The sequence below is a fragment of the Notamacropus eugenii genome, chromosome 4, assembly GCF_028372415.1.
Source record: "Notamacropus eugenii isolate mMacEug1 chromosome 4, mMacEug1.pri_v2, whole genome shotgun sequence".
In the NCBI taxonomy this organism is placed as follows: domain Eukaryota; kingdom Metazoa; phylum Chordata; class Mammalia; order Diprotodontia; family Macropodidae; genus Notamacropus; species Notamacropus eugenii.
In genome coordinates this window covers 24,320-96,408 of record NC_092875.1, presented here as the reverse complement: position 1 = coordinate 96,408, position 72,089 = coordinate 24,320, and the positions used below count along the sequence as shown (strand labels likewise).

At 42.6% G+C, this 72,089-nt stretch overlaps 1 protein-coding gene and 1 pseudogene across 1 annotated transcript; one reads left to right on the top strand and one right to left on the bottom strand.

Moving 5' to 3' along the window:
- Window positions 1-27,158: 27,158 nt before the first annotated feature.
- Window positions 27,159-48,352, top strand: LOC140502732 (uncharacterized). The gene is made up of 5 exons (XM_072606672.1): window positions 27,159-27,253; window positions 28,627-28,679; window positions 36,327-36,453; window positions 37,911-38,006; window positions 43,629-48,352. Exons 2-5 carry the CDS (start codon window positions 28,647-28,649, stop codon window positions 45,944-45,946), a joined length of 2,574 nt encoding a protein of 857 aa, XP_072462773.1. The 5' UTR covers window positions 27,159-27,253; window positions 28,627-28,646; the 3' UTR covers window positions 45,947-48,352.
- Window positions 48,353-62,678: 14,326 nt separating this feature from the next.
- On the bottom strand, window positions 62,679-65,083 carry LOC140498789 (probable RNA polymerase II nuclear localization protein SLC7A6OS pseudogene; annotated as a pseudogene).
- Window positions 65,084-72,089: the final 7,006 nt, after the last annotated feature.

The following is a 72,089-nucleotide window of genomic DNA, read 5'->3' as shown; positions in this document are numbered from 1 at the left end:
ATAATATTTACTTTGAAAATATTTTGCAACATCCCACCCTTTCTCTGTTTTTAATAGAATCTGTGCTCTAGATGTGTAGAGACTGCTCTCATAATGATTTTACAAAGTAGGCACAACAGGCTGACAGGTGGCTGACAGAGACTTTTCTTTTTATCATTGATTGCCTTTGTTTATTTGGCATGGTGGTGATAAAATACTCAGAACTTTTCAGTTCTTTTGGAATCTTCCTCCATTTGAAGGATCTTTAGAATTGAGGATTCCAGGAAAATGGCACCCTGAGAAGTCACAAGAGAGTCTGTGCATTGCTACAAAATGGTCATTAAAACAGCTATAAAATGATGAAAGAAGCAAAAATGTCAGAAATTCTCAAGACAGAAAATGTGAACCACAAGAAGAGATCTGTCCTAATGGGCAATCATTATTTTGGATTCAAAGGAGCTGGGATTCAAGGCTTGCTGGCCAAGTGTGGAGTAGCAGCTAGTTCAGGTGGGAGGAGGAGGAGGAGGAGGAGGAGGAAGAGGAGGAGGAAGACCTGAGGCTCCTGGAACAATGAGAAAAAATGAACCAGAAAAGCAGTGGCAGCAATCCTAAAAGCTCGATAATTCCCAAGACAATAAAAATTGCTGAAGAAATTTAGGAAAGAAATAGAACTAGGAGAAAAGAAGAGAATCGTTAAAAGGCTATGGGGGTGTCTCAGGTTGTATTAAATTCAGAGGGCATTTAGGTAACTCCCAACTCTGATTCTGTGATGAATTCTTTGACTATGTAGTCATTGAGTCCTAGGAACAGCTGAGAAATCTCTGGAAATGAGGAAACTGAGTCATTTAGAAAGGTAGAAAACTTAGTTTAAAATATAAACACAGTATGATTGACGCTAAGTAGAGTGATTATGAGATCATATCAAGGAGCAAAGAATCTGAGAATTAGTGTGGGTCCTACAAGCTTACTTAAAAGTGAGCTGTTTGGGGCAGGTAGGTGGCACAGGGGATAGAGCACCAACATTGGAAGCAAGAGGACTTGCGTTAAAATCCAGCTGCAGACACTTGACACTTACTAGCTGTATGACTCTAAACAAGTCAAACACTTAACCCCAATTGCCTTCCCCCCCTCAAACTAATCTCTTTGCAAGTCTGCATTGTTTCTATGGAATAATATCCTCCCAATTCTTTCCACTGGGAAAGACTGGAGAGCTTCCCAGGTAAAGTAAAATGCCACCAGGTAGCATTTGGTCCCCACATGCAGAAGAGTGACTGAAAAGTTCACTAGTGGTTCAGGGTGGAGAGTCAGGGGTAGAGGTGTGCAGGCAAAGCAGCCATCCTTCCTATCATGTTGGTTCTTTCTGTCCTTGACTGTAGGGCTTAGGAAGATACTGTGTGTTTCTCTCTCTCAAGATGAAGGTCTTCAGGGTTCTCGAGCTCTGTGTACCTCTTTTTCTCAGAAAACTCTGCCAATATATCCTAATCAGCCAAATAAAGCCTCCCAGAGTCTCTTTTCTTACATTCTGGAATCCTTGTACCTCACTGGTGCACACTATCGTACACCAGACCTTTTAACCATTTTTTTTAAAATTAATAATCATATTATTAGGTTTCTGTGTTCTACAATCACTTCCATATATCTTAGATATTTCTCCTTCCTCTCCCTTCTTACTCCGTCCCTCCCCACTCCTTCCCCAAGGTGGTTTGCAATCTTTTATATATGTATGATCTATAGATATAATCTTCATTCTGCGATCCAGTTTCATAGTTTTTTCTCTGAATGTGGAAGGTGTTTTGCCTCAAAAGTCCATTAGGAATTTTTTAGGTCCTTGCATTGCTATGAAGGACTAAGTTTACCAGAAAAATTCCTCACACTCTGTGGTTGTTGCTGTGTACAAAGTTCTTCTGGCTCTGCTTCTTTCACTCAACATGTGTATATAAATCTTTCTAAGCCTCTCTGAAGTCTTCTTGTTCATCATTTCTTTTAGCGCAATAGTATTCCATTACTTTCACATACCACAACTTGTTCAGCCATTCCCCAATTGGTGGGCATCCTCATGATTTCCAGTTTTTGGCCACCACCAAGAGAGCTGCTATAAATATTTTTGTACATGTGGAACCCTTTCCCATTTTTATGATCTCTTTGTCATACAGTTCTAGAAGCAATATTGCTGGGTCAAAGGGTATGTGCATTTTTGTACCCCTTTGGGTTTAGTTCCAAATTGCTCTCCAGAATGGTTGGATCAGCCCCCAGCTCCACCAACAATGAATTAGTGTTCCAACTCTCCCACATCTTCTCCAACATTTATCATCTTCCTATTTTGTCATGTTAGCCAAACAATTTACATCTCTCTAATCAATAGTGATTTAGAGCATTTTTTTCATATGACTATAGATAGCTTTAATTTCTTCCTTTGAAAACTGACTCTTCATATCCTTTGACCATTTATCAATTGGGGAGTGACTTGTATTCTTTTATATTTGACTCAGTTCTCTATATATTTTAGAAATGAGGCCTCTATCATAGACACTAGTTGCAAAAATTCTTTCCCAGTTTTCTGCTTCGCTCCTAATCTTGATTACACTGGGTTTGTTTGTCCAAAAACTTTTCAATTTAATGCAATCAAAATAATCCATTTTGTACTTCATAATGTTTTCTGTCTCTTGTTTGATCCAAAATTTCTCCATTCTCCATAAATCTGACAAGTGTACTATTCCTATCTTCCCTAATTTGTGTATAGTATGAATCTGCATACACAGATCATGTATCCATTTGGACTTCATTCTTGTGTACAGGGTCAGGCATTGCTCTATGCCCAACGTTATGCAGTTTTCCCATTGAGTTCTTTGTCAAACAGTGAGTTCTTATCCCAGAATCTGGGGTCCTAAGGTTTATCAAACAGTAGATTGCTATATTCATTGATTACTGTGTCTTGAGTACCTAACATTTTCCACTGATCTATCCCTATGTTTCTTGGCCAGTAGATGATTGCTGCTTTATAATACTATTTGGGATCTGGTAGGTCTAGGCCACCTTCCAAAGCATTTCTTTTCATTAGTTCTCTTGATATTCTGGACCTTTTGTCCTTCTAGATGAATTTTATGTTATTTTTTCTAACTCTAGAAGATAATTATCTGGTAGTTTGATTGGTATGGCACTGAATAAGTAAATTAATTTAGGTAGAATTTTCATTTTTATTATGTTGGCTCAACCTACCCACGAGCAACTGATGTTTTTCCACTTATTTAGATCTGACTTGATTTGTGTGCAAAGTGTTTTATAATTGTGTTCATATAGTCCCTGGGTTTGTTTTGGCAGTTAGACTCCCAGATATTTTATAATGTGTACCATAACTTTAAATGGGATTTCTCTTTCTATCTCTTGCTGTTGGGCTTTGTTAGTAATATATAGAAATGCAGATGATTTATGTGGGTTTATTTTGTAACCTGAAACTTTGCCAAAGTTGTTTACTATTTCAAATAGTTTTTTACTTGATTCTCTGGGATTCTCTAAGTATATCATCATATCATCTGCAAAGAGTGATAACTTAGTTTCTTCTTTGCTATCTAATTCCTTCAATTTATTTTTCTTCTCTTGCTACAGCTAACATTTCTTGTACTATATTGAATAACAGTGGTGATAATGGACATCCTTGTTTCATCCCTGATCTTATTGGAAATGCATCTAACTTATCCCCATTGCATATAATATTTGCTGAAGGTTTTAGGTAGATACTGCTTATTATTTTATGGAAAGTTCCATTTATTCCTTTGCTCTCCAGTATTTTCAATAGCAATGGATGTTGTATCTTGTCAAAAGCTTTTTCTGCATCTATTGAGATGATCATGTAGTTTCTGTTTTGTTGCTCATATGACCAATAATGCCAACAGTTTTCCTAATATTGAACCAACCTTGCCTTCCTGGTATCAATCCTACTGGATCATAATGTATTATTCTTGTGATAAGTTACTGTATTCTTTTTGCTAATATCTAATTTAAAAATTTTGCATCTATATTCATTAAAGAAATTGGTCTAATTTTCTTTCTCTGTTTTGGCATTTCCTGGTTTAGGTATCAGAACCATATTTGTGTCATAAAAAGAATTTGGTAGGACTCTTTATTCTCCAGTTTTCCCAAATAGTCTATATAGTATTGGAATTCATTGTTCTTTAAATGTTTGATAGAACTCACTTGTAAATCTATCCGGCCCTGGAGATTTTTCCTATGGAGTTCATTGATGGCTTGTTCAATTTCTTTTTCTGAGATGGGGTTATTTAAGTATTCAACTTCCTCTTCTGTTAATCTGGGCAATTTATATTTTCTTTTTGAAAAATAATCATCCATCTCATATAGATATAGTTGGGCAAAGTAATTTCTATTTATTGTTTTAATTTCCTCCTCATTGGAGGTTGGTTCACTCTTTTCATTTTTGATATTGGTAATTTGGTTTTCTTCTTTCTTTTTAAAAATCAAATTGACCAAAGGTTTATCAATTTTATTGTTTTTTTTTTCATAAAATCAACTCTTAATTTTATTTATTAGCTCAATAGGTTTCTTAGTTTCAATTTTATTAATCTCTCCTTTGGTTTCCAGTATTTCTAATTTGGTATTTTGTGTGACTCCATCCTACTGCAGCTTGATTTCATAAGCCTTATAAGCAGCAAAAGTTGTACATGAGGTATATGTCTCCTGCATCAGCAGGGATGTGACTGCAAAGTCAAGCATGGCTCCTTGGGAACCCGACTGGGAAGGAAATCCCCTAAGTAAATTATATAGAATGCTATAACATGAAGACAGGATGTAAAAGTTAAATATTGTAAGGGTAGTAAAAGTTATACATTGTATATCTGTGTGCTTTCCCAGGAAATGTATGTTTGCATGTCCTTATCTTGGGATGTAACCATGACATCATTTTCTAAATAAAAGTTGACTCCTGAAGGGGCTGGGGCACTTGCTTGTTCCTACCCAGGCTATGTCTTGAACAGTTTGGTGTCTGTGTGCTCTCTTCTGTACCTGCCTGCGCTCCTGTTCCATTAGAGGTGACCCCTGTTCAAACTCTGCTGTGCGGGATGCAGCATCTTGAGCTTGAACCAGGGACCTGAAGGGATGTATTTGGTGGCAGCAGGAGTTGGCAGCCCGATTTCTCCCGGGGTCATGAGGGTGAGTAGACCAGGCACGCATTATTGGTCAAGAACATCCTACAAGGAGAAGTTATGTTAATTTGATGAAATGCTTGGTAAAGCAGTCAGGGTCTAAACTAGAATTGAACAAATGGTAGATGAGATAATAAAGCTTAACCCATGGTTCCCAGAGGAAGGAACCATCAACCAGGAATACTGGGATAGAACAGGTAAAAATATAACATGAGCTCATAGTAGAGGCAAGCCTGTCCCTCTGTCCATAATAACTACTTGGGGCCTAGTTAAACATGACCTGGAATAGTTAAGATGTCCAGAGGATGCTTTAATACTACTACTAGGGGAAGCTAGGTGGTACAGTGGATAGAGCACCAGTGCAGGAGTCAGGAGGACCTGAGTTCAAATCCCACCTCAGACACTTGACACTCACTATCTGTGTGACCTTGGGCAAGTCACTTAACTCCAATTGCCTCATCCTGGGTCATCTCCAGTCATCCTGATGAATATCTGGTCAATGGATTCAGATGGCTCTGGAGAAGTGAGGCTGGTGACCTGCACAGCCCTCCCTCATTCAAAACAAAGTCAAGTGCAAGTCATATCATTATTTCTCTGATGACATGGTCTTTTTGGACAACGAAGGATGAACACACATAATCCTACTACCACTCTCCCTCCACCTTTACCTCATAGGCTTCCAACAGCCCTCCATTTCCTCCCTCTCCTCTTCCCCTTAAAGATTTCCTGAAGATTATAGTTGAGCTGCATATTATTGACAAAACACTAGAAACACAGGCTGAGGACTTTAAAGCCAAAAGGGAGTTTCAAATAGCTTCCCTCCCAAACCCATTCCCCACCCCTAATATGGTAAGGGACTGCAAACTTGATATTTGTCACTATTGGAAGAAACCAAAACATTAGAAATATGAATGTAGGACTCATCTCAAGGTTATGGAAAGTCAGAAAACTTCGAGGGCACCAAGGCCCCCAACTCCTCCAATGACTGTAGAGGTGCACCCTTATTCTGTCAGGTCTTGAATCCTTGCAACTCCTTTTCCTCAGAATTATAATAGCTAATTCATGATGGGGATTTCTAAGAAGCTTCTGATTCCCTCTCTCTCTGTCATTAATTGTCAGTTTGTCTGTCAGTATATGTCTCTGTCTGTATCGTGTGTGGTGTGAATGAGTCTGTTATCTTGTAGATTTTAAAATGCAGGCAACCAGATATTTTTAAGTTACAGAAATAAACAAAACTTTAAGACTTTTCCTTGTTGCTTTGGTTTGACCAACTTGGGATTACAATGAAAAGTTAAATCATCTTAGTTAAAATCATTTTAGCAGATTTTGTAGGTTGTGAAATGAATCATTAAAAAGTTTGGAAACATCATCTGGAACTACTGGGAAAGAATTCTTAAGACTGTGGCTAGCTCCAGGAGTTTACCTTACTAAAACACTCCTTCCCAATCCTGATCATTTATCATTCCCCACTCCCAAAGTTAAGACAGTATCTCAGAATGGGGATTTTTTTAACAGTCAAAAGAGTTCATGTTAACCCTTCTCAAATTATAGAGAAAAGAATGCAGGAGAAGTGTAGGGGCAGCAATTAGCAGACTGGCAGTGATTCAAACAGTCCTGTGTCCTTGGGCACCTTGTAGCCCACCATTCTAGGTAAAACTTGAATATGTCACATAGGTCCTATACATTCTCCCCACCCTGTCTCAACAGCTGAAACCTCTCCAGGCTCAGTAATTCTGCAGCTGTGGGGTGAGGGACAGGTGGATGGATCAGGTCTGTGGTGAGCACTCAAGAATTATCACCGCTGGGACACCAGTCTCTCTGCTCTTGGTAAACTTTGCATTTTTCTGTTCCAATTGCAAAAATGTGTTTTATCTCTGTTTGACCCATTTCATGATTTGTAAAAGGAAAAATAATTATGGTTGTTGTTATGATATAATGATTGGAAAATGCTTAACACAATGATTGGCATATGTTAGATACAATATTATCTCTAATGTAATTGTTAGCTTTGAAGTGGTTTTAATTACTAAAAGTAATAAGATCAATAACTTCTGGAAATGCAAATGATATCATCTGAATTTATTGTTGTATTATTTCTAAAATTGTATTGTATTTCTGAATTTCTCCTAGACTGTGAAATTTGAGAGACCACTGTGAGGTAAAAATGTTGTCAAAGGAATTTTAATTTGGATCTTGTTGCATATGAATTGGGCTTTTATAAGGATGTGATGAAATTAGATAATTTGATATTTACTATCATATCAGATTTTTCTATTTAAAATCTTGGCTATTATGAAAGTATATGGTGGTTTAAAGTTACAGTTTCCATGTATTATGCAAGGTGATTTATAAATGCATTGACCTAAATTTCTTATAAAACTCTGTGCAAAAGTTTCTGTGTTGTAGAATTCCTATCGAGCAAATAAGAATCCCTTAAAAATATAGGGGTATGATTTTCAAACCTGTTTCATCTAAAAAGATATATTTATGTATGTTAATTTGAAGGTTTATTGACTATCTATGTGAAATACTACTTAATTCTTAGTGATATATTTAAGGAAAATTTGTTATTATGATAAGGCTAAATTAATTGGATACGTCATTTTTGACTTAGAAAAACTAGTTCTCCTTTTCACTATAAACACCTTTTTGACTAAGAAACTTTGTGATATCTCAGCATTCTGTAATAACTAAGAATTACTTTTGTTATGGTACTTTCTGAATTTGTGTTACTTTACAACAACATAGTTTAATGAATTCCAATTTTAAAGGTTTATTTTTGGTTAAAGGAGGAAGAAAGAGGTATCTATCATTTTAAAAGTTTCCAACTAATTTTCTTCATAAAAAGTTTAGTGAACATCAGAATAAATTTTAAACTGTTTCTTAAAGAAAAGAAAATAGTGTTGGAAGAAATGTTTTGAAAAATCTTGCATGATATTTTTGAAAGTCTACTAAATTTTCAAAATAACTTATTGTTAAATTAAGCTGTAAAGCAGAAGAGATCTTGCTGTTTTGATCTGAATTTGTAGTCATTCCATAGCCTAAGCAAGAGTTAAAATTTGTGTTTGAAGTTATTATATGTAAAAGATTTAATTCCTGAAGTATCTTATTTTTCTAGAGTGAGTATAATTAAGAAAGAATAACAAACTTGTGAAACAGACATAAGCCCATCAATATATAAGGTTAGCCATTAACCTCCTTCTTTTATTCAAGTTATGTTAGTAGAAGTAATAACTTATGAGCTATCTTGTCTTATGGTTAAAATGTAAAGGAAAGCTGGATAAATTGAAGAATAGGTTTGAGAGATTTGGAAAGATAAATAAAGTTTTGATTTAAAATATAGGAGGCAGATAAGGTTTGGGAACAAATGTGGGTTATATAAACCCCTCTTATCCCTAGATAATTGTTCTGGAAACTTTTCAATCAGTTTTAGATTGCTTAAGTATGTTTAGAGTGTGTGAGGAAGTATTTTAAGAAGACAGGAAAAATTATGTAAATTGATTTGATAAGTCATAGCTCAATCAAATTTGGGATGGCCCTGTCTGAAGGATACCAGGCAATATTTATTTGCTATTTTAAAACTTTGACTGCAGTTTATTATAGTTTTAGCTCTGATTACAGGAATAGTTGTCTAAGTTATCATAAAGCCAACTGACATGTGCTGCAGGCTGAGAACGGTGGATGCCTGGAAAGGTTTTGAAGGCAACCTTGGACACGGTATGGGTAGAATTTTCTTAACTCTATTTCCCAAATGTTCTATTTCCTTTCTGAAAAAGGAAATTCCCCACCTGGTTACTCCTAAGCCCTGCTTGCAGCACCTGGTGACCACATGATTGGCTATCAGATAATGGCTCATTCCTGAATCAAGCAGAGCTAAGAAAGTTCTTTCCTTCTGTTAAGATATGACACTATCTCTTTTTCTTTCATAGTAAATATATAGTCTATAATCAAGAGGTTCTGTAAATACAGTACTAAGTCTATTAAATAGTAAATGGAAATTGGAACATCTCTGAGTTATTATAATGAGGTGCAGGAATGAATAGCTTACAACTTTAACTTATATTCCTGGCCAAATAAATAATAATTTAGGAGAACACAACAATATATCAAAAAAGATTATACATTTTGACCAAATGGGATTTATTCCAAGAATACAGGAATGGTTTAAAATTAGGAAAACTAATAACATAATTGATTATATCAATAACAAAAGGAACAAAAATCATATAACTATATTGGTTTATAGAGAAGAGGCTTTTGACAAAATACAACACTCACTCCTATTAAAAACACTTGAAAGCATAGGTATAAATGGATTTTTCCTTAAAATGTTAGGAAGTGTCTACCTAAAACTATCAGCAAACATTGTTTTTTATGGGGACAATCTAGAAGATCATGAATGAAACAAAGATGCCCATTATTACTAATATTATTCAGTGTTACACTAGAAATGCTAGCAATAAGAGAAGAAAAATAAATAGAAGGAATCAGAATGGACAAAGTGGTAATAAGCCTATGCCTTTTTGCAGACAGTATGATGACACTTGGAAAATCCTCAAGTTTCAGCTAAAGAGTTAGTTGAAAAAAATTATTAATTTAAGCAAAGAGGCAGGATATAAAATAAACCCACATAAATTATCAGTATTTCTACATATCACCAACAAAACCCTACAAGAAGAGATAGTAAGAGATACCCCACTTAAAAGAGCTGAAGACAGTATAAAACACCTGAGAGTACACCTGCTAAGACAAATCTAGGAACTACAGGAACATAATTTTATAAAATACTTTTTATGCATGTAGTCACATTTAAATAATTGGAGAAATATTAATTGTTCATCAGTGGGCAGAGCTAATACAATAAAAACAACAATTCCACCTAAACTAATCTACTTATTCAATTCCATCTCAATTAAATTACCAAAGAATTAGCTTACTGAACTGGAAAAAATAATAAAATTCATTTGGAAAAACAAAAGATCAAGAATATCAAAGAAATTAATAAAAAAATTGTAAAGGAAGGAGGCTTAGTAGCACTGGGTTTTAAATGGTATTATAAGGAAATAATTATGAAAAATATCTAGCACTGGCTAAGAAATAGAAAAGTGGATCAGTAGAATAGAGTAGACATACAACACATAGTAAGACATGATTATAGTAATCTTGTGTTTGACAAATGTAAGCCACTCCATTTTCTTTGATAAGAAAACACCAAAAGGGGTCACAATGAGTCAGACACAACTCAATAGCAACAAAAAGAAAGAGCTTAATTATTAAAATAGAGTGGAGTGCTATTTCAACGTAAGGTTGGTTCTGAACTGCCTAAAATATGAATGTGTGAATTCCTAGTAATCTTTTTCCCCCCAGAAACAAAGAACCTGGACATATCTGACAGGATTTTCCCCCTTTCTTGTCTCATCACTCCAACTTGGAAAACATGAAACTTCACATTTTATGGAGAGCATAAAGTTCACCCTTGAAAGGATCTTAAAGATAATGTTCATTTTGCAGATTAGGAAACTGAAGACCAACGGTACTGAGAGACTTTTTCAGGTCATAAAAAGAGGAAGCAGGATAATTCAGATTTGCACCTTCATTCTCTCATCGCAATTTCAGTCCCAGGCTGGGCCAGAGACAGTCCTGAATGAGCCTCCTCTGGGGAAGGACACGTGGATGCTTCATAGCATGTTGCAGTCAGCACTATGGGGAAAGTCAAGGAAAGAGCTGGATAATTCCATTCCTTATCATTTTCTGCTACCAGACCCTTCAGTTCAAGTCCTCTCCCATATTTATTCTTTTGATCCCAATGGAGCTTAAAAAAATTTCTCCTTAAAAACCCAACCCTTGTCATTTCCATTGTGCTTCCCTTCCCCACAGCACAGCTGCCTGGTATACCAGTTTTCTAGGAAAAATATAGACAGTCCTGAGATTTTCCCAACCTTTCTGTGACATTTCCCTGTGAAAGATTAGAAGGCAGCCTCTTCAACCCTTCTCTCCCTCAGCTGCTAACACTGTCCTCTTTCCAAATCTTTCATGTTCTCCCCTCCCCTCAGACTCCTCTAAACAGTAGTTCTTCAAGACCCTGCCTTGGTCAGGCACCATTTGGAGGATTATGTTCAGTCTGGGGCACCACAGCTTAGAAAAGGCTTGGACAGGGTGTCCAGAGGAATGTGTCCAGAAGACAAGGGCCTGAATGGATAGGGGACCAGAGAACTTGCTGTGGAAGATCAGGGGAAGGAATTGGGGATATTTTCGCAGGTGAAGAGAACATACGGGGGAAGAAGATGGTTGTCTCCAAATATTTGGAGGATTGTTTGGAAACAGTCAGAGGAGTCCAGGTGGGAACAAGTAGGACCAGAGCAAACATTGCAGAGAGGCTGATTTCACTTGAGGATTTGGTCTGTCTAGAAGTACCTGGCACCTCCCTGGACATCATGGCTTCCTCCTCCTTGGAGGTCCTCAAGCAGACACTCAATGACCATGTAGTTAAGAAGGACTTGTCGTTCAGAGAGGAACTGGAGTGGATTCCTTAGGTACCTGGAAGCTCTTGGTCTGTGATTCTGAGTTATTGTCCCCAACTATCAGCATCCATGCCTGCAAGAGAAAAGGGCATTTTCTCTCCCCAGTCATTCAAATAGGAAAGAGAGAGAGAGAAGGAGAAGGTAACCTAGGACCCAAAGCAAACATATTCCTCTTGCTTAATAGAAGTTTTAATATAGTGTTAAGTCTGTGAGTGTGGAATTCAGTGACCTTAGCTGTGTTAACTGCAGGGATGAAGGAAGCCATTGTAGGCCCAGGACCCTAGAGATGGTACTACCTAAAAGAAAGCATGAAGAAACAGAGTCCAGCAAGTGATGAGAGAGAAGGGGATGGGGAGAGACAGAGAGAGAAGCAGAGAGTGAGACAGAGAGAGGTGAGAAGGAGGGAGGGAGATTCTTCATAACTGAAATGAGTTTTATTTTTAAATTTTAATTAAAAAGATAAATCAAATATAATTTAATTTTTAAAAGACTAAGTCTATCACTAATTAAGTATTCGGCCTTGAGGCCGATGGGCAACCCGAGTCTTACCTTTCTTGGTCTTCAGCGACCAAACCAGATAAACGTATCAGAGAAGAGACTTTCCAGAGTCAAACAAGGGTTAGGCTTTATTCAGGGTCTTGGTTACATGTGCAGGGTGAATTCTTCCTCAGGAGAGAGGAATCCTCCTCCCAAGGAGGCAAGGATCACACAGCAAGAGAATGGGAGTGGGAGAGGGGAGGGACCTTCTGCCCTCTAAGGGCCCCTCAGCGCGAAGAGCGCCTTCAGGCTTTCCTGACCCTACTTAAGCTCTCCCGCTGCATAGTTTGCACCTCAATACTGTGCCTGCTCTCAGCCCTTAGCTAGACAACAACAGGTGTGCTCAGACCATGGATTAATCTCAAGGGTGGGATGCTATCCCCAGCAAGTTTCCCATGGGGAAGAGGCGGAAATGCACGAGATAGCCCGGGTCTCACGCCTCAATTCCCAGCTGTTCCCTGGGGGGCCTCATGAGAACTCTGAGGTTTAGAAGTCCTCACTTTTACCTGCCTGAGACTGTCCACGTGAAAACTGAGCTTACACCGCCAACAATTAAGAAAGGATTTGTGCACCACAGCATTTTCAGGTACAAGAATCCCAGAATATAAAGAGATTCTGGGAAGCTCTATGTGGCTGACTAGGATATACTGGCAGAATTTTAAGAGAAAAAGAGATACATAGAGTTCAAGAGCACTGAAGACCTTCTCCATCTTGAGAGAGAAAAACATGACATCTTCCTAAGCCCAGAAGCCAAGGACAGAAAGAACCAGTAAGACAGGAAGGATTGCTGCATCACCTTGGCACTTCTATCCTGGATCTCCACCCTGGGTCACCAGTGAGCATTTCACTCCTGTGCATGTGTTGACCAAATGCTACTTGATGGCATTTTCCTATACCTGGGAAACTCTCCAGACTTTCCCAATGGAAAGAATTGGGAGGACATTATCCCATAGAAACAATGCAGATTTGTAAACAGCTTACTTGAGGAGGGGTGGAGAAGAGAGGCAATTGGGGTAAACTGTTTGACTTGTTTAGGGTTAAACTGCTAGTAAGTGTCAAATGTCTGAGGTTGGATTTGAACTCAGGTCCTCCTGACTCCAGGCCTGGTGCTGTACTTACTGTGCCACCTACCTGCCCCAAACAGTTCACTTTTTAAATTTTATTTTTAATTAATTAATTTGTTTTCACTTTACAACAATCACTTCCCTAAGTTTTAATTTTTCTCCCTCTTTCTCCCCCTCCCTCCCCACAACAGCATGCAATCTTACGTGGGCTCTACAAATACATTCTTATTAAACACATTTTCAAATTAGTCATGTTTCAAAGAGGAATTAAAACTAATAGGAGAAACAATGAGAAAAAGCAAAACATAACACTAAAAATAAAATAGTGTGGTTCATTCTGTGTTCTGATTCCATAGTTCTTTCTCTGGATGCGGATGGCATTTTTGCCTCAAGAGTCCTTTGGGAATGGTTTAGGTCCTTGCATTGCTATGAAGGCCTAGGTCTATCAGAAACAGTTCTCATACGTTGTGGATGTTACAATTCACTTTTAAGTAAGTTTGAAGGACCCACACTAATTGTCAGATACTTTGCTCCTTGATCTGTCCTCAAAATCTGTCACTTTTGTCTGCCTTGTATTTCTTTGGATCCTTAGCCATTTCACCATGATATTGCTCTGTTTTCCTCCTTCCTCCTGCCAGGATGCCCTCCAGCAAAATCACTCTACTTGGCATCAACCACACCTGTGTTTCCATTTTCAACTCATTTTTCTACCTTAGTTTCTAAATGACTCAGTTTCCTCATTTCCAGAGATTTCTGGGCTGTTCCTAGGACTCAATGACTAGTAAATTCAAAGAATCCATCCAAGAACCAGAGTACTTAGTTACCTGAATTTAGTCCAACATGATCCAACTCCATGACCTTTTAATGATTCTCTTCTGTTTTGTTTTACCTAATTCGATTTCTTTTGTAAATTCATTTAGCAATTTTTATTGCATCTTGGGAAATATCTTTTGTTTGTGGTTGCTGCCACTGCTTTGCAGTTCATTTTTTCTCCTTGTTCTGGGAGTCTCAGCTCTTCTTCCTCCCCCTCTTCCTCCTCCTCCTCCTCCTCTTCCTCTTTCTCCTCCTCCCACTTGAACTCCTGCTAGCTTTGGCCTTCCTAGTAGCTGTTAGTACAGACTTGGGCCAGCAAGCCTCATATCCCAGCTCCTTTCAATCTGTAATAATGGGTTCCCATTATGATAGACCTCTTCTTGTGGTTCACATTATCTCTCTTGAGAATTTCTGACATTTTTGTTTCTTTTGTCATTTTATTGCTGTTTTGATGACCATTTTGTGGCATTGGATGGACTCTCTTGTGACTTCTCATGGTGCCATTTTCCTGGAAGTCTCAATTATTAAACTCCTTTAAATAAGATTCCCAACGAATTGAAAAGTTCTTCATGCTTTACCACCATCATACCAAATAAATAAAGGCAATGAAGAAAAGTCACCATCAGCCACCCATCAGCCTCTTGTCCACTCCGCAAAATCATTCTGAAAAGAGTCTCTGTACACCTAGAAGACAAATTTCATTAAAAATAGAGAAAGGGCAGGATGTTGCAAAATAGTATCAAAGAACCTGTCTTGGGTCATGTAACTGTCTGAAAAGTAAAGCATGCGAGGGCCCATGCTGGCTACTGGGAATGATTGTTTTAAAGCATTGGACTCAGTAGAACTAAATGTGCCCCTGGCAGCTCTCATCAAAGAAGTTATCTCCCACCATTTGTTAAAAAGAGAGAAAATTCTTTTATAGAAACCATGGAGAAATTTCCCATGAAGTGCAGAGCACTGCCAAGAAGTGAAATGTAAAACAGAGACATTTGTTCCCCTATAATCATATGAAGCAGACATAAAATAGGTTTTGGACGCTATACCAATCCTTTTATAGGGATGGAAATTGACGCTCAGTAAATAAGGTCATAGTAAATAAGAATGTTGGGGTTGGAACCCAGAACATTGGGTTTCCAATGTCATTTATGCTCCACTGCACCAATCTGCCAGGAACATGGAGCAGGTTATGCCTTGAATCCAAACAAAAAATAATCATCCCTGGATGGCAGGATTCTCCAGTTCCTCCCATTCCCATATGACATCACAAAACTGGATCAACCATACAGAGCCTCTGAAGGGAAATCTTTAGCAATATGAAAGAGATTGTCCTAAACATCCATACAATGAAAAAGCAAAGTGGAGAAAGCCCAATATTTTCTGGGTTCTCAATGCCATGGGCCTCAAGGGGCAGTATGTTCATTCAGGCTGTTTATCAGTCTCTTGAATAGGAACACCAAATAGACAATTAGCTGTATCCAGAATTAAACAGGAGAAGAGTAGACTGCATTTCACTGGAGACATTGTGGGGTGCTTTCAGGAATTACAAACTGCCCATCCCATTAATGTCTATTTCTGCTGATGACACGAATGCCTGCGAGTCATAGAATGCCACAATCTAGTAGGAGGAAAAATGAAAATTACAATTAAAGCAACAGAAAATGGTATAATTAGACATCAGGAGCCTGCAGTGGGTTACTAACAATCAGCCAAGGAGAAGTGGCATGAAATCCATTATTAGGTGTGTAGATAGACCAGGAAAGTCATGGCTAGTATTGACCTGAAAACTTAATTTAAGAAAGGCAACAGGCTAAATGCATACATTTTATGATTTAATTAATTAATTGATCAATTCCCCATAAAGAAAACAGTTACATAATGCATTATGGAGCCAGAAATGTTCTGGCTACCCAGTACAGAAATCTTCTGGCTTATATACATTTTGCCGTGAGAAAGAAACTCTCCTAATTGAACAAATCATAAATTCAGTAAGACAGGACAATTAACAAAGTAATGTTGGTCAGGCCTTGGGATTCCAGGCTGGATAAACATATGTCTCGGTGATAAGGAAATCCCACCAGTAGTGAGTGGCAGGCTTTCTGCCCTAAACAGATAACTGACATAGGAAAGGGTAAACAAAGTTCAATAGAAATTACGACCTAAGATGTCTGTGTTTTCTTTACCATTAACATGCCATAACATAGTATATGTCTACAAATATTAAGATATGGAAAATGTCCCATTAGTCAAGATAGTGTCTTAGGTTAAAGGTCACTTAAGGAATGTTAAGTCAGCCTTGGCAGGCTTTGTTGACATAGGAAGAGGCATTCTCTGAGTTTGCTTCAGAGAGAACAAAGAGATTATTCCAAAATTTTATATTAAACATTATCACCAGACATGTAGTGAGAAGGAGAAACAACAAATTGGTAGACATTAGCAAGATATTAAGAGAACCAGAGGGAGGCCTTTGGCAGAGTTACTGAAAGATAGATGAGCATCTAGGGGAAAACAGTCCCCTTTGAGCCACTAACTCATAGTTAGGAACTTGTTTTACATGGGCCTTGGGCTCTTCACCTGTAAAAGTAAGAAGGTGGGATTAAATCATGTCTCAAGAAATCTGTCCTGTCCCTGGAATGTGGGCATTAGTTTAGGAAGTAAGAAATGCCACAGTCTGCCTGCTTCTATCCAAATCTAGAAGGTACTTGCCCCTTTCCCAACTTCAGTCAAGGCATCTGAGGGGACAACAATCTTCGGTACACAGACATGAAGGCAGATTGCTTCCCCACAAGTGGAATGGCCAGCAAGAAGGGGCCTCATGGAAAGACATTACCAAAATCCATCATTTTTACCTTCATAACAGTTCTGTTACATATCCCCTCCACTCACACTGGTGTCACCTGGTGGGTCTCCCTGCCTCCAGTCTTCCCTCACTCCAGTCTGGCCTCCACTCAGCTTCCAGAGGGATCTTCTTAAAATAATGGTCTGACCTGATCACACACCTAGCCCCTCATCCCCACCCCCATTCAATAAACTCCAGTGTCTCCTCCAGGATAGAATACAAAATTCTGTTTGGTCCTTAAAACTCTTTGTAATGCAGTTGCTTCCACCCTGGCGAGTCTTTGAAAACTTTACTCCCCTCCAACTCCTTTGGAATGAAGGGACACTGGCCTCTTGGCTCTTCTGCCCATAGGGTTCCATCTCTCAGCTTTGTGCTTGTTCACTGGCCATATAACATGTCTGGAACGTGCTGCCTCCTCCCTTATGTTCTCTGTCTTCCTTGCCTTCCTTCCAGAATAGCTCAGATCCCATCTTCTGCAAGAGACCATGCAGGATCCCCACCTGCCCACTGCTTCTGCTTTCTTCTCAAGATGACCTCCCATATAGCTTCTTTGCACATAGTTTCCATTAGACTGGGAGTTCCCATAGGGCATGGACTGTTTTGACCTTTCTTTGTATCCCTGCTAGTTAGACCTGGCACATAGTAGGTGCTTGATAATTGCTTGTTGATTCACTGGATTTACAATTCAAGCACTTAAGTTAGAAATCCAGTTCTAATTGGTATTACCTGTGAGTCATTGAAAAGTGCTTTAGATCTTTATCTGTAAAATGAGAGTGGGACTGGAGGATCTCTGTGGTCCCTCCCACTTCCTAATCTTATAGCCTTATAAGCTGTTGTACACACAGAGGCAGTGAATCCTTCAGGTGGCACCTGGCTGCGGGGAGGGCAGGGTGGTGGAAGGGGCAGCTCGAATTCCTCAGACTGCTGTGTCAAATGTATCCACAAGGTGGCGCACGAGGCTTGAGCTAACGTAACTACAACTTATAGACCACCTATCAGTTCCAGTACTGAGAGAAATGTCCTTGGTTACTGAAGTCCCTTGACATCTACTCTCTATAACTCCCTAGTTGCCTCCAATGTTAAAATTTATAAACTTTATTACTATTTTGTCACTTTGCATCTCTTTGCTTTCCTCTCAACCCCCAGATCTCTTTTCTCTCCTTATTGTGACCCCAATAGATACAATGCAGTTTTACTATAATGCAAAGGACAAGACCACTGGAATCTAATCAGACTTCCAGTAGAAGGCAGCCCCTCTGCTTACAATATACAGGATTTCTCCATTGGCCCTCTCTTCTTCATCTGGTTTGTTACAGATACAAAGGAAGACTTTGGGGGCAGGGGGCAGTCATTTAGCCAAGGTCAAGTCCTTCAAGTAGAGTTTCAAATTCTCCTGGGGAAGGAGCAATCATCTCACTGACATCAGCTTCTGCTCCCTGACAGTCAATCAACAATTGCCTACTATGTGCCAGGAACTATCCTAAACCCTGGGGGTATGAAAAATCACAAAAAGTGTTCCTGCTCTCCAGGACCTTACAGTTTAATGTTTCAAACCACTATGTGAAACTCCTGGTCAGCCCTTTGGTGAGTCCTGCCTTACTGTCTTTACAACATATGCTGTCCCTGGAGACTCCCCCTCCAGCCCTACCCCATGTGGATTAGAACCAATGGGAGGAACCACAAGAAAGAAGAAACAAAAAAGAGAGAGAACATATAATATGCTTTGATATGCACTCACACTCCACAATTTGTTTTCTGGATGTAGACAATATTTTCCATCATGAGTCTGGGAGTTGTCTTAGATCCTTGCATTGTTAACAAGAGATAAGTCTATCCAAGTTTGTCATCACATAATGTTGTTGTTACTGCATATACTGTTCTCCTGTTCCTGCTCACATCATTCAGTATCAGTTCATATAAGATTTTCTAGTTTCCTGAAGTCTTCCTGCTCATCATTTCTTACAGCACAATAACATTCCATTACACTCATATACTACAATTTGTTCAACTATGCCCCCACTGATGGGCATCCTCTCAATTTCCAATACTTTGCCACCCCAAAAAGCTGTTATAAATATTTTTGACAATATGGACCCTTTTCTCACTTGTATGATCTTTTGGGGATACAGACCTAGAAGTGTCATTGCTGGGTCAAAAGGTATACAGTTTTATAGCCCTTTGTGCATATTTCCAAGTTGTTCTCTAGAATGGTTTGATCCAACCATTTTTTTAAAATAAAGAAAAAATGCTGACCAGGATGCTCTCAGAGAAACTTGTAAAGACTTACTTGACCTAATTCAAAGTGAAATGCATTGTGTACAAAAAAAGAGCAATGCTGTGAATGACAACATTGTTCTCAGCAACACAATGACCCAAGACAACTCTGAAGCGCTTACGATGAAAAATGCTATCCTCAAACAATGAACTGATACTCTCTGAATACAGATTTGAGGACACACACACACACACACACACACACACACACATTTACTTTAACAATTCTGGAGATTTGTTTTTGTTTTGGTCTGTTTTCTTTCACAACGTGACTAATATGTGAATGTTCTGCATAACTACACAAGTGTGTTGATTTGCTAGTCTTGGTGGTGAGGACTATTGGGGGTGGGGGGAGTGTTGTGTTTGTCTTTTGTTTTCAAAGAGGACCATGATGTCAGAGAAATGAAGACATGACTTGCACTTGACTTTGTTTTGAGTGAGGGAGGGCTGTGCAGGTCACCAGCCTCACTTCTCCTCCTGAGTCATCTGAATCCAGTGACCAGATATCCATTAGGATGACTGGAGATGGCCCAGGATGCAATGGGAGACCTTGGCCTTTTAGGCTAAGGCCTTTTCAGATACTCACTTAGAGTGAGGTGATGCCCATTCAGTGAATAGGTCTCTTCTAAGAAGTAGTCAGGGCATGGCCACTTCAAATAGAAAAGAAAAAATAAATAAATGAATAAATGGCGCTGGGAGGGGAGGAGCCTCAGAACCCTCAGGGTTATTGCTTCAAAGAGAAATAGTTACTATTGACATTCACTCTAAGCCAGTGGGGTCCAAACAACAGCCACTGAGTTGAGCTTGGGCAGAGACCCATTGTTCATTCTATGGGCTTTCAGAAGAAAGACAAGGAAGGAAAGGAAGGAAGGAAAGGTGGAAGGGAAGTGGAATAACTAACAATTCATAGAAGTAACAGAGAGCAAAACAAGAGATAGTATAGTGGAAATAGCATTGGATTTGAAGCCATAAAATCTGGATTTGAACTCATTCACTTATTAGGTGACCTTTGATAATGTTCAATATAAAATTTTGGAATAATCTCTTTGTTCTCTCTGAAGCAAACTCAGGGAGTGCCTCTTCCTATGTCGGCGGGGGCCAGCCAAGGCTGACTCTGCATTCCTTGGGAGACCTTTGACCTGGGATGCTGTCTTGAGTGATGGGACTTTCCTTTGTGTCTTGTTATCTATAGACACATACTATGTTATGGCATATTAATGGTAAAGAAAATATAGACATCTTAGGTCATAATTTCTATTGAACATTGTTTACCCTTTCCTATGTTAGTTATCTGTTTAGGGCAGGAAGCCTGCCACTTACTAGTGGTGGGATTTCCTTCCTTATCACTGAGACATATGTTTATCCAGCCTGGAATCCCAAGGCTTGACTGACATTGCTTTGTTAATTGTCCTGTCTTGCTAAATTTGTGATTTGCTAAATTTGGAGTTTCCTTCTCATGGCAAAATGTACTTAAGACAGTTGATTTCTGTACTAGGTAGTCAGAGTCACCTCTGACTCCATAGCGCTATGTAACTGTTTTCTTTATGGGGAATTGATTGATTAATTAAATCATAAAATGTATGCATTTAGCCTGTTGCCTTTTCTTTAACCAAGTTTTCAGGTCAACACCTTATAGAAGTCACTTAATAGTCTCAGAAGCTCAGTTTCCTCCTCTGTAAAATGAGATTTGGTTTAATGATGTCTAAGGTCCTTTTTGGGGCACTAATTCTGAATAATTTTGAAATTAGTGATGATATGACATGAAATAGAATCCATACAGCTAGAAAGAAAAGTTGGAAAGTGGACAGAAGATTGTCTTGAAAGTCTCATGTTGATGTGATTAGATCTGAATTGAGACACCTTTTGAAAAGATTTGAAGGATAGATTGAAGAAGGGAGTAATGACTGAGGGAAGCAGGTGTCCAGGTTAGGAGTAAAGTTCTAAATTAGAACGTGGCAATGGAGTTATGAGAAAAAATAAATTCAAGAAATGTAATGGAGGTATCATCAACAGGATTTAGCAAATAATTAAATGAAGGAAGAGGATGAGGAAAAGAAGACTCAATGATGACCCTTGAGTTGAGAGGCTTGGTAACTGGGGGAAGATAGAGGCATTCTCAAAAGAAACTGAAATTAGGGAGAATAGAAGGATTTAGGAAGAATAAAACCAGTTCAATTTTGGACATATGGAACTTGAAATATCTGCTGGCAGTGTGTCCAAAAATAGGTGATTCAGTATCACATGAAAGAGTTCAAGGGAGGAAAAGATAAGTGAGTTGGAGCCAGGGAAGGCTTTATACCTAACTGTCTTCTAGCTCTACAAATTTGTCTTCTGAATATAGCCACTCCTCTCTCCTATCTAATAAGGAGGTGCTTAATAAACTTGCAGTAAAAATGAAGGAACAGGGAAAAGGTGTGCTTTTAAGGAAACAGTGTTGATTTTAAGTCAGAGAAACTAGGTACAAAAGCTGCTTGAGATATAACCTTGTTTTCTCTCATCTAGAGGATGGAGTCAGAAAAGATGACCTCTGAGGTTTCAGTTCTAAAGCTCTGATCTTATGGTCTATTCTAATATGAAGGAGTGGGATTGGGGAAGATTTGGGGGCAATAAATTCAGTGAATTCATTGTTAAGTATGTAGATAGGAAATAGAGAAGGGGGTTAGAGACCCTGCAAAGACCACAGTACCAGGGGCAGATCGCCTGCAATGAATTCACGGACTCAAGCATTCTTGAGGTCAAGATAGAGATTCATTACATTTTTCAGGGGGCAAGAATTCTTAGTGAGCCTGTGATTTGAATGGAGTACAGGTAAAGTTTATATAGGATATTCTACAGTAAAACATGTGCCAAATAAGCTAACTAGGTGATTCAGGGCAGGATTAGGGAGTGGTTAGTTCTTAAACCCTAACCCTAAATGCATTTTTGTTATCTACTGTGCAAATATTTTACCCACAATTCACTGGGAAATGGCCCAAGGTTGGGGGCTACATGGAGGTGTGATTTTAGGCCTGAAACATCACTAAGTCAACTAACTGTCAAGGCTGACTGAGCAATACCAGGCTGCTCTCATCAATGTCTTGTTAGACAAGATAAATGTCAGGGAGTAGATGTGTATCCAAGTCTAGGATACATAGGATTGGTCAGTGAGTAGTAAACATTGCTATGACCAGTACACAGTCAGTTCAGCCAGAGCGACAAATTCTATAAGTGCCACTGGCTACTGTAGCAGGAAGGGAGATGATGCTTGTTGCTGGGGCAGATTATGTCATTGGGCTGGGGAGAAACTGCCTGAGAAAGGGTTTTGAGGCTAGGGAGAAATGGGACTTTTAGAGAGAAATGTGATTTTATAATTCAGTGGGGGATTGGATTAGGGCAGGAGGAAGGGAGAGAATTTGAAACTCTAAGTTTTAAAAATGAATGTTAAAAATTATTTTTACATTTAAGTGGGGAAAATAAAATACTAAATAAATTTTAAATCTGAAGTCTAACTAAAATGGAATTCACAATCATTTTCCAATTAAAGCTTTTGCTTTAGAAGGCAGGAGGAGATCTGACCGTCCCCCCTTCCTGCATAATTGTTCCTTAGCGAGCCTTTTAAATCATTCCCCTTTTGATTCCTAGGGTCACTTTTTCTCTGAAAAGTAGGCATGACGAATGTGAACTTTCCTTCCACAGAAGAAACACTTCTGAAATGCCCCAGGTTGTTTAGATACAATCTCCAATGTAGACTGTGCCAGGGCCTCTCTGATGACCCGTATAGTGACTCCTGAAAGAATGGTTTGGGCTAAAACAGGCTGCGTAACCATCTGGGCTCTTTCCTCAGCTTCCTTGCCTTCATAGACGTAGAGAGCAATTCCCTTAATCTGCTCTAGAGTCATTTCATGCCATCCTGGGCACCTCTTGTAGAAATACTTTGGTGTCTTAGGCAGGGAGTCATTAACTAAGGTGGATGTAAATGATCTAAGTATTTCTTGGAATAGAGGGATCTAGTCTCCCCTGTAATTTAGCATTATTGCCTAGCTTGTTGTAAAAATGAGGAGGATTCTCACCCGCCACTTCTACTGTCTCCTGAAACCTAGTCCAGTTTGCTGGGAGTCATGACTTTGACTGGGTCATTGTTCCTCCCAGACCTTCCCCAGCCTTGGACTATCCAAACAAAGGATCTCCCTATCCCCACCCCCAAGCCTGAGTAGAACACAAGAGGCCTCCCCAGTTGGGGAGCATCTGCCCTAGTCTTCAGAGGCTGATAGAATTGAGTTAGTAGAGAATGAGGAAATAGGAAGGGACAAAATCCTGAACTGCCTCAATATTAACAATTGCTTATTTAATCAACCTTTCTCTCTAACTGTAATAGCTCCCTCACACTTTTTTTTGTGAGATAATTTGCCCCATCCTGTCTCCCCCTTTTTTCTTCTCCCAGTGCACTCTGCTTTCTTACCTCTTAATTGTGTTTTTTTTATATATCATCCCAACAGCCTTCTTGCAGCTGCACCCTCTGACTATGTCAGACCCGCACAAGTTGGCCCCCATCCCTTCTGTGGGTTGTCAAACTATGATGAATGAATACTTCAAGGGACTTAGTTTCTAGGAAATTAATAATTTTGCTAATTATGGCTAGCGAATAAATAAGAAAAGAATGGTCATTTGGCCAAAGAACCCTCTTCTAAGCCTCTTGAGGCTTACATACCCTTGGAAAAGTGAGTGTTCCCTATAGGCAGCAATTCATTCAGCTTGAGAAAATGAATATTGTTGGGGTGTAAGCTCAGTTTTCACGTGGACAGTCTCTGGCAGGTAAAAGTGAGGACCTGTAAACCTCAGAGTTCTCACGAGGCCCCCTAGGGAACAGCTGGGGATTGAGGCGTGAAACACGGTCTATCTTGTGCATTTCCGCCTCTTCTCAGCAGGAAACTTGCTGGGGAGAGCATCCCACCCTTGAGATTGGCCCATGGTCTGAGCACACCTGTTGTTAATTAGCTAGGTGCTGAGAGCATGCATGGTATTCACGTCCAAACTATGCAGCTGGGAGAGCTTAAGTAGGGACAGGAAAGCCTGAAGACCCTCTTCTGGATGCGGGGTCCCCTCCGGGGGCTCTTCATGCTGAGGGGCCCTTGGAGGGAAGAGGGTCCCTCCCCTCTTCTGCTCCCATCCTCTTGCTGTATGATCCTTGCCCCTTGGGAGGAGGAGGATTCCTCTCTCCTGAGGAAGAATTTTGCCCTGCGTATGGATACATAACTAAGACCCTGAATAAGGCCTAACCCTTGTTTGACTCTGGAAAGTCTCTTCTCTCAATACGTTTATCCGGTTGGCCACCGAAGACCAGTGAAAAGGTAAGCAGACTCGGGTAGCTCATCAGCCTCTAGGCTGAACAGAATATTACATAAGATGGTAAGCTATATGACAATGAGGGTCTTGGGGAACATGACATGGTCAAAGAGACTTCTCAATTTTCATGTGACCTGTGTGAGAAAAGGGAGCATCCACATTTTCCCAGATCTGTCTGAGTAAACATAGTCAGCAGGAAGGCACTCCGCAGCCTCACATTCGAATTCCTGTTCCTTTCTGATTGATCTTGGTCTGGGCACATCTTTAAGAAAGATTTCCCATGCTGGTTGGGTTCTGGATGAAGAAGCAGAAAAGGGGAAAAACCTTGGTTCTGATTGAAAAATTAGTTATTTAATACAAGAGAGGGATTCCTTTTTCAGAGCATACTCCTTATTGCCCTTCTAGTGATAGAACACGAGCTACAAATATCTTCTTATAGAGGAATACATAGAGTTTAACCTCATTGAATCTTTTATGCTTGGTTTTGTTTCTTTTATACATTTTTGTTTCTCTTCAGTCTTGTATATGAAGATCAAATGTTTTCACCAGCTCTGGTCTTCTCATCAGGAATGCTTAAAAGCCCTCTATTTCATTAAATATTTGTGGCTAGATTTATCTAGTTCTGAGAGGGAGCAGCTGAGGTTTCCCACTAGTACAGTTTTGCTTCCTATTTTTTCCAGTAACTACTCTAACTTTTTCTCTAAGAATCTGGGTGCTATCCTACTTGGTCCTGCCCCTGCCAGTGTGTTTTGTCTATTTTTTCCTCTTCTATTAAAGGGGCCACCCCCATGACTACTTTTAAAGAGGCCTATTCACTGAATGGGCATTACCTCACTTTAAGTGAGTACCTGAAGAAGCCTTATTCTAAAAGGTCAAGATCTCCCATTGCATCCTGGGCCATCTCCAGTCATCCTGATGAATTTCTAGTCACTGGATCCAGAAGGCTCAGGTGCAGACAATGAGGCTGGTGACCTTGCACAGCCCTCTCTCACTCAAAACAAAGTCCAGCGCAAGTCATGTAATCATTTCTCTGATGTCGTGGTCCTCTTTGAAAACAAAGGACAAACAACATTTCCTCCTCAAATATCCAGTTTTGCTGGGTAGGTGACTCATGGTTATAATCCAGATTTCTTTGCCTTTTATTCCATATTCCATATTCCAAGTCCTTTAGTTCTTTAATGTACAGGCTGCTAAATCCTGTGTAAACCTTATTTTGGCTCCATGATATTTGAATTATTTCTTTCTGACTGTTTGCAGTGCTTTCCCCTTGACCTGGGAGTTTTGAAATTTGTGTGTGATGTTCTCGGGAGTTTTGATTTGGGGATCTCTTTTAGGTGATCGTTGGTGGATTCCTTCCATTTCTACGTAGCCCTCTGGTTCTTGGATATCAGGGGACATGTCCTTGGTAGTTTTTTCAAAGGTGATATCTAGGCTCTTTTTAGATCATGGCTTTCAGGTAGTCCAATAATTCTTAAATTATCTCTCCTCAACCTATTTTCCAAGCCAGCTGTTTGTCCAATAAGAAATTTCACATTTTCTTTTTCTTTTTATTATTTTGTTGTTTCTTGAAGTCTCCTGGAATCATTAGCTTCCACTTGCCCAGTTCTACTCTTTTCAAACGTTTTTAAGTCTTGAGTTCCAAATTCTGTCCCTGCCTCCCTCCTTCTCTTTACTCCCTGAGATGGTAAACAGTCAGATATGTTATACATGTGCAATTATGTTTCCATATTAGTCATTTTGAAGTAGAAGATTCAAAAACTGTCACAGCATCCAGATCAAGGGCTTTTCTAAGGATACATTTGCATCATTTTTATTTTTCAGATGAAATGCCTGTCTTCTATACTGGGTTCCCAAAAATCCCAATAAAAATCGGAGCATAATAACAACATATACAATGTTTCCTATTTAAACATGATACAAAAATGCCCGTCAGTGACACCAGTTCAGTTCCGGGTAGTTCTGAATTATCTTACCTGGAAAACTCGTTTTCTCTGTCTATTCATGGACAGTAATCCTAATCCAATTACATCTGATTCTTCTTCTTACAGTTCCTGAAGACATCACCTTCCTGCTAAATGTGGAGTGGATTTTGCTTTCAGGTTCGATCTGCCTGTAGAGGGGCAGACATCCCGGTTACCGCTATGGGAGAACACCCCTGACTCTCAAGGAGTAATTTACATCAGTGCAATTTACATCAGTGTAATTTACATCAGTGCAATTTACATCAGGAGACACTCAGTCCAATCCAGTCTCGATTGACAAACGGTCCACAGAATCCCGTCTGCTGCAGCCTCCCAAAGCACCTCCCTTCTGCTTTCAGTTAGTCTGATGCCCACGCTTATCTCGGCAGCCTTTCTGGGGGGCAAGGGGAGGAGGGAGGGAGAGGGTGGAGAGATGGGGGAGGAGGAGAGATGGGGGAGGAGGAGCTCTCAGAGATCCCCAGCCTGGGGGGGGGTGCCCAGAGTGGAGCTGAGAGGCCTGGGAGGAGTCTGGGGCGGGTCATTGCAGCAGCAAAGGCATTCCCAGTGACAGAGGGCAGGGCTGGGGGAGGGGACGCGGGGGGGGGGGGGGGTGGCCCTGGGTATGATTGGAGGGAAGGACTCATCCTGGAGGCCTGGGGGGTGGGGCGGCATGGGAGGGGGGAGGCTCTGGGGAGGAGGAGGCCCCTCCCAGAGCGGGCTGACCGGAAGCCGGAAGCCTTGCTCCGAGATCTCTGCGCATTCTGGAAGGCAGTTCTGTGGGTGCAGATCCCAGGTAGGTCCTGCCGTCTCTGACCTCAGGGTGAGTGTTCTCCAGGTGCGCCCGGAGCACGCCTGCCTCCCTGCCCTGGCCACTGGACGAGCTGCCCGCCCCAGCTCTTTTCCAGACCTCCAATCGCTTCCCCGATGTCCAGGGTCCCCCTCCCCACATTTCCCATTGGCTCACACTTTCCCAAACTCCAGACTTTACCCAGAGGGACCCTCTCTGAACCCAGGTGTCCTGTCTCCCCGCCCCCAGCTCCTGCCTTCAGTCCTGAGGACCCCACCTTGGCAGCAGGAACCAAAGCTCTGTCCTGGCCCCTTGTCCTCTCATCTGCCGGTACGGGGGCTCTGTCTCCACTCTTCCTTTAGGGATCCCAGGCCTAACCTTCACCAGGGGTCCCAGGAGTCCTCCCTGGCTGCAGGCTAGACCTCAGAACACTCTGTCCCTCTGGGACCCTGACCTCCCTGCCATGAGCCCTTGGAATGTCTTGCCTCCCAGACCCTGCCCTGCTCCCCTCCCCCAGGCCACCTGCTGCCCTGCCCCCACTTCTCTCAGAGCCCTCAGGTCCCATGCAGGGACTGAATCCCAGTCTCAGACTTCCCTGGTCATTCCCTGGCAGCTCTATTCCAGAGCAGCCCTTTAGAGTTCTGACAGGGGTCACTGAGCCTCTGACTGGTCTCATGCCCTGTGGGATCCCAAGGTGCCCTCTGACTCTTGGGCTCTGTAGGAGGATGGGAAGGGGAGGGGGACAGAAGAGCAGTAAGGGAGGGAGGGAAGTGGTCTCCCTGTTCAGACCCTCCTCATTTCCAAGCCTGACTTTCCCTGCCCCCTCTACAGGTTGGAATCTTTCCCCTGAGGGCAGAGCCTGAGTCTTTCTAACTCCAGTGGGACCTCACCCTCTGTAAATCCCAAGTGGGCAGCCTCCTGCCTGGGAGGAGAGGGGAAAGAGCCCTCCCTGTCTGGGATCCTTCTCCCTCCCCAGCTTAGTCTGTGGAGGACCATGGCCTGGCCCAGTCAGGGATTGGGTCAAATTCAGACACCAAAACTGGAAGGAAGTTAGATTTATTTTAAGATACAAGAAATAGCAATCGTCCAGAGTATGAGCCCCAAGATCATAGCTGGGGCAGATGGGCTTTTCTGTGCAGAGGGGAAGGAGGGAAGGACTTCCCGGGTGGCTCCAGGGTGTCTCCTGGTTACCAGAAAGGCTAAGAATGAGGACTTTTCATGGTTAGTTGGGATGTCTGTGAGGAAGAGCTTTGGCTGCTGCTCCATCTGTGGGGCCATAGAAGGTGGGGGAGCAGGTCCTCGGGGTAGATCAGATCCAGGGATAAGATGGAGGAACTTTACACACTGGAGTCACTTTGGTTCCTTTGCCCCCTACACAGGGAACCTGGATCCCCAGGAAATGGCTCCTGGGAGAGACCGATCCCCAGCACAGGTGAGTGCAGTCCATCCGCAGGGTTGACCCACATCAGTAATCCAGCCATGTCTGTAGACCTAGAGGTTGGTCTATGACTCTGGTGATACCTGCCTTATGGACTGGTTCTTTGTAAAAAGAGGCATGCCCTGCTCCTGTCTTCTGTGTTTTAAGGTTATTTATTGTCTTGAGCCCTGCCCTGCCCCCGCCCATGCTGCTCTTCCAGGATCTTTCTGTGAGGTAATCAGGGTGAAGTGACTTACCCAGGTCACACAGCTAATAAAATCTCAAGTGCCTGAGGCTGGATTTGAACTCAGATCTTGCTTACTGTGGCTGGTTCTCTATCTACTGCTCCTCCTGCCTCCTCCCATTTGTTTTTAACTTCCCCTTCATTACAGCTTACTGATAGGTGTGACCCCTGTTACCCCAGGATCATGTCTTTGCTGTCTTGTGCCTGCCAGCTCCCCCTCCACCTACACACAGCTCCTCCCCCTCCTCCCTCTTCCTTATGGCCAAGCTCTCCCTTGTAGTGACTGAAGTACCAGGAAAAACTTTACTCTGAGTCCTGTCTGGGTAACCTTAGAGCACCTGAAGGCTCTCCTAGCTCTTGTCCTTTGGTTTTGGTCATCAGAACAGAAGTTGTACTGGTGCTGCTCATGTCCTCCTGCTTCAGCTCCCACAAGCCTTCCCAGGTCCCTCTGAAACCCTCCCCTTTACCAGCTCTTAGGTCAAGTCAGTGAGCATTTGTGTGTTTGTCCTTTGTTGCCGAAGAAGACCATGCCATCAGAGAAGTGGTGACATGACTTGCACTTGACTTTATTTTGAGTAAGGGGGGGTTGTTCAGGTCACCAGCTTTGCTTCTCCTCCAGAGCCATCTGAATCCAGTGACCTGATATTCATCAGGATGAGGCAATTGGAGTTAAGTGACTTGCCCAAGGTCACACAGTGAGTGTCAAGTGTCTGAGGTGAGATTTGAACTCAGGTCCTCCTGACCCAGGTACTGGTGCTCTATCCACTGCACCACCTAGCTGCCCCCAATGAGCATTTAGAAAGGTCCTAGATATACAAGCCCCAGAATTCTTGTACAGACTTCTCTAGGGTCATCCTGCTGCCCCTATGTTTCTAAGACCTACCCTGGTTCAGTGATTGAATGATGGATGTTTCTGTACTATCTGAAGGAGGCTCCTGGGATTCTCACCCTTGCTTCTCACTCTTGGTCCTGGGCACCACAGACCATATTGCTATACAGGTTGACTTCCTGGTAGGACAATTGGGTCTTCCTTGTACAGTGTGCCATGTACTGGCAGAGACAGTGAGAGCAAAGGAGAAAAGGAGGGACTGACAGTCGGGTTAGTGTGACAAGGTCTCTCACTCAGCTTATTGGAAAGTCTCAGTGTCCTACAGACTGGAGCACATCCTACATTGACCTGGGAAGGAATAATGGGTGGAACTGACTCAGTTTAGATATGAAGCAAAGATCAGACACTTCTAGGTCATTCAGCAAGTTAAAGGAGCTGTATTTAATGACAGCATGAAAAGAACATTCACCAAGGATGTTGGCGTTCTTTAGCTTGAGTAGACAGGGCTCCCTTCCCCTGGTCAGCTGAGCAAGGTGTGGCAATGTGCCATCTGGGGAAGTGTGTCATATCTGAAGGACTCTGATTTTGTATGGGTAGAATTTTGTGCCTTTACATTGCCAGGCAACCACACTCATTTGTCCAGAGACCCTTAGAATACTGCTGGGTGGGAGGCACATGGAGCCTTTGGCCCCTGTGTAAGTAAGGTCCTTGGGAGAGCTTTGTAACCTTTCTGGCAGAGAAAAAAACAACTGGCCTCACCATGTGACAGGAGAAGGACGGAACTCCAGGAAATAGTGGCTCCTTCACACATGGCCAGGGTGCTACCTTTGACAGCTGTGTGGTGAGTGGTCAAGACTGTGAAGGAAGAAAACCAGCATTTATTATCAAGCACCTACTAAGTGCCAGGCACTCTGTTAAGTACCTTACCAATACCTCACTTGACAGTCATAATCTAACTTAAGGTAGGTGTCATTATCTCTGTCTCATTTTTACTTGTGTAGTCTGGACTATTTGGGGGAAAACATTTTTTACCTCACTTTTAAATTCAAATTTTTTACATCAGAAATTAGCCTTTTCTCCCTTCCCTTTCTGCCACATGCCCCTCCCCCTTCATTGAGATGGCAAGAAAAACTAGCCCCTATTACAGGAATTTATGTAGTCAAGCTAAACAAAATTGCTCAATGGTTATAGTTAAAGTTATATCAGCTCGTAGTTTGAGTGTCGATTCTCTGGCAAGAGGTAAGAAACTTGTCATCATGAGTCCTCAGGAACTGACTGATCACACTTCCAGTGTGTGTGCACAATATGTGTGAGTACGTACATTTGTATCAGTCAAGGTCCACCTAATCTTCTCACCTTCTCTCTCCCCTACGTTGAGAACACAACAAAAACAGAACCCATTACACACAATGTATAGTCAATCTGAAACAAAAATCCGCACTACTTCTACCCTAAAAAACATTTCTTCTTTTCTGCCTGAGGGCTTCTGCTAGGTGGCTAGGCAGCACGTTACTTCATCATTGGCTGTCTGGAGTCTTGGTTGGTCATTATGCTTCTTCAAGGTCGGTGCATTAATAATCAATTACATGTTAATTATTCATCCATACCCCATTTATGAATAATCTCTCAGATTCTCTTTCTTTGCCACCTCAAAAAGAAAGATTAAAATTGAATTTGTTTTATTTAGGACTAACCTCTCCCCTAATCTATCTACTTCTAATTACCCCTCTCCTTTCTCTCCTTTTCACGAGTGAGGATTTCAGTATGTAACTCTGTGGTGTGTGTGTGTTCTTCCTTTGACTAGAGGACTAAAGTTCAGGCATCAGTTGTTCCCACCCACTCCCACCTCCTTGTTTGTATAGGGTTAGGGTTATGTCTACTTGTGCCCCATCGTTGTGTGAAATAGTATTTCCTAACCTTGCTTTCCATCCAACCACCTTAGTTTATTCCTCTTCTTCTCTTTCCATCTTTTCTTTAACATCAAGACATAACAGAATCTAACAGGTCTTTTCTAATTTGATTCCCTCTATGAGCACTCAGAGAGTTGAGAGAGGACACATATCAATTCCCCATATTTGAATGAGTAGTTTATCATTTTTTTTTGCACCGTAGGCTACTTCATCCTTCTTTATTGTATTATTATGTTTTACTTCTCTTGTGTTTGAACTTCAAAAACTCTTTGCAGTAATGGTACTTTCATCAAGAATGCTTGGAAATCCTTTCCTCAAAGTGTCATTTTCCCCTGTATATCATTATGCTCAGTTTTGTTGGGTAAGTTACTCTTGGTTATAAGACCATATCCTTTGCCTTCTGGCATGTTCTGTTCCACACCCTGGTCTTTCATGATGGTTATGCCAAATTTTGTGTGATCCTGTGGCTCCGTGGTACCTGAATTTTGTTTTTCTGACTGCCTGCTGTATTTTTCTTATTCATCTGTCAGCTCTGTGTTTTGTGGAGTTTTCATTCAGAGGTTTCTTTCAGGAAGTGCTCTGTGGTTTAGTTTGACTTTCTGCTCTGGTTGTAAGACATCTGGCACTTGGAAGATTTCTTGAAATCTCCTGTCGAGGCTCCTTTGTTTAGTGGCTTTCAGAGAGTCCAATGGTATTTAAATTTTTCCTTATTCTCTTTTCTGTGAATTGTTTTTTACTATGAAATAACTGGTATTTTCATCTTTTTTCAACCATTTGGATTTGTTTTTAGTTATTGTCTTGTGACTTCTGTTTGTTTTATTTCAAGTTTTAGGGAGTTTGTTGCTTGGCCATCATTTCGTACCTTTTCTGACAAACTGTTACCTCCTTGATTCTTTCTTCCACACCACTCATCTCTTTTCCAATTCTTTTCCCCTCAGGCACTCTCATTCCACTTATAAACATGTTTAACTCTTGCTTCAGTGCTTCCAGAAGTTTTGGTTGAGTTTATGCCCAAGACTTGTTTTTTGGCAGCAGTGCTTGTAGATATAAGTCCTTCTTCCATATTTGCGTCTCCAGTTGCTCTGCCACCATAACCATTCATTATGGGAGGTTCTTCTTTTTCTGCTGGCTCATTCTATCAGCCTGCTTCCTCTGCAACACCCTGGAGGGAATGTCTGGGCAGCTCTTGTGGCTGCTTCCTTGGAGTCTGGAGTATTGTCTTATTGCAGGATCTCAGGGACAGGATAGAGGCTTACTAGCTGTCAGTGTTCTCTAAGTGGTCTGATCCAGAACAAAATAAGATTGTTGCCTTCCTGCTCTGAACTCTCTAAGTTTCTGACTTGGGTTTGAGACTATGCAAGAGTGGACCCAGGCTCTGTCCCTATTGGCCAACTACTAAGCGCTGCTGGTTGGCTCAGAGGGGCAAAATTGTAAGTTTCCCTTTATTTTAGGATCCTTGCTGTGTTTTCCCAGTGCTAGCTGGGCTGGACATTGGAAGGCAGACCCTGCTTGTCATTCCAGGCTTGAGCCACACCCTTTCTTCTGCAGTCTTCTGACCTTCCTTGCTTCATTCCCCAGGGTCTCCCTACCCAGGAATTCCACTACTTGGCACAGATACCCTTGACTCTGGTTATGTGAGCTGGGCCTGGGTAAAGTGTGAGAGAGCCATCCTGTTGCAGTCCCCTGACATGGGTCTGAATCTTCTTTCCCTTTTACACTGGATCTCATTGCAGAAATGCTCCTTGTGCAGTGTCTTCCTCTATAGACTTGTTCCAAGGGTCCATGGACCTCTCCTTTCTTCTCTTCTGCCAACCTGGCTCAAGGACTCACAGGTTTTTCTGGTTTTCCCCATCAGGATTTGGTCTAGTACAGTGCCCAGATCTCTCAGCTGTTTGTGGAGAGGAGTTCACTGCCTTGCTTCCTCATTTTGCCATCTTGATTCTGCCATGCCCAGAGACATTATCCTCAGTTTACCTAAGTTGAGATAATTGACCCAGATGTTAAGGGATATGCCCAGCATCACGTAGCTCTTAGTGTCTGAGGCTTGATGTGAGCCTAGGCCTTCCCCAAGATCAGTCTTCCTGACTCCTGCACCAGTGCTCCTGGCTGAGGAGGAAAATGTAAAAGTCCTGAAAGAACAGACACTGAGATAATTGATCAACAAACATTCATTAAGTGCTTGGACACATAAAAAGGCAGGAGACAATCCAATTACTCAAGGACCTCACGGTCTCCTGGGGAATTGTATAAAGTAGGAACTAATGAAAAGAGGGAGAGCACTAGCACTAAGAGGGGTTGGGAGAGACTTCGCATAGATAGGACTGAAGTTGGGATATCACAAAGTCAGTGCAGCCAGTAGGGCCGCTAGGTGGTGCGGTGGATAGACTGCCAGGCCTGGAGTCAGGAAAGCTGAGTTCCGATCTGGCCTCAGACTCTCACAAGCTGTGTGGCCCTGGGCAAGTCACTTGACCCTGTTTACCTCAGTTTCTTCCTCTGTAACATGAGCTGGAGAAGGAAATGGCCAGCTACTCTAACATCTTTGCCAAGGAAATGCCCAAATCATGCAGAGGTGGGCCTGACTGAAGAACAAATGTAACATTAGGGAAGGCAGTAGGCAGAGCTGAGGAGGAACAGTGCGACAGTGGGGCTGTCCAGTGAAATGGGGCTGGGCACTGAGAATGTGTGGAGCTGAGAGATGGAGGGTCTTGTTTAGGGAGCAGCCAGGAGGCCAGGGTCCCTGGAGAGAGGAGCCCATATAGGGAGGGATGAAGTCATCAAGGGCTTTGCATGGCTTTTGCATTTGTATTTTGTACTGGAGGTTATTGAGTGGAGGAGCAGGGTGGTGACATGGTCAGAGCCTCCCTTTAAGAAAACTCACTTTAGTGTCTGAATAGAGGGCAGATTGGAGTGGGGAGAAGCTTGAGGCTGGTAAACCCATCAGCAGGGTATAGCAATAGCCTGGGTGTGAAGTGATGAGGGTTTGGGACTGCTTGGGGATGGTATTAGGTAGGGGAGCAGTGATCCCATTTCAGAGAAGTTGCAAAGGTGAAATCAGCAGAGCTGGATGGGATGTGAGGGAGAGAGAGGAGCAGAGGGTGGAACCTGGCTTGTGGACCCAAGCAACTTCAGCCAGGTGCTGCCTGGAGTCTTGGTTGCCTACTCCCATTTCTTGGATTGAACAGGGGAAGACCTGAGCCTCGAGGCAGCCTTGGGGGTCAGAAGCAGTTGGAGACTCTAAGTGGAATACCTAGAGAGAAGCATTGTTGGTCTGGCCCAGATTCCAGGATGGGAGCAGGGGCTCAGTCCCAGCTCCTAGCCCAGCCTGAAGCATGCACAAGAATCATCAGGGCAGGCATCACAGTCTAACATGGGACCTGCAGAGCTTGTCAGCTGGCTGGTAGTTGCCAAGGTCACTAGATTTGCAGTTGCCAAGAAGGTTGAAAACCAGTTCAGGAGCCTACAGAACTAGGATCCTGCTGTGAGCAAGGGAAGCCTCCATCAACTTTCCCACAGATCAGACCCCTTGGCAAACCCTGAAAGTCTGAAGGTCCCCAGCATCCTTGAGATTCGGGAGGAAGGCAGCATTCAGTATTCCCAAGAGAGCACAGGAGGACCCAGGAGAACACAGGCTCAGCTGGCAAATGTCTCCTCCCACTCAGTGCTATCCAGATTCTGATGACTGTCTTTCTAGAATCCTCTTCATGTTTTCATGTAGATAAGACTTTATTTCAGCCTTCCTGGAAGCAAACTAGATCTTAATCTTTATTCTCTTTTCAGTGAGTATATTAAATATTGGTTTTCCCCCTGTAATGGGAATTAAAAATTTCCCCTGCCCATTGGTAGGCATCATGTGGGGCTGTTGAGGGAAGCTTGATTAAGGGAGTTGTTTTGGAGGAGGGGTCTAAATGCTTTTTTTTTCTTTTCCTAATGAGGCACTAGGTCAGAGGGGTCACGCCCTCTGTCTCTGAAAATTGTATAAATACTCTGAGGGTGGGGTTTTACTTTGGAGCTTAGTTTTTGGAAGATGGTTTGTGTGCCAGATGAGACTCTGGAAAGCCACTAAGCAACCCCCCCAGCTTTGAAAACCCAGGTGTTGGTGCTTCTCCTTCTGGTGTATATGTATGCATGTTAATGGTCACACATTGGGAAGCATGTCTGTTGATTTTTGATATCTCTGAAATTTTGATTTATTTTTTTCTGATACATGTGCTTGATTAAAGGAGATTGTTAACCTCTCAAGAGTTGCCTTTCCTTTTATTAATGCAGATTTAAGAAACTGTGATAGGCCACCTTGTGTATGTCGGGGTGCTTACCTGTTGTACCCCCAGAATGCAACGTACTGCTGGCCTCTCATGGACTTCCATATCAGTACTGATACGGAAGAAACTTCACATCACCCTCTCTCTCTCTCCTCCATAGAGGAACCTGCCTCATCGATAGAACACACATTTTCTCCCTGATTCCACAGTGAGACATGTTCTATAATAACAAATTTTTCAGCTTTTTTACAGTTTATGTTTTCTAAAATATGAATATGAATTTACTCAAAATTCCACTGAGTTTTTAGTGACTGTGGTTCCAAGACGTGACTCTGAAATTTCCTTTTATACATTGATGATGACTGGAATTTAACTGTGAAATGTCTCTTGCTCTGTGTCCTGTGACTTTTGGTGATTCAGGAGACAGTGACATTCAAGGATGTGACTATGGACTTCACCCAGGAGGAGTGGGGCCTCTTGGACCATCTTCAGAAGGAGCTGTACATAGAGGTCATGCTGGAAAATGCCCGGAACCTGCTGTCCCTTGGTAAGGACACTTCCCCTGGTAACTGAGTCTGCAATCAAAGGTCATGTCTTCATTCCCTGGTATGAAGGCTTTGGAGCAGCTATCAGTTAGTAGAGAAAAGTGTGTGTCTCCTGTGTCCAAGAGGCAGGCTCCAAAGGCCACCTGGCTTTCCCGAAAAAAGTCTTTGCCTTGTGTGAGAGGAAGCTGAGGGATTCCTTTGTTGCCCTGATGCAGTTTCTTACCAGTTCTAGGCAGTTTCAGGTCAAAGCTCCAGTCAGTGTGGAAGGATCTTAGATGTGGAACCAATCTCAGGTGTTATTGGGTCTGACCTCTCCCTGGACGTGAGTTTTGCTGCCAAATCTCTGAAAATGGCTCAGGAAGCTTTTCCTTGCAACCTCTTCCTCTTTGGGATGGGCCTAATATTTGGAATATTCTTATGGCTAACAAGCACACATTGGTAGCTCATAGCTCTCACTTGTGGCTGGTGTAGCTGGTTTGTTGCCCTAAACTTCCAGCACGGATGGACGGGAAGGAAAGGAAGGGAAGAAGCATTTCTGTTCACCTGCTGTTGGCCGTGTGCTGGGCCAAGGGCTTTCTTTACAATATTATGTCACTGCATCCTCATTATTACCTTCCAGGTTAGGTGATATGATTATGCCCATTTTACACATGAGAAACTGAGGCAAACATAGGTTCAATGACTTGTCCAGGGGCACACAGCCGCTAACTGTCTGAGGCTCTACTTAAACCCAGCATTCCTGACTCCAGGCCTAGGGCTCTCTCCACTGCACTACCAGCTGCCTCTGATTTTGAGACAATGGAATCTATGCAGTGAGTCCGTCCTTCTATGAAGAAGGTGCACAAGGTCAGATTCTCTGATTCCAGATTGGTTCCATGATTGTCTTCCTCACCTCTACCCAGAACTCGCCGAAGTTAATGCTATGGAAAAGATCCTTCAAGATTCCTGGGAACCACCCTGTGGTCCTGTCTTGCATGCTCCTGTGGTGCCATGAATAACAGACTGGCTGAGCAGTAGCGTTGGGACTAACTGGGCTGAGTTTATCAGCAGGAGACTCTCACCCAAGAAGGCAAACACCTTCTGAATGAACAGCACACAAGGTTTATGTAGGGGTCAGGGAGTGAGGAGCCAGGCAGGGGGGAGGGCAAAAACTGATTGATAAGGGTACCTGTTGCTGGGGCTTGAGGCTGATCTGACACAATTGCGCTTTTGCTGTATTGTGGGTCTAAGAGTTTCTGCCAGAACAGAGATGGGGTTGGGGTTGGGGGCACAGAGGGTTTGGCTGTATCTCAGTTACTTGTATCATAAGCTCTAAGGGGTCAGTTACAGATTCCTGTGTGTGGACAGAATGGAGTGATCCTCACAATGGATTAGCTCTGTATCCACACTCTTTTCCTTAAAGAGAACTGAATTACAAGTCTCTCTCCATGCTTATCCCTAACTGATTCCCCATGCCCAGGGCTACCAGTTCCCAGAGAAGATGTGATCTCCTATTTTGTGCAAAGGGAAGCACCATGGATGCTGGAACAAGAAGGCCCAAGGAATTGCTGTCCAGGTGAGTGAGGTGAAAGCAGGTATATGAGAGCTGTGATTATGAGAGATGGCTATGTGTTGTGAAGGAGGTACTAGATTTGGGGACAGGAAGGCCTTCCTTGGAATTCTTTTTCTGTTTTTTTATTAGCAATGGCTTTGTGGGCCATTCCCTGTACCATAGAGACTCAGTTTCCCCATCTGTAAAATGAGGGGGTTAGACTCCATGGTCTTTCAACTCTCTTCCAGGGTGAAATTTATTATCTTATAAGGAGTTGCTTTTTGAAAGTTGGGGAATGAAATCTCCTGAAAATGCCAAAAGGGACTAGGTTCTCCAGAAGGGGCTCTTTCTTAGACCTTCTTCAAACCAACAAAATTTGTTAGGATCTTGCTGCATGCCACACCCTTTGTTATGCACTGGGGTCATAAAGAGATGCAAGGGATGTCCTTAGCATTCCTGGATTTCTCAGTCTGATGAAGAGTCCAAGAACTGTGTAGAAAGCCAATATTGGCAGGGTGAATTTGAGCTGGGGAAGAGAGGGAAAGCCCTAAGGTGGTGAATATTGAGAAAGGCTTATTGTGAAAGGTGGGCTCCAGGGAAGCCACCATGAGCATTGTAGGCAAAAGGGACAGTGGGAAAAACCCAGGGAGTCAGGAGATGGAGTGTCCTGTTCACACAACAGAAAGGAGACCCATACTACTGGATTATAGCATATGGGGGGGAATAGGGTGAAAAAATACTGGAATTGTAGGAGAGGGGGAGGTGATACCATGCTTAACAGTCCAAGGGAGGATTTTACATTGGTTCCTTTTGCTGGAGACTCAGAGGAGATTGGTGAGTGGGTGGTGACATGATCAGGTGAGAGCTTTAGGAAGATGAACTTGACACCTGGGTTGAGGATTGACTGCACTGGGAGGAGATGAGGCAGCCCCAGAACAACTAACAAGCTCTTAAATTCCTCAAGTGTCAGGTAACTGGAGCCTGAACCAAGGTAGTGAGAGTACTGTGAGAGAACAGGGTGTATGGGAGAGATGTCACACAAGTGGAATTCCAGGATTTTACTCCAGAGTAAATATTGGGGTCAGGAGTGTGAACGTGTGAGAGTCGATGAGGAATGCATGACTCTTCATCTCTGAGCCTGGACTGTTGAGGATGCCTTGGATACCATTGAGAACATAGGCAAGTTGGAGGGTTTGGGGAAAGAGAATGGGTTTCATTTTGCATATGGTAAGTGAAGGACCAGGAGAGAGTAATGTCACTACAAATTAGAGATGACAATGACAAGTAAAAGGGATGACCATCATTGCCACAGTCTGCAGAAAATTCAACAAGGATGAACATCAAGAAATGGCCACTGAATTGAGCATTTTCAGAATTATTGCTAATTTTAAGGGAATAAGTTTCAATAGAACAATAAAGTTGGGGGTCGGACTGCAGAGAGTTTCAAAGAGAGTAAAGGAAAGGAGTTGGAGACCCCGGTTGTAAATGCCCATCTCTAGCTATTTGCCCATGAAATGGAGGAAAGATAGTGGACAGGATCTCATGGGGCTGCATGGTTCATTGAGGGTGATTTGCGAGAAATAGTTTTATTTGTGACAACAGGAAAGAAGTCTTCAGTGTGGGAGAGAGTAAAAATTAGTGAAAAAATGCAGATAATAAGGGAAGAATGTACCAAGGTAGATGAGAGATGGAATGGAAATATTGTTACACATAAAGGAATTTGCTTTAGCAAGCCAAAGGATGACCTTTTTATCTGATACTGAGGCCACAAAGGAAAAGAAGGCCACTGGGAAATGAGAGCTACGGAGAATAAGGTAGCTCTTGGTAAATGTCCATTTTTTTCAATGAAATAGGAAGCCAAGTTCAAGCAAGAAGGTGTGGATGGGTTGAGTAGGGGTAAGAGAACAAGCCATAGGGGAGGGTTGTGGGTGAAGGGAAAGATTTGGAAAAGCTGCTGTGCTGAGTGGCATGGGTAGTTGGTTGTGGAGATGTCAAAAGATTGTCTTCTCACAATGAGGGTCCAGCTGAGATTGTGCATCCTAAATTTGTAGTGGACCCAGGCACCCTGGTTTCATAGTTTTCTCTCTCGTCCAGCAGCACAAATAGGAAGGAAGGCCACTGCCTTACCTGGAAATAATCCAAGGCCAACCCTTTGCATAAATCATCACCTCAATCCCTTTCCTGATCTCTGTGGCTCTTTCTCTGCCCCATTCTTGGAAAATCATTGACCAGGTTCATGAAGGTGAGGATCACTTGAGGGTGTTCCCTGGTATGAGACCCTTCAGGGGCTTAGAAAGAAGTCTCTGTGATCTTCAGTGTTGGGTCCGGTCACGTTCCACCAGGGTTAGAACCTAAGAAAGGTGACGAGTTAGAGGTGAGTGGGTGCAAGAAAGAGAGAGAACCATGACTGAAGCCAGCACTTGCATTTGGCAAGTAGGAGAGAGACCAGAATGCAGGGACTGTGGTAGAGGATGGGGCCTGCTGTCAGCCTTGGGCCCAGTCAGCCAGTCAGTAAAGAGTGATTAAGCACCTTGTGTTTTAGGCACTGTGTTAAGCTCTGAGGGTCCAAAGAAAGGGAAAAGAAAGTCTCTGCTGTCAGGAAGCTCACAACCTAGTGTAAAAACATGGAGATAGTTGGAGAAGAAACAACAGGAAGTGAACCTCACTGTTAGTTGATCTACTTGAAAAGAGATAGTTTTGGAATGGAAATACATTAGTTCAACAGAGAAATGAGAGAATACAAGGAGTGAGGATAATAACAGTCAGAAGAGAATAGATTTGGGGAGAAATAGTCTAAATCAAAATCGTAGTGGTAGAAACAATAGCAAATAGAAATTTGAAATAATATACTAAATCTGTATTGATCAGAAACACAAATTAAAACAACACTGAGGTACCACCTCACTCTGATCAGAGTGGCTATTATCACAAAAAAGGAAAAAGTTGGTTATTGGTGGGGGTGTGGGAAAACTGGGACATCAGTGCACTGTTGGTGGAGTTGTGAACTGATCCACCATTCTGGAAAGCAATTTAGAACTTTGCTCAACACAGTATACTCCCATCTATACTCCTATACTGCTAGGTCTATGTCCCAAAGACATCCAAAAAAAGGGGCAAGGACCTATTTGCAGAAAAATATTTATATCACCTCTTTTTATGGGAAAAAGAATTAGAAATTGAGGGGATGGTCATCAACAGGGGAATGACTAACAAGCTATGGCATGTGATTGTAAAGGAATGTTATAGTGCTATAGGAAATGACAAGCAGGATGATTTCAGAAACACCTGGAAAATCTTAAATGAACTGGTGCATAGTGAGTTAAATAGAACCAGAAGAACTTTGTCCGTAGCAACAGCAATGTTGTTCAACGAAGGACAACGAATGACTTAACTTTTCATAGCAATGCGGCGATCCAAGACAATCCCCAGTGATGGAAACTCATTTGTTTTTAGTGCCCTTACCAGTTAATAAAATGAATTGATGGTTACTCTTTTAAAGACTTATTTTTCTAATTGCTCATGACAAGTAGTGTATTACATAATAAATGTACTTGAAGGTCATTCACATAGATGTTTTTTAAACAATGTTTAAAAAAAGTTTTAACTATATAAAACCTCCCTTGTGAGGATAGGATTTCATCAGACGTAACTTTCTTTTTTCTACCATTGGAAAACCTGCTACACTTTCACTGAAACTGTACTGAATGACTGATCTGTGTTGTCAAACAGTTCCTTTGAGAGGCTGACAGGGAGGTGAATAATAAAGGTTCAGATCAGAAAACAACCTTAGCATTGTAATGAGGGACAGTTTAAGGTTGGTTCTTGTAGAAAGATTGTAGGGGGTCTAAGATGGTTTCATTTTGGCCTCTCCTGTGCATGCATGGCAATCCTGGGTCCAAACAGCCTGTTACCTCAGCTGCAAGAATGCCGACCCGAGTACCACCTTGATCTGGTAATTACACATTTCGTGAGATGTGATTATAAGGTAACCCAGGAATGACAGAGGACTACTCTGGTGCAGTGACAGCTGGCCAGTGAGGGTCTGTACATTCCTGTCATCATTTGCATACAAATGTCCAAACTTCCTGCAAGTTGGGAAATAATTTGATGTTGAGTTAAGAAATGGAAAGAATACATTGCATGTAGTCAGAAGCAGTAAGACTTATGTTCTCATTGCATGAACTCCAAAAGGATTATTTGCCTGACCATAATGATTGGGAATCAGTGCAGAAAGAATCCTCTTATGATTGAAATATGCACATACTTGTTGTCCCAGAAGATAAATATCTTAGCCTCAAAATTGAGTGCCTTTTTTATGGCTTAAAGTGCCATTGATAAAATTTTAGTTCAAATCCTTTGGACCACTGTCTAGAACCTCCAAGGGATTTGTGAACCCCCAAATAGGAAAGAGCTTCAGGGGGACTTATACTGAAGCTTGCTGTCTACTTCCTTACAAAAGGATGATAGACCCAAATTCATGTATGAGACACATTTTCAGACATGGGAAATGCCATGCTTTTTTAAAGGTGTGGATATGCAGAATTTTTTTACTACAAGCATTTTATTCTTGAATGTGATATTTTGTTTTCTTCTAGATATTAAAACAATTTTTAAACATTTGATTAAATTTAAAATTCCAAATTCCTTCACTCCTTCCCTTCTCCCTTCTATGAAATGGTAAGCAATCTTACATGAGTTGTACATACACAATATTTATTACAAGAATTTTATTTTTATTGTAGTGAGCAGAGTGCATTTAGTGACAGTTTTTTAAAAAAAGAAATAAATAATCACTATCAAAATAAATTAATAGGCCAAGTGGCAGCTAGGTGGTACAGTTGATAGAGTACTAGCCCTGGAATCAGGAGGATCTGAGTTCAAATCCAACCAGAGACACTTGATACTTGATATCTGTGTGACCCTGGACAAGTTCTTTGACCTTGATTGCCTTGCAGAAACATTTAAAAAAAATGTAATAAGCCAGAACAAAACCTTTTCTGTTTTAGGTAAGTACAAAAAAACAGTACTGGCATTATTCATGTGACCTCAAATACTGTAACAGAAAAAAAATATTGAAAATTGTTACCAGAGACATTACATTATATTTACATAGATGAGAGATCATGAAATAATTTGAATATTTATTTATTGTATTTGAATATTTATTTATTGTACTCCAAATAACATCTCTGAAGAAAGTACTGAAAGTGCAAATGATGAAAGTGAAAGGGAAAGATTAAGTGGAGGCAACCTTTTTAGTACTGTGGACAGAGCATGCTAAGTCACAGGTTTGAGTTCATGTCTCAGATTTGGGATTTTGGGTCAAGCCACTCAGCCATTCTGAGCTCAAGGCCTGAGTTCTGAATGTGATAAGGACACTCTGCCTCTGTTACAGGTTTTTTGTGGGGATTCAATGTAATTGTGTGTGAATTAAATTATCCTTGTAAATTAAATCATCCTTGGGATATGAGCTACTGGCATTTTGAAATAATTGGTTCTGCCCATTTGAAAACTTTTGAAGTTTGAGGACCTTTTCTTTGCCAAGGGAGAGAGAATATAAAGGAGTTTATGTTCTGCCCATGAAGGGAAGAGGATATAATTATTTATGTATCTGTGTGTATGTGTTTTCTTACTTGTTGCTTTCAGAAGCAGGGATAAGACTTGAAGTGAAGAAGATTCCTGCAAAGCTAAACCTTTCTGTGGAAAAAACTCAGGATCAAAGATTCATGGGTGATGGTCTCAGTGACTTCACTTGGAGAGAAATCTGTGCTCTTTATCACGAAATCCACACTCAAGAGAAACCTTATAAAAGTAATCAATGTGGAAAGGCTTTTACACAGAAGACTCAACTTAATGAACATCAGAGAATCCACATGGAAGAAAAATCTTGTGAATATAATCAGTGTGGTAAAGCTTTTACACAGAGGGTCAACTTTAGAGTATATCAGAAAATCCACACTGGAGAGAAACCTTATGAATGTAATCAATGTGGAAAAGCTTTCACAAAAGGGGCCAATCTTACTGTCCATCAGAGAATCCACACTGGAGAGAAACCTTATAAATGTAAGCAGTGTGAAAAGGCTTTTTCACGGAGTGACATTCTTACGCTACATCAGAGAATCCACACTGGGGAGAAACCTTATAAATGTAATGAATGTGGAAAGACTTTCAGAGGCAGCTCAAATCTTGTTAATCATCAGAGAATCCATACTAGAGAAAAACCTTACGAATGTAATCAGTGTGTTAAAACTTTTACACAGAGGTCCCATCTTACCGGACATCAGAAAATCCACGCTGGAGAGAAACCTTATGAATGTAATCAGTGTGGAAAAGCTTTTACAAATGGGGCCCATCTTAGTGTACATCAGAAAATCCACACCGGAGAGAAACCTTATGAATGTAATCAGTGTGGAAAGGCTTTTATACGGAGGGGCAGTCTTATCCTACATCAGAGAGTCCACACTGGAGAGAAACCTTACGAATGCAATCAGTGTGAAAAGGCTTTCAGAGACAGGTCCAGCCTTGCTGAACATCAGAGAATCCACACTGGAGAGAGACCTTATGAATGTAATCAGTGTGGAAAGGCCTTCAGAGGCAGCTCCAGTCTTAGTCAACATCAGAGAATCCACACTGGGGAGAAACCTTTTCAATGTAATCAGTGTGGTAAAGCTTTTACAAAGAGGGCCAACCTTAGATTACATCAGAAAATTCACACTGGAGAAAAGTCTTATGAATGTAATCAATGTGGAAAGACTTTTAGAGTCAACTCCAGTCTAGTTAAACATAAGAGAATCCACACTGGAGAAAAACTTTGTGAATGTAATCAGTGTGGTAAATCTTTTACACAGCAGGAGAACTTTAGAATACATCAGAAAATCCACACTGGAGAGAAACTGTATGAATGTAATCAATGTGGAAAAGCTTTTACAAAGGGGGCCAATCTTACTGTACATCAGAGAATACACAGTGGAGAGAAACCTTATGAATGTAATCAGTGTGGAAAGGCTTTTACACGGAGGGACATTCTTACCCTACATCAGAGAATCCACACTGGAGAGAAACCTTACAAATGTAATAAATGTGGAAAGACTTTCAGAAGCAGCTCCAATCTTGTTAATCATCAGAGAATCCACACTAGAGAAAAACATTATGAATGCAATAAGGGTGTTAAAGCTTTTACAAAGGGAGCCCATCCTACCGGACATCAGAAAATCAACACTGGAGAGAAACCTTATGAATGTATTCAATGTGGAAAGACTTTTACACGAAAGAGCAATCTTACCTTACATCAGAGAAGCCACACTGGAGAGAAACCTTATAAATGCAATCATTGTGGAAAGGCCTTCAGAGGCAACTCCAGTCTTGCTCAGCATCAGAGAATCCACACTGGGGAGAAACCTTTTGAATGTAATCAGTGTGGTAAAGCTTTTACAAAGAGTGCCCACCTTAGAGTACATCAGAGAATCCGCACTGGGGAGAAACCTTGTGAATATATTTGTTGTGGTAAAGCTTTTACACAGAGGTCCAACTTTAGAATACATCAGAAAATCTGCACTGGAGAGAAACCTTATGAATGTAATCAATGTGGAAAAACTTTTTCAAAGAAGGCCAATCTTACTGTACATCAGAGAATCCACACTGGAGAGAAACCTTATGAATGTAATCAATGTGGAAAGGCTTTTACACGGAGTGACATTCTTACCCTACACCAGAGAATCCACACTGGAGAGAAACCGTATGAATGCAATCAGTGTGGAAAGGCTTTCAGAGACAAGTCCAGCCTTGCTGAACATCAGAGAATTCACACTGGGGAGAAACCTTTTGAATGTAATCAGTGTGGTAAAACTTTTACAAAGAGGGCCAACCTTAGAAGACATCAGAAAAACCACACTGGAGAAAAATCTTATAAATGTAATCAGTGGGGAAAGGCTTTTACAGTCAGCTCCAGTCTAGTTAAACATTAGAGAATCCACACTGGAGAAAGTGTAAGCCATATGGTAGAGCCTTCAGGCAAAAGTCAGCCCTCCATTCACATCAGAGAACTCACATGACATATTCTAATCAATATGACTGAAGAGAGGCATGTAAATAGAGTACAGAGCTTTCTAGATAGCAGAAAATTCTGTATACAAGCCATTTATGGACTCAGTGTGAAGAAGGCCTTCACTCAGACATCATCTTCTTATTGCATCAGAGGTTTCTGTTTACAAGGTTTTTACTGAGCTAGTCTCTAACCTGAGAATACTTGGAGCCATGCAAAGCAGGCCTACAAATAGGAGTGCCAGTATTCAAGTTTAATTAATGAGTGTCAGACTGAGAAATATTCCTTTAGCTGAAGTAAAAGCATAGGTTCTATACCTAAAACCCGACTTGGGAAGCAGAATGGAAGGTGGATTACAAACAATTCTTTAGTGGTTTCCCACAAGAAACCCACACATCCCACAATACAACAGTTCTGGAGTCATGTCTTTGAAAGTCGTGACCACCTCCCCAAAAATAGAGAACCAGAGTTCTGTGAGGGGAACAGGTTCTCCAATCTTTAATTCACTTCACTTAAGGTCCAGTGATTGTGACCCTTGTTAAGAGTTTTGATTCATCAGTTTAAACTGCATTGTGAACTCTGACTCCCAAGCCAGAGAGCCAGCTCTTGAAAAGAATAAATTATTAGTATATTCATTACACTGATTAATATGAAAATTATCAATTTTTTAAAATACATACTAGAAAAAAGAAACATAAATGTGCTCCATGAGGACATACCTTCCTCTGGAATATGAAGGTCACTGGTGAAAGTTAAATTCTGTGTCTGATTTATAACAGCTTGAAATAAAATCGTGCCATTCTATCAGGTTGCAGAACCAAAAAGGGAGGAAATAGGCTGATGAACTGTAGGACTGAGTGAAGGAAGACGTCCGGATGTTCTCAAAGACAGAATGTCTCCAGAATTAGGAAATGAACTCGCATCCATGTTATGTCAACTGGGGGGAATGATTGGTGAAGGGAAGAAATCAGAGGTGTTTGATCAAGCACATGAAAACTGGGGTTTGGGGAAATTTTGTGACCTCCTGTAGGCTGCCTATATGCATATATTAGATTATGTTCAGGCAACTGTAAATGACAAGAAATTTCTTGATTTTTGTGACCCACCAATTGTGGTGGTGAGGAAGGAATGACCCTGATGGACTTGAAGCAGAGTAGAGCAGAACCATTGTGTAAAAAAGCAGTCACTCATAGGCAATAAGAGGCCTTGCTATTTGTATCTATCCAGTTTCCCATGCTTGCTCCTACTCTGCCAGCTGGCAGGGGAATTGAAAGGAGCAAACAACCACATAAGAGGCTTCTGGGCTGATGGTCACATATAATATGGGGCTCTGGACAGTCAAAGAGACCTCCTGGGACTCCTCTACGGGAGATGGTTTGTGTCATGGTAAATCTAAATAGACTATTTCTTGTGGCCAGATCAGCCAAAGCAAATAAGGTAAAAATGAACACTTTTCTGCAGAACTTGCAAAACCTTTGAAAAACAGTCTCTCCTGCTTTTCCAGCTCTAGAAAAGTGGGGTAGGTAGACAAAAGACAGAAGAGGGCAGCATTTTTTTCCAGTGTGCAGAAATGTATAGTGTCATTAAAGATTATGGAAAATATTTTGTAAAAAAACAACAAGGTAGCCAGGGTTACTGAATCGTAGAATATATAAAGTAAGGTGTAAGTTAGATTGAAAATATATTAAGGATTTATGAATGGCTTTGAAATAATTTTAGAAAAATAAAAGAAATGGCATATGTTTTTGTGATGTGTGTAATGGAAAGAAGAAACAAAAAACATAATTTTATGGCTCTTAGGAAGGGAGTTGGAGTCATGATGATCTTGTAAGGGCAGAAACTCATATGCACTCTCCCAAATTCTTCTCAGAACAATTTTAAATGATTCCTTGAATCCAGTTTTGGAGGGGAAGAACCAACAAAAAGTCAAAATGAAACAATTTTCCAACCAAAGACAACTTAGGAGGCTGCAGGAAAAGTGTGGTGATTGAACCTGGAGACAGTGTGGTGAAGGCAACTCCTCATTAAGGCAACAGCAGCACCTTGGACAGCTCTCAGCTCACTGACAGTAAAGGGGTCGGACAACTGGTCAAAAGGCAATGACAGGAACCCTGTACTGGCATTGGGCACAGGACCATCTTCTATTGCATTTACACAGTTTCATGTCACAATCCCAGACTAGAGGGAAGGAAAGAATTTGGAACTTATACTTTTTTTTCAAAATTGTTCAAATACTGTTTTTGTATATAATTGGAAAAAATAAAGCTTGAAACTTTTCACAAAATAAAAAATAAAGTGCAATATGCAAGCAAATTTGGAAACCTCAAAAGTGGCCAGTGGGCTGGAAAACGTCAATTTAATTCCCTATCCTAAAGGAGGGCTATGTCAGATGCCTGTGATCTGGGTTGCTGAAAGGTATGAGTTGCTTTCAGAGACATGGTCTTTTACTCCCCATTTAAACAAATGGGACCCAGTATCTTTTAGGGTAAGGGACAAAGTCTTAGCTTCTGAAAGTGCTTCCTGTGGGCAAGGGCCATAAAGGTGTCCATGCTTCGAGGGGGTCTCAGAGGAGGTTGAGTGGACCCAAGCACAGGCTCCATCCAGGGGCCAATGGCAGGGGGCAGGGGGGTGGTGGTGGAGAGACATGGGCTGTTACCCACTGTTTGCTATCAACCCTGGGTGAATGACCCATAGTCTGCAAGGCACAAATCTGACAAAGCAAGTACAATGTGCGTGGTCCAAGTATGAGGAAATTTTAAAATATCAGAATGTGACAAGAGCCGCATTAGAATTTCCCCTCTCCAGTTCCTTTAGGAGGATCAGAAGCCACTGAGAAATAACAATACTTTTGCAGATAGAAGTTTTCCAGCCCTGGTTTCAATATTTCTACAAATGAATTTGCCAGAGACTGTCTTTTACTCTAATTAGAACAAAAGACTTGGGAGGATACTTAAGTAATGAGGTTACCTCCCTCTAAGAAAATTGATTGCACTGAAATTCTCTTCTCCAAATCAAAGCAAAGCTGTTTCTGATTTAGTTTCAATAATTAATAGAATAACCTAATTAGTAAGTTGTTTAGGAAATAGAAAGGAATTGTGAGTTTAACCTGAATAGCTCCAATCTGAAACATAACTTTTACTATCCCAGCCTTAGTCTGTGATTCACATGACTGTGGAGGCAGGCAGATGACAAGCCTGAGAATTTATTTACCCAGTTATTGGCTTAAATTTCTTTTTTGACTACACATTCAGGTCAAAACAGCAAGTTCTCACATGCTTACGTTGTGCTCTTATCTTTGACCATTTCTTCTGATTATGGAAAGATGGGATAAAAGGATAAAGCAGGGACATGATTTTATCTAAGTACTACAGAATAAAACATCCTTAGCTCTGTTTGAATTCAGATGATTGAGTTTTCCAACCATGCAGTATCAATTGCACCTCATAACCAGGTGAGTAATATTCTTTTTCGAAGGAACACAATGGGGAAATTGAGCCAGGAGGATCCCACCTTAGAATGAGGCTAAAACTAGCCTCAGCTTTTCCAGATGCAGACCTCCATCTGTATCACACTCTGAGTGCCTCGTGGCATTTCTCTCAAATAGCGGATTATTGACCATTGATTTATTGTCCATTAGACAATTCAAAATCAGTTATGGTCCTATGATATTTACATTGAACACCCAAGTTTCACTAATCACAGTTTAGGGAGAAGTTTATCAGGATTTACATTGAAAATTTGTCCTGATAGGAAAGCCAGTCATTAGATATAATTTCTATAGATTTGCAAATTCTCAGGAAGCCAAGTTCATGGCGTCTCCATAACCCAAACAAGCTCTTTTGGCAGTTTACAAAATCAGTGGAATTGACACGAAACCCTGAGAAGGGGCTTCCTCTCCACCCCATCTACTTTTAGAACTGCTGGGGGCTGTGCCTTTTGACCTGGGACTGCTCTGAATGGGAAGAACCAATCCAGATAAGGCTTCATCCCTTCTTTTCCACACACACATACACAGTAATTAATTATGACTTTTAAATTTAAGCATTAAAAATAACCCAAATATCTTAGTTCACAATCTTACATTTTTTGTAAGTGAGAGCCATATTGTTTTAGCTGCAACTTCCTCTTCACTATTGGTTAAGGTAAAAATACCCAGTTTTCTCAATGGCAGTTACAAAATATCATGAGACAGGATTAGCATGGAAAGAATTTTTCCACTGTCTTTTTAGTTTCTCTCATTTCATATTCTAATAACATCCAAGGTTATATAAAGTTGCTTAACATAATTGAAACAAAAGTTTACCCATCTGGTGATTACAATTGTGTTGAATGCATTTCCAAATTACACAGAATCAGCATCTCATCATTAACATGTTAGACCACAACTTCAAAGGAGCAGGCTTACCAAATGCAGAGGCTGGCTTCTTACCTCACACTACTTTGACCCTTCCCACTTTCCTCTCCCCACAGCTTGTGGGGGTGGGGGTGGAGAGTAGGACTTGCTGAAACTGGATGATTTCTTCCAGGTTTCTTTGATAGCACCCAGGGTGCCCCAGGACCAGGGCTGTTGCCACTGGGGCCCCTACTGTAGCTGCTGGTCTTTCCTTACCACCATGGGGGAGAATGAGTTTTCACTTCCTCTACTCAGGAGGACACTTACCTCAATTACTCAATCTGCCATAATTAATCAGCTCCTTTGTATTTTGAATTGGGGTGCCTCTTTAGTGTCTTTCTTTCCTGTTAATAAAACTTTTCTGCTTTCAATTCATCTTGGAGTCTTCTACATTTGGAGGAGTGGGCTTTGCCCAGTTAACGTTAGTGGTGTCAGCAGTGGGATTCATCATGATGAGGAGCTTCTTCATGACCCTTGGAGGGGTAATCAAAGTGTTTTGCTATCACCTTGGAGCTTTTGATGTCCAGCTTGCCATGTGCCCCTTAAGTGTATGGTAAATGCCTCCTTCCTTTAATGCCAACCTCATGTCTCTTTCAGTTGAGTTCATTTATTAGGAGGAAAAGAGGTGCAAGGATGGATAAAGGCCAGGTAAGGGTAACATTGATCATTGAATAAGGGCCAAAGGACTCAGGGGATTGTGGCCACAGGGTGGAGACTCCTTTGTGGGCTCCCCAGGGCAAACACCCTGTTACTGGGGACCTGATGAAGACCCTCTGGTGTGGACTAGCAACACCATATAGGTCAGGACTGATGAGGGCCAGAGTTTTACAGTTGAGTCAGGGTTAGGAACTGATTAAAGCCCCAGTTTTTAATTTATTTAGTCCACATTACTTGGTGAAAAGGCAAATGCCAGAATAGAGATTGTGGCCTAGTTCCCAAGGGGAACCAAACTTCCCAAGCTATCCCCCAAGGAGACAGCAGCTGGCCATATGTCTGTCATATGCCCCAAATCTTCAGGTATTTAACTAATTGGAAGAAATTGACCCAAGATGACCCTTACCATTGTTAGCCAATGTGGGGTTCCTTTGAATAGAGTAAAATAAATCACCTTAACTAATGGAATGCTTTTAACAAATGGCTACTGAAAACCACCAAAGGAGAAGCTTTTTGCAACTTGGATTCCTTTAAGGAAACTGAAATGGAATTTAAAAGAATGGGGAAAAGGCAGAAGAGAAGATTTGGGTCCTCCACAATGAGAGAACTGTATAGCTCAATTAAAAACAGGAAATCAAAGATTTGCATACGTGTTTGATCAAATTAACCTGCTCTAAGACAATCTTTCTACACTTCCCCAAAGAAAACTCACTCCCTCAGAATGAGATCAGGAAAAGACAGAGGGAAGGAGGGAGCTCTAGGAGCTTTCTGTCCTTGGATGTTTTGTCAGTGTCTTGCTGTCTCACAGGCCTTGATTTCTCTTTGGTCTGTTTTGCCCTGCTTGGTCTGGGCTCACCACCTTCTCTTTTCCTGTTTCATAAATCTCATTTCTCCCAGGTGTACATGTAGATCTTAAGGAAAAGCCATTTCCCCTGCCCTTGAGGCTTGCCATCTGTGTAAGGTAAGCTCTCCCTGTCTTTTTGGAGAATCTCCTTATTGGCAGTGATTTTTGATCCGGATTGGCATCCTCTTTGGTTTACTCTCTGTCTTTAGTTCCTGAATTGCAACTTTGTTCCAGATCAGGCTTCAACATTTGCTTTGTCTTTGGATGAGCTTTTAGGTCTATCTGGTCTCACCGTGGATCACCTGGCCTCCTATACTTACCTCCTCCCAGGATCAAATCCCTCTGGATCTTTAAAATTCACATTATTGGGTTTTCAGGGCTCCCTGACATCTTAGGACAAGATGCTAGGAAACAGGTACCCAGAGTGTCTTAGTCTAAGGCTTCCCAGACCCTCCCCCCTATTTTTATCACCACTGTGGGCCTTCCTTGAGGTCACCCTCTGCTCTTCCTGCCTCCAGAATCAGAGCCTTCCTTCAGGTGACATGTGTCTCTCTGGTCCCACTGGGAGACTACAGGCTGCTTGTCCTGCATGTCCCTAGCTTGCTAGTGTCCCCCTTTCCTATTGCCCTCAAGCTGATCTCTTGTGCAGTTGTCAGGTGAAAGAAGTCATTTGTTCTCATTTCTCATTGGATTTTCTGATTCCTCTTCTGGTCTGAACTTAAGAGTTTGGCCAGAGAAGGTGTAGGAAAGCTGGGTCATCTGCCTTCATTCAGGTAACCTTCTTGCCCAGAAGCCCTGTCTGTTTCCTCCCTCCCATTCTGTCTCCTGCTCTCTTCCCATCCCCTCCCCATGCAGTTGAATGACTGCAGGGATGTTGCCCCCTTGTCTTTCTGATCCAGTTGTCCAGCTCTTCCTATTTTGGGGGTCCAAAGTCCCTTTTGTTTCCTTATTCCCATCCCTGTGGGCATCAGCCTTCTAGTTTGGTCCTGATCACCTCTCCTAGACTCTTGGAATAGACTTCTAATTAATCCTCCTTCTATTGGTCTTTGCCCTGTCCCATCTGTTTTCTATTTAGCTGCCAAAATAATCCCTCTATGTCTCCTTGGGTTGTTTTCAGCATCAAAGGTAAGATTAGCACCCCTTATGGTTTGCTTTTCCTTCCCTGTTCTTCCTTCCCAGCTCTCTGTTCTTCCTCAAGAGGAGTGACCTTTGAAAATGAAGGAATGGCCCCTGTGCTGATGGCCAGGGCCCAACAGGTAAGTGGGAGGTTTCTGTTCCTTATGGAGGTGGGGAGACCCCCTTTCAGACTGTGGTGACTTTCATGATTGAACAGAGCAAGGATTAAAACAAACCTGAGATTTGTCTATGAAGAATACTGTGTGCACAAACAGAGCTAATGCATCCAGAATTAGAATGAAAGCAAGAAAGTGGGGGCAACATGTTTATGGAAAATTTCTCTGATGAAGGTCTCTTTTCTCAACTGAGCCAAATTTATAAAAATAAGAGTTGTTCCCCAGTGATCAAGGGATACAAACAGGCAGTTTTCAGAAGAGATTGCAGCTATTAATAACCATATGAAAAAATGCTCTAAGTGATATTGATTAGAGAAATGCAAATTAAAGCAACTCTGAGGTACCACCTCACACCTTTGAGAAGTGATAAATGCTGGAGGGGATAAGGGAAAATTGGAGCGCTGATGCATTGTTGGTGGAGTTGTGAACTGATTTGGCACTAACCCTAACCATAACCCTCTGCTAAGTCTCAAAGAAATCAAAAGAGAGAGAGAGGGAAAAGAATCTATTTGTACAGAAATATTTGTAACAGTTTTTTGGGGTTGCAAAGAATTGGAAATTGAGGGGATGTCATCATTTGGGGAATGGCTGAATAAGTTATGGTATATGATTGTGGTGGCATACTGTTGTGCTATGTAAGAAATGACAAGCAGGATGCTTTCAGAAAAATCCAGGAGGACTTGTGTGATCTGATGCAGGGTGAAGTGAGCAGACCCAGGAGAACTTTGTGCATAGTACATTGTAATGATGATCCATTGTGAAAGACTTGACTGTTCTGATCAGGCAAGTCATGACCTGTGGTTGAGCTGAGCACATCCTGGAGTAATCTGGGTACAACTTGTCATTATTGTCAGCATTTGGGGAATGGGGTGCTTGGGGTGGGGGGGACATACTCTAAATTCATTATTCTATTGGAGGGGGTCTCCATCCATCAACCTGCTCCAACTGGAACGTTACAGCTGAGGTCCAGGTGGTCTGGAGTGTAGAGAGAGAGACGCTAACTAGGAAAGCAAGGATGAGTCTATGCCAAAGCAGGAACTTACCTTGGCTGACCAACAGGGGCACCCAACTCCTGAGCTTGCAGATCTCTCCATCTGAAAGCTGTCAGGCCTTACAAACCATCAGGAGCATCAGTACTTACTAGGGTAAGAATTATTTCTTTCACCTTCTCCATGGGTGGGCTAGAGGCTGAAGGAAGGGAGAGAATTTGTAACTCTAATTATTTTTTTAAAAGAATACTTATAAAGGTAGTTATAGACGTGATTAGCTCATCCAGGGCAGACTAGGTTTCCAAATTCTGTTACAGGTGCTCATTTGCATGTGTCAGATTGGAAAACTTTGGAGTTCTTTGGGGAGCCCTGAAACTGAGAAGTTCTTTTTTTTTTTTTTTAATTTAATTTTATTGTTTGAGAAGTTCTTTAGGAAGATTGGACCAGTGTGCTCCTGCAGAAGCCCCTGGTGGCCCCTGATGTGCTGAGCCTCAGGATGTCTCCCCAGATGGCCTCCACACCTAAAGGGGAGAAGATCCTAGAGTCTGGGATGTGAGGCTGGGGGGCAGCCCCTGAGCATTTAGGGCCTCAGCAGAGCTCTCAGTGACAGGCCTTGATCGTTAGTACTAGAATTGAGAGGGAGGGAATGAGCCAGAGGGAATTTGGGAGGTTATATGTGACTGTGATGAGATGAAGCAAAGATCCATCTTTTTCTAAATATTTTCTAAAGTAATTAATTTTTTTCCAATTAAAGTAAAAGCAATCCAACTTTTTTAAAGATAAATTTACTTGTTAGAGCTTCAACACTGATAAATGCAAACATGACAAAATACAATGAATAAACAGAAAAAAGGAATTAAATGAAGCTGAATTTCTTTTGGGAATTTCTTTTGCGTTAAATTTCCCATCATAGAGATATGATTACTTTGTGACTTCTTGTTGCTTTCAGATGCATCTTTTCAGACACACTGTAGTCACACACCTCATTCTGAGGTTTCAGAGGTGTGGGTTACCCAGGGTAGTAGCAGAGAGACTCCTAGTGCAGTGGTGACCTATGTGGTTCAAGGGGTGTTGGTAAAGACCCATAGGACCTGAACAGATGGTGGACTCCTCAGGTGGGCAGAATGAGGGAAGGGGATGGATGGCCTGAAAGCCTGACGAGGACCAGGACTTGGAGGAACTTCCTTCCTGTCCCATTGGGGGTGTGTGAGAGAAGGCTGCGTGGGGAGGGAAGGAAGGGAGGAGATTAGTCCCCAAATCAGTGAGGCCCAGCAAAGGGTGGAGCACCTGGTAGTTGTCCAGTGGAGGTAATGGGAAGGGGCAGGGCCTGGGGCTCATGGGGGAGCATTGAAGGAGGCAGGTGTGCCTTTCCTGGAGAGGCTGAGAGTGGGGGAGGCCATGATAACTGTTACTGAGTATTTGTAAGGCATCTTGTGGAGGAGGGTCTGAGAGGTTCTGTTTGGGTTTGGTGTCAGGGATGGCTTCCAAGAATTAGAGACATCTAGAAGTACTGTGGGTTTTTTCAGGTAGTGAGCTCCCCAGCCCTGGCGGGCTTCCACTGGAGCTGGGCCTACCCCTTGTTAGGAAGCTGTAGAGATTTCATTCCTAGGACCTAGGTCTGCCCCTGGAAGGGACCTCCCAGGTCATCTAGTCCATCTCCCTCATTTTACAGGTGAGGAAATGGGTCTAGAGAGGTCAGGACTTAGCCAAGGTCACACAAATTGGAAGTCTGGAATGCCAGACTTGAACTCGAGCCCCTTTCCTCCAACTGAACCCTCTTGTCACTGCACTGAGCTCCCTCTGGTGGTCTCTGGTGCCTCTTCCAAGTTCTAAGGTTCAGGATTCTTGGTAGAACAGGCTCTGGGCTTCTTCTGGCCTCCAGGTCCTCTCTGTTCCAAGCCAAGAGGAGAGGAGATCAGGAATCAATAAAGGCTGAATATTTGTATCTTGTGTTTGCCTGTGTTGTGTCAGCTGGAGTAGGTGAGAGATCTGGCAAACGGGAAAAAGGGAGTCAAGGGTCCCCTTTGGGGCATTGGAGGCTGGGCCTGCCAAGTGTGACATTCCGGGGCCATCCATCCAGGGTCCTTGGAGGGTACGTTTGGGCTTCAGGAGGACCGGGGTGTCTGGAGCTCTGTCTTGGATCCTTCACTTATTAGTTGTTGGTCACCTACCACCTCCCTACGCTGTCTGCCCTGCCTGCTTGTTAGGCAGATCAGAGGGTAGAGACAGTGGAAAGGCTATGGACCTGAGTGTGAATCCTGCCTCTGGTCCTTATTGGCCATGTGACCCTGGACAAGTCACATTCCCACATCTGCAGGTTATGGCAAGGATCGAGCTAGACACCATAGGCAAAGCTTAAAGCTGGCCAGTGAGTATGAGCTGTTGTCCTGCTTATGCTGTGAAGGTGCTTTGGGCTCAGGATAAATATCTGTTATCACAGGAATGTAAATATGGCTCCTGGTCAGGGGCAATGGTTTAATTTCTGAGCATTTTTCCAGCCTCAGACCAAACTATGTGTTTTGAAGTTCACATTTTTGGGTAAAAGGAGATTTGCCCTGTGGGAGTTGCTGCAGAAAACCCATTTTAATGAGTCCGTTTGTGCTAATTAAGTAGTTAGGAAGAATGGAAAGACGTGGCTTTGGTTACTTAGTAGAAGTATTTAAAATTACCTGGAGAAGCATCTCCACATTGCTTCCACACTGAATACCACAAGGTGTACCCAGTGTGCTGGAAGCCTTCCTCCAGTTGTGTTGGAATGCAGAGCCCATCATGGGAGTGCCCAGACAGTCCGTCACTTCTGGCCATGTGATCAGGCCCCCCTGCTGTTTCTAGCACACATTTTTGTCTGATGACATCCTCCTCCTCTTCTCATGCCCATCCCATGCCCATACCATGCCCTTCTGTCTCCCTGTGGGGATACTCACCTTCAATGCTGGATGTTTCACAGCCCTCTCTACCTAATCACAAGAGTATCACTATTTAAAAAGATGAGCCAGTGTTGAATTGAGAGCTTTGGGTCTGACTGCAGGACAGCCATGTCGATGGACCAGACCTATGAGTTGTTTGACCGGTGTGGATGATTGAGGCTCTGCCATGCCTTAAGCCTCAGTGCAAACAAACAGGAGCCTTGGGGACAACCTCCCCTCTTTGAAGCGTGACAGCTGATGGTAACATTGTGTTCCTTACTATGGGATGTGATTTGCTGAAAGCCAGTGTAGGGAGTGTCAGAATAAAGGGGAGATCTTGGCCTTTGACCCAAGAAGGAAGATGGCATTGTGGAGAGAGTGCAAAGAACTGGATGTGAGCTGCTCCCTTGTCAGTGAGGCTTTGCTAAATTCAGTTTTCCCATCTGTATAATACAGATATTAAGAAACTGTAAGGCAGAGTCAGGGTTGGCAAAATGGAAAGCACAACGTGGGTATCACAGAATAGAACCTGGATCATCTAGTTTAACCGACTCCTTTCTCTTTTTAAAATTAGTCACTATTAAGCACCTACTGTCTACCATGTGCTGGTTGAAACACTTTTTATTTTTTAAAATGTTGATCTTCGAGTTCTCTCCTCCTCCCCTCCATCAAGCAGTGTAATACCATTGCACACATGAAGTCATACAGGACATTTCCCTGTTAGCCGTGTTGTAAATTTTTAAAAACATCAAGAAAGAAAGTTTAAATTCTGCTCCATTCTGCCTCAGAGTCCATCAGTTCTTTCTCTGGAGCCTGAGGACATTTTTCATCATGAGTCCTTTGCAATTGTCTTGGATCCTTCTAGGTCATTCCTAGCTGATCGTCATTACGTCGTTGCTGGTACTCTGTGCAACGCTTACTTCACTTTGCGTCAGTTCATGTAAAACCTCCCAGTTTTTCTGAGAGCCTCCTGCTCATCTTTTCTTATAGCACAATAACATTCCATCACAATTATATACCACAACCTGTTCAGCTGTTCCCCAATTCATGAGGTCCCATCCCCTCAGTCGCCCTCATTTTCTAGATGAAGAAACACTCCCAGCAGGCCTGGTGGTTTGTCCCAGGTCACAGTAAGTAGATTTGAACCCAGGTCTTGTGACCTGCAGTCCAACCTGCTTCCTCCCTCCCCTACTGTTTCCCTCAGAAGGGTAACGCTTTAATTACATGACACAGACGTTATTACTAGCCAAAGTATTGATAGATATTTGGATGGATCTCAAGGAGTCCGGAACCCCAAGAACAGCACCCCACACACTCCCAGGTCCATTTGAAACAAGCACAAACAAAGAAATGTGGTATTTTAGGAGCCAGTGACCTTCCAAGATGTGATGGTGGTCTTCACATGGGAGCAGTGAGCTTACCTGGACCCTTCTGAGAAGGAACTGTATTGCAGTGTGATGCTGGAGACCTACCAGAAGCTGCTCTGCCTGGGTAACGACAGCTTCCCCTGGGACTCTGGCTCTGCTTCTCTGGCCCCAACCCCCAGAGGGATCTGTGGGTCCTTCCTTGGTAAAAAGCTTTGAGGTGACTATTTGTCTTCAGAGACCAGGAAGTCCTCATCCTCTACACAGACCCTGTTCTCAGGAGCTTATGTTTTTTGGGGGACAGAAGATGGAGGGAAAACAGCATGATCACAGTTAAGTCAATCCCAGTAGTTTCTGGGAGGCTAGGGAAGGGCACCAGTGCCTTTGAGAACATTGTGTTGGCCGTTGCCTAGGATGAGGATGGAGCTGATGATTCTGCCTGGAGTCTGTTCTATATGGAGAGGGAGCAGCTGGAGCCAGACAGTCAGAGCAGTGCATTAGAAATGCATCAGAGGGAGAGCGATCAGCCAGAAGTTGTGGCCAGGGGCCAGGTGAGAGGCAAGCATCTGGCCCAGGGTGGTGGCCACAGAGAGAGTGGAGATGAGGTAGAATTAAAAAGATGTGGCAGGAATCAACCTGTGAAGAGGAGAGTCTGAGGAGAAGGAAAGGTCTGGCAGGAAAACGACAAGTTCCATTTTGGACATGTTGAGTTTGAGAGGCTGACAGGGCGTCCATTGAGGATAAGCCAGGCATTATGTGGTGGTACAGGGGTGGAAATCAGTCCAGAGGAAAGGTATCTGTCATGGAAAGTCCAGATGTTGAGGAGAGCAGGGTCATAGACATTAGGGAATGTACCATCTTGGATGAGGGCAGAAAAGGGCCGCATTTAGGGTTAGAATTGGGTGCACAGTCAGGATAGAGAAGTCAAATTGCAAAGGGCTGACTGTGCAAAGGAGGCCATTTTGAGAGTAGATAATGGCTGGAACTGATGGGGGTCAAATGGAGGGACTCTGGGCATGACTAGGGAATGTAGGGGCATCCTCTTCCCAGGGAACAGTTCAGCAAGTCTTGATGAGAGACCTGCTGCGCCAGGGAGAAAGAAATGTTGGAAGATAGAGGGTCCACACATAGTAGGTGAAAGGTCAGAACTGTGTTTAGTCAGAGGGTCAAGGCAAGGTGGACAGCCTGATGAGGCCGTGCAGGATGTAGCCAGGAGCATGAAGGCAGAAGCCAGAGGCCAGGCCAGGAAGAGCTGAAAAGGCCCAAGGTGGGCCTCTTGGAGCTGTCTCCTTTTGTGGTCCTGGGCTAAGTGCAGGGACTTCCTGGACTTTCTTTTGATTTTCCCTGAATCTCTCCTTTATCCTTGGCTCTTTTTCATCTTTTCTGGGGGGAGGGGAGATTCTTGGGGATCTGAGCTCTTTTGGAAGCTTCTACTTCTCCCTCTTTATCCCAATACTCCCCTTCCCTTTGAACAGGACTGGTCATGTCCAAGCTCGAGGTGATCCACCAGCTGGAGCAAGGGGAGGAACCTTGGAGACCAGAGAGGGGAGCCCCAGTGAGCAGCTGTGCAGGTGAGTGACTGACTGACCCCCAGGCAGAGGAGTCCTTGTGTCTACAATTCAGTCCTGGGACCCAGGCCTGTGGGAGAAAGACCATAGAGGCCCATTCAGAAGTCAGTGCGGCTCTTGGGACCCTCAGGGGTTATCTGTTCCTGCCCCCTCACACAGTATAGTGACTTGGCCAAGGTCACCCAGGCAGCCCTCTGGAGAGGCTGTTGACCCCAGACCCTGCTCTCCTTCTGTCCTTCCTTTCTGTGATAGCACATCCTCAGCCTGCCTCTCTTCCTTATCTCTTCTGTGTGTTTTCCTATAATTATATTATAATTATATTTCCTATAATTATTTTCTTTTCAAAAACCCAAGAAAAGGCATTTCCAGAAGAGGTGTCCTTTACATCTTTTTGGCTGATGTTTTGTCTTGAAGTCACAGTCACTTCCCAATAAACAGCCTCTTACAGCACCCCCTCCTGGAGGAATTGTGATGGACAGATGGAGAGCACCTGGGACCTCCCATTCCTTTTTTAGGGTCTCCCTTTCATAACAGAAAAGTCACCTGGGCATGGGCCTCCTTCCGTGCATTGCCTGTTCAGCCCATCCTTCCCTGTTGTTTCTGCTGGCCTTTCTGTGTTTGTCTGACTCCACCATATTTGGTGTTTGGTGTCCAGATTTGGTCTGCCATTCTCCCCATTCAGAAGGCAACTTTCTGCCTCTACAGATAATTCTGGGGCCAGCACTTTGATTCATCTGTCTCTTGCACCCAGCAATGCGTTTGCCTGATCCAAGGTCTCAGCAGTAGCTTGTCTCGCTTTCCTAATATGAAATGTTTTCTAGAGCGATCCCAAGTGTCCTTGCCCTCCCTCGGCTCTTTCCATCCACCTTCTACTATCTTGCCATCTGGGTAAGGGGGAGGGGATAAGCCCTAGTCTTGTTCTCATTGTATCTCTGATAGTAGAGGTTTGGAACATTTGTTTTCACTTAAGCTGAGTTTGTTTATAACTGTTGACCATTTACCTCATGGGGAATGACTCAGTCTAAAATGAATTCCCTGTAGATTTTGAATATTGGACTTCTTTCAGAGTTACTTGGTGCAAAGTCCATAACTTTTCTTAAATCTGGCTACATTTTTATTCAGGCCACCATTTTTAAATTCAGATTTCATATACTCAAAATCATCTGTCTTTTATAATCTCTTCTCTGTGCCTAATTAGTTACAAAAGATAAGACTTTCTCTTTTCCTCCTATTTCTTTGTAAAGGATGAGAACTTTTATGTTTAGATTGCTTTATTACTTTACAAATTGTTGTGCTGTGTGTTGTAAGCTGCTGGTCAAAGCCTATTTTCTGCTGGGATGCTTTCTCATTTTCCCAGCAGTTCCTCCTGATTCAAAGCTGCTGCCCTAGGAGTTTGTGGTCTTAGGTTTACTTAACAACTAGTTCTCTACGTTGTTGTTGTCATGGTCATCGTCCAGTCATTTCAAGTTGTGTCTGACTCTCCATAGCCCCATTTTGGGGTTTTTCTGGCAGAGACACTGGAGTGGTTTATTTTATAGATGAGGAAACTGAGGCAAACAGGGTGAAGTGACATGCCCAGGGTCACACAACTAGTCAGCCTCTGAGGCTAGAATTGAACTCAGGTCTTCCTGACTCCAGACCCAGCACCCTATGCACTACCTTGTGTGGCTTCTAATGTATTTCGCTGATACATATTTTCTTTTCTCCAACACCAATCACCTTTGATAATTACTACTTTATAATGTACCTGCTTTCATAACTGCTGACTCACTCACTGGTGGATGAATCAGAATTTTGTATCTCCCTTAACACTTTCACAATCTAGTCCATCTGTCTGTCTGTCTGTCTGTCACTCTCTCTCTTAATCTTTCTCTCCTCTCTCTCCTCCCTCCTACCCACTTTCTCCCTCTCTCTTATCATCACTCAGTACTTTCTTCTTTTGAGCCAAACCTATCACCCCATCCAGATCTTGGTGCTATATACTTCCCCCCCACCCCCTCAACATTCTCCCTTCTTTCTCAGTGACTTTCATGCCTGTTTCATGGTCTCCTCCTCTGCCTGCTCCTGCCCTCCTTCCAAGAACAACAGTGTATATGTTGGTCCAGTTTTCCTCCGCTCCTCCCTTACCTCCTCCACTATCTCCAGGCTTGGTCACACCCTTCATCTCACCCTCACTCACAAGTCTTACACTTTCTTATTCAAAGACTTTGAAGATCATTCCAAATCACGTCTCCTTCCAACTTTTCCTGGGCCTTACTGCTCTTGTTCTGCATCCTCAATGTTGACCTCTGCTGCCTGGACCATTCAGAGCTTTGGTAATGATCTGACTCCCCTCTCTTTCCTTCTTGATCCTGATCCCTTGTTGACATATTTTAGCACTTTCTTCTCCTCTCGAATCTCTTTTCTCCTGGTCCAATCATAGTCCTGAAAGACTCCCTCCATCTGAATTCTTTGCTGCTCTTATTTTTCAATAACTTTTTTTATTTTCACTGTTCTGCAACCACAACCATATAACTTAGATTTTTCCCACTGCCTCCCCCCTCGTTTCCCCCTCCCTACCCGAGACAGCATACAATTTTGTATGGTTCTACACATACTTTCCTATTAAACACATTTTCACTATAGTCAGTCTGTGTAGAAGAATTAAAATGGCACAGGATTTATACAGCAGGAGATATTTACTAATATTTGTACAGACAAATTCACAGGAAAATTACTTAAGAGAATAGCAAAATGAATGCTGGGGCTTGAGAGAATGCTGATTCATGACTTGAAATACACGACATTACAGTTTTGATTTGCTGGGCAGATGTAGTTGCCTTCTGTATGTGAGGAAGCAGAGTTCGTCCACTATAGCAGAACAAGTGTTGAGGGTCGGACTATTTTCCATCAGCGCGTCCAAGCAAGATTTTCTGAGATGAAATACAGCGAGTCATATCCCTAAACATTTCTTTAAAAGAAGATAGAATAAATAAATGTATTTATTTTACAAAAATTTTTATTTTGTTATTTATTTATTTTTATTTTATTTGTTTTATTTTTTTGATTAATTTAATCGGTAGAAATTTATTTATTTATTCCTTTCCCCGGTAGCACAAAATTGTCTAGAGCACAGAATCTGACCTCAGAGCCGAACATCCCCAGATGCTTATTTCTTTCTCCTTTCTCCTTCCAGGGTCATTGATAAGACTCTGGGGTAGGGGCAGGGGCAGGGCCAGGGGCAGGGGCAGGGGCAGCAGCCAAGAGGCTGACGTCTATGGGCAGAGCCACCAAAGCCGTCGTCCCAGGGAAGCGGTGAATTCCTGAGTGATCCTCACTCTGAGTCGAAGTCCTGGAAGCCGTCATACTCAAACTCCTTTAGCACATCCCAGGGATATTTGTTCCATTTCCTCGGTCTAATGACACTGCTTTCGTCATCACTGAAACTGCCATAATCTTCGTCAGACGCTCCTGTGCTCCCCGTGTCACTGCTTCCTTCTTCCTCATCAGGGTACTCGTTACACCAGTGATTCTCACTGTTTTCATCTTCTTCATCCTCATCGTCTTCAGTTTCCTCCGCTGGATGATCATCAGCGTCCAGCTGGCACTCCTGAGTGTAGGGCTGGTGACAGAGGTTGCTTTCAGTCCATCCGGGTGTAGACGTCTCCATGTACTTCAGGTCACAGACTTCCTCTTCTTCTTCCTTCCCTCGGTGCTCCGTTCCTTTGCCACCCTCGGAGGTGGCGTGTGGCTCACGGATCACCCTTACTGACTTGGAGATTATGACATCTGGATGAGATTTCTTGGGGCAGGTGGCAGGAATGGAGAGGGCCACTTTGTCAGCAGCATGGCCATGAGTGATATCAAAGAGTTGGGATTTTTGGGCAGAGCATGAACGGCCTCCTGTCTGTGACGTTTGTCTGGCCGCATCAGAGTCTGGCTTGTGTGTGTCAGCCATGCCGGCAGCGTCCACAGCTGGCAGGGCTGCTTCTCCCTGCGCACAGGGGGCCCGGCGTTTGGAGAGCAGGCGGTAGCGGTCATCTTGCCGGTTGAGCAGCTTGGCAGTGAGGAGGTCCTGACGGATCCTCTGGCGGCTTTCCAGCGAAGGAGTCAGGGCTCTGGTGGCCTTCTCTCTGGTCATGGCTTGTCTGACACACTTCTGAACAGGGTCATCCTGGGAGCGCACCGTGGCCGCCAGCTTCAAGATGTCCTCCTGCAGGCACCCCGGCCCCGCCCCCTGGGCACCCTCCTCGGAGGCCCCGATCCGTAGCCGTTTACACGCCAGGATCAGGGCCTGATCAGGATCCGCGCCGCGCTTCCGTCTCACCCGAGGCACGGTGGGCGCCGCACCGGCCTCCAGCGTCTTGGGACTCTTCTCCACTTCGAAAGCCGATCGTGGCAGATTATGGATTTGTTGGGGCAGCTTGGCCTTGCTCCCCTTCAGCTTGACACGAGTGCGTCTCGATTCCTCCTTCAGCCTTTGCAAGTAAGGATATTCTTCATCCTTTAAGAGCTGGAGCACTTCCCCACACTCAGAAAGAATGCAGTGCTTCCCAGTGTCCTCATCCCCCTGAAGGCAGGTTTCTCTTTGTCTCCCTTGGCCCGAAGCCCTTTCCATCTCTTGTTCTTTGTTCCCTAAGGCTGTGCGAGCCTCCTGGAGCTGGTTCTTGCCCTTGCCGGTGGCTGTTTCCAAGGGAAGCACCTGGTGATCCTTGTGCTCTGGGGCTACTAAAGAGGAATCAATGAAGACCCTCTGGTCTTCCTCACAGAAGAACTTCTCTTTCTCCCAGTCTTGATCACAGCTAGTGAGACCCACAAAATGATGTCTGAGCATTTGAGCAGTGATGGACAGATTCTGCCGGGTCGTGTTAGGCCCCAAGTCACTGACTTTCATAAGCCCTGGGCATTGTGGGCAAGTCACGATTTCATTGGCTGCCTCCCTGCACTGGAGAAGACACACTCTACAAAAGTTATGGCCACACTGGACAGCCACTGGGTCAGTGAAGTAGCCCAGGCACATGGAGCAAGTGAGCTCTGCCTTGAGATTTTCACGTAGGGCTCCTGAATCCATGTTCGTAGGGTCGTGATTCCTTCCTTCTCACAGCTTCTACTCAGGACAGGCCAGAAAATGCGCGCTCTTCCGCTTGAGCTCTGGCAGCAACTGATGCTGCCCCAGAGCTGTGGCCGCCTTTTAAGGAGGTCTCCCCTACTTAGCCCCTCCCTTGACTCCACCCACCAAAGCAGGTGAACTCCTGTGGGGGCAGGGGACAACCAGGCTCTGCTCTACGTCTCATTTCTCCAGCCCAGCACATGATCTTGACTCACGTCTCGGCGTCTCTCCCATTTCTAAAATTCCACAGTCCTTGGAGTTGAGTTACTCTCCCTTTGGTCAAGAAAGCGCCCTTCTTGCTGGGGATACTTCTTCATTCCTTAGGAAAAATGTCAGGCAGATGTCTTTTTTCTCACACCCTGGTGACTTGCGCCACTGGACTTGGAGTCAGAAGGCTGGGCTTACATGGCACCTTCGCTCTTGTCCATCTGAGTTTGTGTGGGCGAGTCACCCCATTGTCAGAGCCTCACTCTCCTTTTGAGTTCAATGCCAGGGCTGGATTAACCCAGCAGTTTTTAACCTGGACTCCCAGACGACCACGGGGTGTATCAATGGATTTCCAGGGGTCTGTGAAAGTGCAGGTTTTTTGAAGGCATCTTTATTTCCACTAAGAGCTAACAGAAGCTCTGCGTTGCCTTCAATTATTTTACAGAACATTACCTGGATCTGCGGTCCTGAGGTGTTGTAAATATCAAATGGGATATTTGTAGAATGCTTAGCACAGTGCCTGGCAGTAGTAGGTGCTTAATAAATGCTTGTTATCTTCATCCCACTCATCCCTCAGGGGAATACTTCACCAAGCTAGATAAAGTGACAAAATTCATTTCGGGGAACAAAACATCCAAAATACCAAAGGAAGTTATGAAAAAAAATAGTACTAGTGATGTTGTTTAGGGGCCTTCGGGACACCAAAATACTGACACGCCAGGTCCTGCTCCAATGAATTCGACACAAGCCTTCTTAAAGCCAAAGAAAAAGTTTATTAAAGACTCGCCATATGGAGCTGACTCTTAAGGAGCCTAAGCCTTTGTAATGCTTGCATTCACAAGCCAGCCAGACAGAATGTCAGCTAGACAGAGTCTGAGCTGGATTGAATCTGAGTGCCTTCATGGAGGCAAGATGGAAATTAAATATAGAAAAGACTGTAGGAGGGATCTGGGGATGGTCTGGTAGTCTAGGGTGATGGGAGGAGGGGTTTAGGGAGGGTCTTGAGGAGAAGTCCAAGGAGGTTCTCAAAGGGACTGGGGTGACTGGTCAAGGGTTGGAAACAGCTGGAGGCAATCAGGAGATATCAGACAAGGAGGGTTTTGGTGGAAAGCAGGTGGGGCAATCCAGAGGTAACTGACAATGGAAGGTCAGGCTAAGCCAAGACCAACAGATTTGAATATGAAAGCTTCAGGAAGTTCTGGCTACAAATTTACGTATGAAAGACCAAGTGGGGAGGTTCAAGGGGTATTCAGGGAGGTTGTGAGAGACTGACCCAATCACTAGGCATGGAGAAAGAGCACTTGCAAACAACAAATTATAACAGTAAAAATTATTAAAATATTTGGTACTCATTAAAAAAATAGAAAGATCAGTATAATGAGAAACAACTCACAGCAGCCTGTTGTTCAAGAAACCATGAAACATAAGTTATCTGAGGGAAAAGCATGTATTTGACAAGAATAGGAAAAGGAAAGTGATCTATCAGTAATTAAGTTTCAATCAATATCTTACTCCCTATAACATACTCAAATGGACACATGACCTGAATATTAATGATCAAAACAAAAAAAAAAAAGAAGAGAGAATCAGATGATGTTCCTTTCATAGTTTGATTAAGAGATGAATTCATAAACAAACAATAGATACAGGCAATTACAAAAGATAAAATAAAAAATTCAACTGCATGGTAAAAAATTTTTCAACTAACAAAATGAAGGAGACTCATTAAATGAGAAAAAAATGCATATGAGATATTTAATAAGAGTCTAATGAGTAATGGAAATATAAGTCCAAAAGATCTTATATTAAAAGTCAAAGTATATGAGTATTCTCAAAAGAAGAATCACAAACTATTAAGTACCATATGAAAGAAGGTTTCAAATCACTAATAAGATAAACAGGCAGAAAAAATCACACAGGGCAACAGTCAGTATTTGAGGGGTTGGATGAACTAATTCATGGTTGTGAACTGATCCAACCATTCTGGAAAAGCAATTTGGAATTCTGCAGGGGAAACGATTAAAATGTCCATGCCCTGTGACCTCCAAGATTCCACTGCACAAATGTAAGAGATTATTCATCCATAAAAATGCTAAATATGACTAGACTATGGTGAAAGACTTCTCTGAACTGTGCAAAGTGAAGGAAAACAGCATGTATAATTCCTACATCAATGCTGAAAACAAGGCGATTCAAACTCCATGCTGGGAAAACAGAACAGAACCTAGAAAGCACCTGCAGGTCAGCGCTTTGTGGCTGTGGGTCTCTGCCTATGTCTGACTGTGTCAGTGTGTCAGTCAGCCTCTCCCTCCCGTGTGTTAGGGATGGCTATCAAGGAGGAGAGGAAGGCTGGTGTTGGGGAATGGAGATGATGGAGAAGCGAAAGATACCGAAATGTATTTCTTTATTTTCCAAGGCGATAAAACACAATGCATGACTAACCATTCAGGTTAGGCGTGGGGTCGGTTCTGCAATGCCACTGAAACCTGGGGAATGAATGGCTTCTCCGATGCTTGGTGCTGTCCTCAGAGCTGCTGACGTCATACACAATGAAGCTGACACCCCAGGGACCGAGAAAGTGAAAGTCCAGCGGAATGAAGAGCGATTGCAGGAATAAATGAACCCGGGAACCCCCGAGGGAGCAAACGAGAGAATGACCGAGTGCGGGGGAGGGTTCCCTTCATCCTCGGGGCGCTACCCACCCTCCCAGGGATCCCCTCCCCTGGCAGGCCAGGGTGGCCAGGCTGCCACCCCTCTGCCCCAGCCCCACCTGTCCCCGTGGTTGCCCCACAGGGCTCCGAGGCTGGGCCAGCATAGGGCTGTGCCTCCATCCCCAGCAGAAGGGCCCGAGGGGCCAAGCCAGGGACTCTCAGGGAGAGAAAGGAGACTGGGTCACCCAAACCTCACGGAGCCTGAGACACTCCAGGGCCTCCGGACTCAACAGGGTACCTTCTGATCACGCTTGCCCAGTTCTGCTCAGCTAGCATACAGTGGGAAATCTTACAAAAGTGAGCCCCGCGACCTTCTGGGAAATGGAGTGCGGGGAACAGGGACGCTCTCTGCGCATGCCCAAAATGATGGCCTCACTGAAGGAGGGAGTTACTTCAGGCAGGTGTGTTGGAGCTGTCCTGTAAGCTGGCAAGGAAGTGAAGGAAGGAAAGCAAAAGGAGGGCGGGGCAAGTGACTTAAGGGGATGAGACCTTCTACTTGACCCAGGCCAACTGGGCAGCTATACCCTGACTCAAAGGGCACGTTCTTGATCCAGGCCCTTTATACCACCCAGATGCCAGCAGAGGTTAACCCAAGGCTTTGGAGGTGGCTTTCTCCTGGGCACCGCCCTTCCCTCCCATCCTAGTTTATAAAATACTCCCTCCAAGCAGGCCCTGGTGAGGTTGGTCTATCCCCATTCTGTTACTCCATGACCCAAGAGAAGGGGAGCAGTGGTGGTCCTCGGGATATAGGCCAACCAACTGTTTGCTTGCCTTTTCTCTACCCCAGCTCTCCAAGCCACAAAAAGCTTTGCAAACTGGAAGTCAGCTCCACTTCATCTCTGAACTTGTCACAGGGCAAGGACCCTACGTCTTCCTCAGATTGGCTGGTTCCTTCTAGGATTTCCATTTGAAGGAGGCTGACCAGCTGCATGCCCTGGATTTTTTCTACCACTTAATATTACTCTCCCATCCCCTTTAGCTTCCTTTTCTGTTTCCTTAAGCACGTTGAGGGCTAACAGTGTCTTTCTGTTTGCATCTGCCTTCCAAGCTTAGAAAAAGGGGCAGTACAAAACCCTTCCCTATTATCACCTATAAATGATGATATTTCTTTATAACATTATGATGTAACATGGGCAAATACCAAAATAATTCATGAATTCAGTCCATATCATGTAAATTGGCGTGATATTTTCAGTCAATTTCTATGAAATATTCAGTCTATTTCATACAAAATTTGTATTAAAAATTTAGTCAGCATTATCTGTACTGAAACATTACTAATATGGTGTTACCAAATTAGTACTGGAGAATTTTGCCTTCTTGTCATATCAGAACATTAAAAAAACCATTTTTATAAGACCACTCATATTCATTCTCATTGTCTAACTTTCTATCCATTTTTCTGTTCATTTCTTTAAGCCAAAATTGTAAACTGAGCTCCTTATGCATCCACATCACTTCTCTTCAAACAAATCTGATTTTCCTCTCATGTTTCCTCTTCTCTTCAGAATTCATTCTTCAACGTCTCCCACCCCTTTTGAGCAGAATTCCCCTAAAAGATTTTACTCTATGTCATCCTACTATCCCTTATTGTCTCTGAATCTTTTCAAATCTACTTTCACTTAATCTAAGATGCTTGTCAGATTAGGTCCAGTAATAATAAAATCACTTTGTTTTTTCCCTCTATTTACTGTCTCCCAAACATTTTATTTCCCCTATTTTTCTCCTGCTTTGGTTCCTAGATTTCATTCTGGGAGTATACTTTCTTTTTACGAAAAAGATTAAATTTTTAAACTGTAAAAGTAAAATTGAATTTAAAATTATATACAAACCTATTTAAATTCTGTTTTTAGTGGAAATTCTAACCTACCTCCCACCCATCCACCACCCTGTGAGAAGTAGAAAACCCATTACAAATATGAATTCATGCAAAACAAATATTCACATTCGAGAAGAAAAAGAATAAGAAATAATATCCTTCAACCTAAACTCTGAATTCATCAATTCTCTTATTGAAGGTAAATAGTATTTTTCATCTTAAGTCCTTTGGAATTTGGTAGGTCATTGTGCTGATCAGAGTTACTAAGACTTTCATAGCTATATTTACAATACCCCAGGTAAGTGACTCTCACCTTTGGTTTCAAGAAGCTACAGCATTCCCAGTGGCCGTACTCTGATTAAACCATCTCCTAGACTGGCTAAACCAGATTGAGGGTAACTCATAGTCTTCAAACCTGTCAGGGAGTTAGAGGGATATCTACCTCATGAATATGAAGACTTCCTTGAGGATGGGCAGTTTCAATGACCAGGAAGGTGGCTGAAGTAGGTGCTGTGGAGCACTTAGGGCTTTGTCAGACATCAAAGACCCCATAGTCATCCACTGCATCCTGGGCCATGAGCAATCACTTTGACTTCTGTCCTGTGACTGGACTTGGGGAAATCTGGAGGAGAGAGTGAGGCTGAGCACTTTGCACAATTCTGTCTCACTTCAATAAATTCACAAGTAAGTCAAAACGTGACCTTGTGATGTCATTGTCCACTTCAAAATACAAAGGACATGCAACAACAGTATTTACATTATTGTGACTGTGTACATTGTTCTCCTCATTCTGCTAACCTCACTTTGCATCAGGTCATGTGGGTCCAATGCGACAATGCCCATTGAGTGAAGAGGCCTCTTTAAGAAGTAGTCAGGGAATGGCCCTTCAAATGAGGAAAAGGAAAAAAATAACTAATTCAATCTGGGAGTGATACAGAAACTGTCACTACTGACTATACTATATTGACACTCTTGTATGTATATACAAATACATATGTCTATACACGTGCGTGTGTGTATGTGTGGATATACAATTTTTCTCGTTTGCATGTAAACGCAGTTTTTTTCATTCACTTTTGTACAATTTTGTGTTTCAGATTTTCTCCCACCCTCCTTCACCTCCCTCAAGATGGTAAACAATTTAATATGTTATACATGCTCAGTCTTGTAAAACATATTACCGTATTAGTCATGTTGTGAAAGAAGACACAGACATAAATTTGAAAAAAAAAACATGAACAAAAGTATACAAAGTGAAAAATCTTATGCTTTTATCTGCCTTTATACTCCATCAGTTCTTTCTCCAGAGGTGAATAGCATTTTTCATCACAAGTCCTTTGGAATTTCCTTAGATCATTGGGTTGCTGAGAATAGTTGAATCAATGACAATTGACCGTCATATACTATTGCTGTTACTGCACACATTGTTCTGGGTCTGTTAACTCCTTTTGCATCAATTCATATAAACTGCCCCAGGTTTCTCTGAAATCAGCCTGCTCATCATTTCTTATAGCACAGTAAATGCCCTTATGATCACCACTGCTTGCTCAGCCATTCCCAAATTGATGGCCTTCCTCCAGTTTCCAATTTTTTGCCCCTACAAAAACAGCTGCTATAAACATTTTTGTACAAATAAGTCCTTGTCCCTCCCTCCTTGCCCCATTTTTTTAAACCTCTTTGGGATATAGACTTAGTAGTAGTATTGCCAGGCACGCATATTTTTATCATTTTTTAGGAATAGTTCCAAATTGCTCTCCAGAATGGTTGAATCAGTTCACAATTCTACCAGAAGTTCATTAGTGTCTTAGTATATCAACACACTCTCCAACATTTATCATTTTCCTTTTCTGTCAAAATACCTTAGATGATAGGTGTGAGAAGGTACAGGAGAATTGTTTTAACTTGCATTTCTCTGAAAAATAGTGATTTAGAACTTTTTTTTTCATGTGAGTGTAGATAACATTGATTCCTGCGTCTGAAAACTGTTTGTTCATATTTTTGGCCATTTATCAATTTAGGAATGAATTGTATTATTGAAAATTTGCAACAGTGTTCTGTATATTTGAAAAATGGGAACTTTATTAAAAACACTGGCTGTAAAAGTTGTTTCCGAGCATTCTGCTTTCTTTCCAATCTTGGTTGCATTTGTTTTGTTTGTGCAAATCCCTTTTATTTCATATAATCAGAATTATCCATTTTACTTCTAGTAATGCTCTTTACCTTGTTTGGT

Excerpts from the sequence above, each read along its gene's own strand:
- LOC140502732 (XM_072606672.1), top strand. The coding sequence starts at position 28,647 with ATGGCTCCTGGGAGAGACCGATCCCCAGCACAG. Across the intron at positions 28,680-36,326 it reads GAGACCGATCCCCAGCACAG|GAGACAGTGACATTCAAGGA; the intron begins GTGAGTGCAGTC and ends TTGGTGATTCAG. Across the intron at positions 38,007-43,628 it reads CCCAAGGAATTGCTGTCCAG|AAGCAGGGATAAGACTTGAA; the intron begins GTGAGTGAGGTG and ends TGTTGCTTTCAG.